The sequence below is a fragment of the Leucoraja erinacea genome, chromosome 5 (genome assembly GCF_028641065.1).
Source record: "Leucoraja erinacea ecotype New England chromosome 5, Leri_hhj_1, whole genome shotgun sequence".
Classification (NCBI taxonomy): Eukaryota; Metazoa; Chordata; class Chondrichthyes; order Rajiformes; family Rajidae; genus Leucoraja; species Leucoraja erinaceus.
This window is the reverse complement of record NC_073381.1, coordinates 28,492,300-28,553,247: the sequence shown is the minus strand read 5'-3', so window position 1 is coordinate 28,553,247 and position 60,948 is coordinate 28,492,300. Positions and strand designations below refer to the sequence as shown.

Here is a 60,948-nt window from a genome sequence, read left to right as displayed (position 1 = left end):
GTCCACCTTCAACAGCTTCAGCTTTTCCACCAGCTGCTGTGGAATGATTGTATTAAAAGCTGAGCTGAAATCTATGAAGAGGATCCTGGCATAGGTGTTCTTGTGGTCGAGATGGGACAGCGCGATGAGGAGTGTAGTGGAGACTGCGCCTTCTGTTGGTTCTGTAAGCGAACTGTAGTGGGTCCAGGTTGGCAGGGAGAGTTTTTTATGTGCTGCATGGCAAGCCGCTCAAATCACTTAATTAATATGGGTGTGAAGTGGTGAATGGGAAGGAGAGAGTGCAGGGTTCATTCTTTGTAGACTGGGATGTGGCTGTGTTGGTTGGGGGGGGAGGGGGGGCTACCAGGGTTATGTTTCTGATTTTCAAACCTGCAGTAAAACTCATTCAGGTCGTTGGTCAGCATACGATTGTCCAAAGAGCAGGGGGTTTCTCCGTGTAGCTGGTAATTTCATGCAAGCCCTTCCAAATTGAAGAAGAGTCACTAGCTGAGAACTTGCTCCCCAACTTCTCAGAGTACCTTTCCTTGGCAACTCTGATTCCTCTTCTCAGCTTGTACTTGGCCTGCCTGTAGAGGTTTGCATCCCCGCTCCTGTAGGCCTCCTCTTTAGACCGTCGGAGCTGTCTGAGTTCTGCAGTGAACCAGGGCTTGTTGTTGTTGATGTCGGAGGAACTGAAGGAAATTCACATTAGTCAGGAATTGGTGTTGGGTAGACTGATGGGACTGAAGGCTGATAAATCCCCAGGGCCTGATGGTCTGCATCCCAGGGTACTCAAGGTGACTAGAAATTGTGGATGCATTGGTGATCATTTTCCAATGTTCTAAAGATTCTGGATCAGTTCCTGTGGATTGGAGGGTAGCTAATGTTATCCCACTTTTTAAGAAAGGAGGGAGAGAGGAATTATAGACCAGTTAGCCTGACATTGGTGGTGGGGAAGATGCTTGAGTCAATTATTAAAGATGTAATAGTGGCGCATTTGGATAGCAGTAACAGGCCTCCACCATATCAACAAGATTAAGCACAGACTGGATGACCAGTTTGCAGAATACCTGCTCACCTCATTCAAGTCAGCATGGAATTATGAAGGGGAAATCATGTTTGACCAATCTCCTGGAATTTTTTGAGGATGTAACAAGTAAAATGGACAAGGGAGAGTCAGTGGATGTAGTGTACCTGAACTTTCAGAAAGCCTTTGAAAAGGTCCCACACAGATTAGTGGGAAAAATTAGAGCACATGTTATTGGGGGTAGGGTTTGACATGGCTAGAAAATTGGTTGGCAGACAGGAAATGAAGAGTAGGGATTAACAGGTCCCTTTCAGAATGGCAGGCAGTGACTAGTGGGGTACCGCAAGGCTCGGTGCTGGGACCACAGCTATTTACAATATACATTAATAATTTAGATGAAGGAATTAAAAGTAACATTAGCAAATTTGCAGATGACACAAAGCTGGGTGGCAGTGTGAACTGTGAAGAGGATGCTATGAGGATGCAGGGTGACTTGGACAGGTTGGGAGAGTGTGCAGATGCTTGGCAGATGCAGTGTAATGTGGATAAATGTTCTATCCACTGGTGGCAAGAACAGGAAGGTAGATTATTATCTGAATGGTGTCAGGTTAGGAAACGAGAAGTACAACAAGATCTGGGTGTCCTTGTATGTCAGTCACTGAAAGTAAGCATGCAGGTATAGCAGGCAGTGAAGAAAACTAATGGCATTTTGGCCATTATAATGAGAGGAGATGAGTATAGGGACAAAAAGGTCCTTCTGCAGTTGTACAGGGCCCTGGTGAGACCACAACTGGAGTATTGTGTGCAATTTTGGTCTCCTAATTTGAGGGAAGGACATTTTTGCTATTGAGGGAGTGCAGCATAGGTTCACGAGGTTAATTCCCAGGATGGCGGGACTGTCATTTGATGAAAGAATGGAACGACTGGGCTTATATTCACTGGAATTTAGAAGGATGAGAGGAGATCTTATTGAAACATGGGATTGGACATGCTAGATGCAGGAAACATGTTCCCGATGTTGGGTGTCCAGAACCTGGGGCCACAGTTTAAGAATAAGCGGTAAGCCATTTAGAAATGAGATGAGGAACAACTTTTTCACCCGGTTGTAAATTTGTGGAATTCGCTTTCCTCAATTCACTGGATGCATTAAAAATAGTTAGACAGAGCTCTTAGGGCTTGCGGAATCAGGGGATATGGGGAGAAAGCAGTAACGTGGTACTGATTGTTGATCAGCCATGATCACATTGAATGGTGGTGCGGGCTCAAAGGGCCGAATGGTCTCCTGCACCTATTGTCTATGTATCTATGATTGCAATAGCCTCCCTGAGCTCGAGTTGCAGGCCATTTCAACCACTCTTTCAACCACTCCCGTACTGACCTGCCTGTCCTTGGCCTCTCCAATGCCAGTGAAGCCCAGTGCACATGGAAGAACATCATTTCACATTCCACCTGGGTAGCTGGCAACCCAATGGTATGACATTGCATTTTCCAAGTCCAGATACACCTGGATTTACTGGCATTTCCCTCTCTCCTTCTATTCTCTCATATTTATTTATACCCCTTCTCATAACCACCCCCATTTTTGATCCCTTCACCCTAGTTCCACCCACACATTTCACCCATTGGGTCAACTCCCATCTGCCCTCCATCTCTCCCTTGAATGGTTCATATAATCACCTTCCTTGCCTCTCAAATTCCAGTACATGTAGCCTGTCACCAAGGTTGACCTTTCAGCAGCTGTGTCCACCTTTATCTCCCCCCACCCCCTCCAACCTGGCTCTGTCTTCCATTTTTCCCGTGTTTTACACATGAGCCTCCATCTCTAACTCCACACTCTCCTCGTCGTACCTGGCTACATTTGCTCATCTCTCTTCACCTTTCTTGGGTCCATCTTTTACCCACTTGCCACTGCTTCACCACTCCCCTCTCTCCATTGAAAATATTTGTAGTTTAGGATACATTTTTATATTTAAGCAAATTATTATTTAGGTTTGCTTACATTCTTACTTTATGATACTCTGCTCAGCCACAATTGTTCATTTTCTTTATTTGTAACAGGTGTACTGGTAAGCATCCTTTATTGGTCCTTAGATTATGGCTCATTGCAAATCCACAAAATGTTTGAATCCAGCATTAGGCTCCATTAATGGCTACTTAATAATTCCTTGAGATATAATCTACATCGAGAGATGAAAGCAATTCAAAACCTCTTTAATACAAAATCCAAAGAGAGATGTTAAAAACAGGAAACCAAAAATATATTGAGTTTATCTCATTTATTATTAATTTAGAAAAAACCTATTTGCATGATCATATTACCAAGTATATATTTCCAGAAAAAACACAATTTTGTCGTGTCAGAGGGGATAACAATTTAAGTACTTTGGGGGAAACCGCTCTTGAAAAAGCTTGTCATCAGCTTTATCAAGGCTTTATGTCTAACGATGTCCCCACCTTAAATAATAGGCATTAAGGTGCTTCATTTTTTTCTCTAATCTTTATACATGGTGTAGGTTATTTCACAATGCAAATATTCTTATGTATCAGTCTGTGGTGGTTGCCATTCTCACATATATCAGTTATTTTCTCTTAAATCCCATGTGAAGTCACTCTACACAAAAATTCCAGATATCAAATTCATGATTTTATTACAGTGGAGAAATAAAAAAAACCCACTAATTATATTAACATGAATGCACAAAAGTAGACTTCAAAAGGAATTAAATTACAACTACTTCAGCAAACAGTAGATAGACAAGTTCAAATCTAAATGTGAGTCAACGTAGGTAAATTAACCTAACAAAGTACAATTTAAGAAATAAGGTGTAAAACATTAGACAAAAATTGAGGCTTTATATGGATTATTGTAACTTCACCTTTTGTAATCTGAGCAATTCTGTCATTTATGAATACAACACGATTTAGTATCTGCAAAAGGCAACACAATTTAAATAACAGGCAAGTGTTTCAATGTAAAGACTGCTGAGATCGAACCATAATATTCATCCTTTTACAATTTATCCTATCAGGAAGTCAACCACAGTTCTCAATTATCAACTAAGCAACACTATACCTTCACCAACAAAAGTGAAAGTATTAATAAATTAAATGCATGGAAAATATTAAAATTATTTCTTGTGTAATATGAAATTCTATTTCTCTCTGGATAAAAATCAAAGGGTGGGGATTCCCCCATTCTCATGTTAAATGAGGTAGAAAGCACAAACACTAAAGATAATCTGATCTGACCCCTCATGTTACTAATGACAGTTTAAACCTACAAAGCTACAGATATTAGAAAACTATATACAGATATGTGACATAATCTAATACAATTACATAGATGCTGGTTGTGGTAAATGAATGTCTCACCTTCAAAATAATTACTACACTTTAGACTTCAACCAGAAATGGCTGGTGTAAGGAAAAGGAAACATTTTCCTATTCAAATGTAAAACTACACCATTATCTCAAAATGCAGTCTGCAAATGATCGTAGCTGATGAATGAAATGTAATGCTTGAATGTTTGTCCCTAGTGTTTAAACAAAATGTATTTGGAAACATAATGGTTTAATGTAAGCACCCATTAACCTTCCATCAGGACAATGTATTTAGTAACAATACTTTAAGATTATGTTTGGCAGTGTTGGACAAATGCAGGATAAATACTTTATAGAAAAAAAGCATCTCAACAGAACTTATTGTCAGACAGGATATAAACATGAAGCCATTCAATAACTTTAAGGCTGTCACCTACTATGAAAATCTTACGGTATTTACTCTTAAAACTGTGATAGTGGTTGAAATACACATTTGCTGAAGAGTTGTCGCTGCTAGTCTGTCAGTATGGGGGAGGGGTGAAAACATATGGTTCTATCTTCAGTCTAGTAGGTGTGATATACCATTTACTTAAATATTGGTTGAAGACAAACTAATCATGGGAGTGAGACAAAAGTGACTGCCGATGCTGGAATCAGGAACTAAATGACAAGAACATCTGATGACCTCAACAGGTCAAGCAGCATTTGTGGAGACAAAAGGTGTAAGTCTATATTTTGGGTTGAGATGCTGCATCAGGGCTAATAGAGAGTTGGCCCATCCCGAAATATCAACTTACACCATCCGTCTGCATAGGTGTTGCATGATCTGCTGAGTTCTTCTAGCGTACTGCTTTTGATTCTGGAATGAATGAGACACAAATTTTACCCTGTGTAACAAACTCTCTGCAGTTAATAGATTATACTGGATACCATTTTCTGTACACAATGGTGGAGAAAGAATAATATTTTTGGGCATCAACTGTTCAATCAAATGTTTACCCTGAAGATATTACAGCAAATAAAAAGTTTAACTATATACATTCACAGGTAATACTCTAAATTTATCAATATTTTCCATGATGCATTTTTAACCATTAAAATATTTATAAAAGCTAATTTTAGCAAGTTGGCAATTCACGCTTTTCCAAAACTGCACATCAACTCGTCTACCAAGTCACTGCCAAATGACACTCTTGATGATATTTTCCTTTGTGCAAAGCCATTTGATATTTCTTGGTAGCATACAAAAAAGTGGATTGCAACAGTTTGAACATAATTTGTGAAGACATGCCGGCTGCATGGCCTCTCAGGACACCATTCCTTTTCTTTAGGCTCTTCTGCAGGATGTTGGATCAATGATCAGCAATGGAAAATCCATTGATGCATTATAACATCAAAGGATTCTGATCTTTAGTAAGTTACTTGATAGTCCCAGATATATTATATACATCATTCTGTAAGTCTTTGCTCTGGAACAAAATGTAAAAAAAAGCATGAAGATTCAAAGTAGAGACCTCTAATATATTCAATATAATTTAATAATTTACCTTTTATTTCCAATCAGCCTTCAGTACCTCAAAGGCAATGTTTGTTCATTTGCAACACTGAGCAAGACAACTGCCTTCAAGCCCCACAGCAGGAACTACTACGGTTTCTAAGTCACGTACAATTATATTGCCACCCTCTTACTGCCAAAATGTATCTCTTTATACCTCTGCATTACATTTTATCTGCGTGGCTACCCATTCTACCCCACGTGAGAGGAATGAATAAAACATGATAGCTAAAATGTAATACAAAAGTACAAGATATACATTTTGGCACATAGACCAGAGGGGAGCCTTTAACCACATGCCTTAATATTTAGTTTTATGTTTTGGGGCAGCAGCATAATTTTGAAATGATGTCTCATAAATCAATTGTAAGAAGAAACACTGTGGACTTTGGGAAGTGTTGCTGTGGACCTTATTCCAGCATGAAAACAGCATTCACCACCAGACTCTGTTCCAGTCCTTCAGTTAATTTCATCTCATATTGCCACAGAACCTTTTTATTTCATGGACATTAATTTTGCTGACCAGTACACTGCATTACTCTTTACCTAATCTGTCCACATATGGAGATATATGTGTGGTCTTAGTGCTTTACTCCCAAAAAAATCAAATCAAGTTATTGCAGCATCGACCCATTCTGAGAGTCAGTCATACAGCATGGAATCAGGCTTCTCAGCCCAAATTGTCCATGCTGACCCGTCTAAGTTAGTCCCATTTGCTAGTGTTTGGCCCACTTTTCCTATCTATTTACATGTCCAAGTGTCTTTTAAATGCTGTTATAATACTTGCCAGGTCCTATCCAGGTTTAGACTTGCCAAAATGCAACACCTCACACTTGACTGCATTAAACTCCATTAGTCATCTCAGCCCAATTAGAAATAGAAAATAGGTGCAGGAGAAGGTAATTCGGCCTGTTGAGCCAGCACCATCATTCAATATGATCATGGCTGATCATCCAAAATCAGTACCCTGTTCCTGCTTTCTCCCCATAATCCCTTAATTCTGTTAGCCCTAAGAGCTATATCTAACTCTCTCTTGAACATCCAGTGAATTGCCTTCCACAGCCTTCTATGGCACAGGGTCACAAATCTAAGGGTGGAAAAGAAAAATCCCCATCTCAGTCCTACATGGCCTACTTAAACTGTGAACCCTGGTTCTGGACTCCCCCAACATGGGGAACCTTTAATTTTTAATACCCACCTTCATATCTATGATACCTTCCACCACAGTGAGGAGGTGTTTGGTGAACTCACTGTGGTGGATGTTAAATTTGTGTTGATTGTGTGTTTTTGTCATTTTTTTAATTATATGTATGACTGCAGGGAAACAGAATTTCGTTCAGACCGAAAGGTCTGAATGACAATAAACGAATCTAATCTAATCTAATACCACTGACATTAGTGCCATCTGTAAACGTATTAGTCATGACGTATATTTTCAACCAAATCGTTGATATGAACAAAAAAATAGCAAGGGGCCCAGCATCGATCCCCAAGTCACACCACTAGTCACAGGCTTCCAGTTCGAAAGAAAAATCTTCCACAACCACCCTCTGCTTCCTTCAATGAAGCCAATTCTGTACCCAATCCCTGGATACTATGTGATCTAACCTTCCAGAGCATCCTACCATGCAGAACCGTATCAAAGGCCTTACTGAAGTCTATATAAACAACATCTATGGGCTTGCCCTCATCAATCTTCTTTATTACATCTTCAAAAAATGTCAAATTCGTGTGACCCGATTGCCTACGTACAAAACCATGATGAATATCCCAAATCAGCCTGTCTATCCAAATGCAGATACCTTATCCCTCAGAATCCTCTCCATTATCTTATCTTCCACAGATAGACACTGGACTATAGTTCTAAGGCTTTTCCTTGCAGCCCTTCTTAAATAGAGATACATTATTAGCCACCCTGCACTCATCTGCAACCTCATCAGATTATGTCTTAATTCACACAAATTGCAATATTGACTTTCTACCTGTCAATGGCGTTTTTAATTTGTTAGAGATGGAGATGTCTGATAGATAGTTCAAAAGATTACAGAATAATAAAAAAAACTAAAAAATATAAAAATGCAAATGACTAAAATATTTTCAAAAACTTAAAATTCTTCCCTCACGAGGATTTGTGCGAATTAGGCTAGTGTTCCGAGGTTAAAAATCTCCAACATAAAGCGCTGACCCTATAAAATGTTCATCTTCACCAGTCATTGCTGGGCTCAATGGCGATTCTAGCGACAGAGCACATGCATATACACATCTGACCTTCAGCGTGCCTCAGATTTCTGCACCTGGCTGTGCACATGTAGTAGTCCAGGACATGCCTGGCACCCAATTGCTGGCTATCAGTCAGAATGATTTATCGTTTATTCAAGTTTTGATTTAACCTTTAAAACATTTTTCATCAAGACCACTAAGAAAAAGCAATTGTTTATTCAATCATCACAAATAAGCAGCTTCACCTTTATCAGGTGGTAATGTCACGGCCTCATCTGTTGCTGAAGAGATCTTTTTGTTCTCGCTGGATGTGTCATCTGTGCACTTTTTCGGACAGTTTTCTTCCTGCATCTCACATACAAAGACATCAATTGGCCCTTCAGTGCTCCTTATGTAAACTTGGATTGTTTCCTATTCAAGAAAAAAAGTTTTTTTTTGAATTCTGAAAGGAAATAAAATGCAAATATTGTAATGAAATACAAAGCTCAAGTCTGCTTGGCAATTTAGAAGTAAAATGCAATGGCGTTTAAAAATGAAACCACGGTTCAAGTTTCAGCTAAGTATTTGAATGATCACAAATGCTAAATCTTTCATCATTCAGCATATCGGACGGAATACTATTACTTTCCTCCTTTAAATTAATTACTAACTTATTTAAGGGCAACGATGCATATTTATTAATAAATAATTGAACAATTTTAACGAATGTCTAGCCCACCAACATCAGTAACCAGATTTTAAAGTTATTTGAAATGACAATTAAGGACGAGTCGCACCCTGCCCACTCCCTCTTCTCCTCTCTGCCATCAGGCAAAAGGTGTAGAAGTGTGAAAATACACACTTCCAGATTCAGCAACAGTTTCTTTCCAGCTGTTATTAATATAACTGAACCATCCTACCACAATTAGAGGGCAGTCCTGAACTATTATCCACATCATTTGGAAACTCTCAGACAATCTTTGATCGAACTCTACTGGCTTTATCTTGCACTAAATGTTGTTCATGTTATTCCCTTTATCATGTATATGTACACTATGAATGGCTTGATTGTAACCCTATATTGCCTTTCCACTGACTGGTTAGAACTGACTGGTTGACTGTGCCTTGGTACACATGACAATCAACTCCATGAATTCACAATTTAGTATCATTGATGTTTACTGGCTGATTTCCAAGTTGATGAAGCAGTTTTCAAGTACTTAAAAACTTAAAAGTGAGCCTTCTCGTCGTTATTTTGAATTAGTTGTATGAGGAGGTGGTTGCTATTTTACATAATGTTACTGGAGTCCTAAAATACCATTAAGAATAGCTAAAGATCTATTAAGATATTCAAATTCCAAATTCAGACGAGCATCTTGTATTACTCTTAAGACCCTTTAATTTTGTTCAGACCGAAAGGTCTGAATGACAATAAAGGAATCTAATTCTAATTCTAAGCAAAACGCCATGTTTGTGAGAGTCCAGAGGACAAACCTATCCATGGAAAATGAAACATACTGATTAGCCATTAAACATAACATTGCATTTGTATGCGAGAGTTAGCAATCAATTTCTATAGTCAGTTAAACAGTATTTTTATTTAAATTCACTTGGCTGCTCTCGGGGCCACACATGTCCATGCTTTTTAAAAAATAGGCTAGTAGTTTAATTATTTTTTAAAGTTCTCCTGAATTACTTCCCATCTCACTAATTTCTTTAAGCTTATAGTCATCCAAAACTACTACCTGTGCATTAACTTCGATGGCTTGTTGACCGATTCTGTGCTTGCTCATCGTCCCTGACACTGCCTCAGTTTTAAAATCTTACGCTGTTTTCAAATCTCCCACCACGCCCTCACTCCTCCCCACTGAGCAACTCCATCAGGAGTACGTCTTTAAGATCTCTGTACTCTTCTAATCCAAGTTTCTTGAGTTTAATCTCATCTCCAAGTCTGGAATTCCTTGGAAAAACAAAGGTACTTCCAACATTTCTTGGGGAGTTTTGATTGCGATCTTTTTGATGACTTGAAGGTGATGTATGTCCTTGTAAGTCCCATACATTTGTTTACTGTTAAACCAAACGCAATTCATGAAAAAAACCTTTAATAATGCTCTAATGCGCTTTTTCTTCCGCAATGATCTCTCTTCCTATTCCCCTCCTCTTCCAAGATGCTCTTTAAAACCTAATACCTTGACTCAGCTTTTGGTAGTCTGATCAGAAGCCAAATATACAAAATAATTGTGTTAATATTGTTTCTGTTAAGCAGAGTGTTTCATTTAGTTATCTTTAACTATCTGGTAATTGCAAGTCAATCAACAGTATGCTGAAAGGCTCCATTTCAAAAATGTTAAATCAACATAGAAACAGGAGTAGGCCATTCGCCCCTTTGAGCCAGCACCATCATTCAATAAGATCATGGTTGATCATCTAAAAGATTAATTACAACGGTATGCAGATAACTGCTAAACTGACAAAAGTAATGGAAATGTCAACATCACCATACCTCTTTTGGAATAGGTACTTCCAGCGTGGTTTCTTGGGGAGCTTTGATTGCAATTACAATCTGTTCTTTGAAGGCTTGTAGGCTGTGTATGTCCTTGTAAGTTACATACGCTAGTGTATTTGTTTGTTAAGATTAAAGCCAATTACAATTTGTGGAAAAAAGAAATCCTCAATGATACTGCAATGCATTTTTTTCTTCTACAATTACCTCATGAATGTACAGAAGTAAATTAATCAGACTACATTTACACTGAACATCTGCCGAGTGACCTTTCAGAAATCCCAATGGTTCCACAACAGGCTCACTGGGTGTAGGTTCATGCACACTGTTAAAAGAACTGGGGGCACAGGTTCGGTGGAATATTTACAACACTACTGAGTGACATTAAAATAATTAAAAGTGTTTTACAGCATTAATTGGAATAACATGTAAAAAGTTTGGAAAATGTGTCAGTCAGGCACCAAAGTCCAGAGTATGCTGGAATAAAAGGGATTCATTATAATTTGAAATTGGTTTATCTCAAACTAGTGAAATAAAGTAATTTCAGCTTTTTTAAATATTATATCACCAGCGTTAGAGCATAGGGTAGCTATTCAGAGTACAAAGTCATGGGTAAAGTCAAGTGTTCATCTGCAAGTTTAACATAGGACTCTAGAACAATTTTAAAATCTGTGGTTAATACTAAATATGAAAGGGCGATAGTTCATACTAAATATGCATGGGAGATAGTTAATACTAAAGAGGCTCACAACACATTACAGACCATTAATAATCTTGCAGAAGAGACAAATGATTGGAAATTTGTCATCACAAATAATTGCAAGGTGGGTGTTTTAGTAGAGAAAATGAGAGGTTCTCTCAGGAGCAAACGGAGATTGATATGAAATTTAAATGCTCTGATCTATAAAAGGTGTGCAACAGGTTAGTATAAGAATAAAAAGCAAACCAATCTCTATGGTATTTCTAGAATGGAGACAATTAAAAGAAAAGGCAAGTTATCCTACAATTTAAAAAAAAAAAGAAAATGCTGAGAATACTACTCCCCTTCTCACAGAACTTTCCATGCAACACCAATCCTTCCACATGAAGCACTAATTTCCTTGTACTTATCGCAATTCAGCATTCGAGGCTTATTGTGAGGTCTCTACCACATTGTGGGACATCAGATGCAGATTGGATGATCGCTCTGCACAACGGCATGGTTCCCGGTTGCTTATTACTATAATTCTCATGTCATTCTCCTTCTGATCTATTTCGTCAGCCAGCTATGTTATTTAAATGAAGCTCAAAGTAAGTTTGAGGAACGTGTACCTCACCTCTGCGCATGACACAATAGTGTTCAGGATCTAGTATTCTAGTCTTGTGCCTCACGTTTCCAGCACTAATTTTCGCTATTCCCTTTCAGTATTTCAGTTTTTAATTATCTGAGCCTTGTTACATCTCTTCCAGATATATATTTATTTTAGGTGGCATCAAAATTGATTTATTTCAAACTCATAGTCTCCATCCCTTCTCAGACTTTCACTTTTTATCCCTCTGTCCCTCACTCTTTTCTCTGCAACTTAAATCTTATTTCTAATGTTTTTTTCCCGATTCCTGTAAAAGGTTATCAACTTGAATTGTTAAATCTGTATTTCTCTCCACAGATAAGCCTTGACCAGTCTGGCATGTTCAATAGTGCTTTGCTTTAAAGTTTCATATTCTCAGCACCTGCAGTCTACTGCATTTGAAAGTTATGCTAAACCTGTATTGAACCTTGTTAGACCACACAATCATGCATTCAATTACAGTTGCCACATTATCAAAAGGATTTAACAGCACGTGAGAGTTTGGAGAGAAGATTTGCAAGACTGATGCTAGAAAATGCAATGGTATACATATCAAGAGAAGATGAACGGATTTGTTTCTTTATTATCATGAGAAAAGGCAGCTAGAGATCTAGCATGAGAATGTGAAACTTGCGACAGGGAATGGTTGAGGTGAATAGTATAGATGCATTTGAAAGGAATTCGGGCAAGCAATATAGTGGAGGATTATACTGATAGATTTACATACGAGAACCGGGCGGAGCCTTGAGTGGAGATAAACGCTAGCATGGACTGTTTGGGACATGCTGGTCTTCAAACTGTATGTCCAAATTATTAATCACAGTGACCAGGGCAAAACAAGAATTACCAACTGTCAATTTAGGGATAATACAATGATGCAATTCTGATTCACCCCACCCACCTGCACCTCCCACAAGTCACAATACGGGTTCCACTCACAAAAGCCACAGAAGTAGCTGTACCAGCCATTTCTGCTGGTGGGATTAGTCGCAGATATTGGCTCCCCGAAACTACCTCTTGCATTCCAAAGACCAATAGCAAACACAACTATTGCCAATCTAAACAGAATTGTTAACAAAATCACAAAGAAAAAAGTGTAATTTACCCATTTTCACCAACATTTTGTTTTCCTCATCCAAGTCTTTCAACAGTTCCAACGACTTACATCAGGGATAAATCAGACACTAGTCACATTACTATTCTAACATTTCCTTTTGAACATAGTGATGATGGACATCATGTCCTCAGAAATCTAGGATGTCTCTGGAATCTTCGGCCCAGTTATCACAGCAACTACTGCGATGGACTAGATGCTTCCACACAATTTTCCTCTGCACAAATTGACGAGGACCATAAGCAATAGTAAAACAGAATCTATTTAAACAGTCAGTCATAACTTTTGCTAACATGTTTAGTAAACAAAATAATGAAGATGCCATTCAACTCTGCTTATTCCCAGGATTTAAAGCAGAGGCTCACATCTTACATTACGGTACAGGCCCACATTCTTTAAACCAGAAAAAGTATGTTGCTGGTTGGCTCCTGTTGGGCTGGAAAGCTCTTGAAACCATGATGCCCCACATATTTTATTCATGACATACTCATGGCTATCATAAGGCAACCAATGATATTGTTCCCTTTTCAAAAAGTGTTGGACTATCTATCAACCAACAATCCAGACTAGACCAGATTCTAAAGTAACTTGAGAGTATTTCCAGAGATCTCCCAACCAGAGAAAATGATTCTATGGACAACTCATGACTGGATGACCAATCTTGATAACGCCAAGAGATCTGTGATTGAAAGCAATGGCTCGGACCATTTAGTAAATTAAGAGATTAAGCCATTCATTATTTTGAAGTACATTCTGTTTACTCTCTCATTTTATGGCTTTCACTTTCAGAAATACTCATGTTTCTATGTAATCTATGAGCAAAGCTTGTAAAAATTAAAAGCAGGCATGTAACAGTAACTTCCTTAACAGCAAAAAGATATCTTGCATTTTCTTTGTCGTCTGTTAAATTGTATAACTGATGAGCACAGTCTTTGATTAATTCATCCAATGAATCCTCTACTGTTGTGAGGTCTACCAGTTCTTTATTCAATTTTCGATACTGAGCTTCATATCCTAGCTTTTCTTGTGGATTTTTACCTCTAGAAAGAAAAACAGAAACAGGATCATTGTAGCCAATGTAGTGTGCAATTAGTTCAAAATGTTGCATATAAAAATTATGCCACTCCAAATAAAAAGAGTAATTTGGGTTTTGAATCTATCCAACTGTAAAACTAGTCAAAGGCCAAGAAGTTATGTACCTTCCAAAGTCATGAAAAGCAGTTTACAGATTATTTGTCCGAACAAGGGCAACCTGTGACAACCAATAAAATAAAGAGCGTGAAAAGCATGTCAGGTGTTATGGGAAGAAGGCAGGAGAATGGGGTTGAGAGGGAAAGACAGATCAGCCATGATCGAATGGCGGAGTAGATTTGATGGGCCAAATGGCCTAATTCTGCTGCTATAATTTACGAACTTATGAAACAGTGTTATTTATTTCTTATATGTTAAACACTTCACTGATAAACACAAAAGAACGAATATTGCAGAATATACACAAAGAAACCACCATAATAATTCAAACTGTTGAAGAAAAATGTTTACTTAATTAGGTGAATCAATAATCTTTTCCCATCGGTTACCACTGAAGGTAAATGATTATGGACCAGTAACACACAAGTCACTAAGAGCAAGATGATGCCTTTGCTGGAAATAAACAAAATGCTAACATTTCATTAAATAACCATTAGCTAATAATATAATTCTCGCAACCCTACGAAACCCTAGAACTAAATTTGCAGCCTCTTTTTTTATTTAAAGCATCTCTGACATGTTAGTAACTTAACTAAATGAATTTGGAATTAAAACTAAGTTTGTCATTTTTTTTTTGTACAGGAAGTCAACCCTATTGGTTCTCAAAATGATACAATGCAATTTTGTGTTCAGTTACCAAAAACCATGAATCCATTTTGATGATGTTTGCATTTGTTACAAGGATATCAGAAGAATTAAACTGACAATCGTTACTATGAAATAAATTACAATCAATCAATCAGCTGAGGTGGGTGGACCAAAACCAAAAGCTGGGCAAATTTTGTTCTCACTTGTCTAAGAAAACAAATAATGAATGCATTCTTTGGATTAGATTAAATTTCCAGTTATATCCAGAGACAAACAGTGGATCAAACAAGTAAACTCTCTAACATGTCCATTTTTAATTACGGAATGTAGCATCTGAGTGCAAAATGCAAAGCCGAACTGGATTAAGCATAGCACCAGGAAGCCTTAGTAATATTGTGGTAAATAATGGGAGGGTGGAGGAAAATCAGATATTCATTGAAATTGTTGCTCACTCAATTGTTGTTTATAGTTGAACAAGATCTTACACCCACCCAGGACATCCTTGCAGCCGCTCCTCTGGAAAACGATCCGAGCTACTCTGTTAACAACCTTTCACCGTGATAAGAAATGGGAATGCTGTTGATGGCAACACAATGTTTGTTTCTACTTGCAACAAGAGATAATGTTGTTCTCTTGCGTCTATCTTGCAGCACCATCGAGGCAACATTGAAACCTTGGTAGGCAAGTAGCAATTAATATACATCTCTTGCAATAAGCAGTCCCAATAAGTGAGTGTCCAACTACCTAAATTTTATATTATACTAGACCAAGTGCAGACCCGTTGGGTCTGTTCCTCCAACGCCCGGTTGCGGTGGGGGGGGTGGCATGCGGCGTCACACGCACTAACCACCCCCACACACAAGCTAACTACCCCCCCTTGATATTATATTAATATTATTAAGAGAGGGAAGGGGGGGGGGTAGAGAGTGAGGGCAGAGAGAGAATGGGGAGAGACAGAGAGAGAGGGACAGAGACAGAAGGGCAAGAGACAGAGGGAGGGGGGGGGGGGGGAGGGGAGGGGGGGGTGGAGGGGAGGAGGGAGAGGAGAGAGGAGGAGGGGAGAGAGAGATGGGGGGAGAGAGGGGAGGAGAAAGGGGGGCTGAGGGGGGGGGAAGGGAAGGGGGAGAGATGGGGTGAGAAGGGAGGGGGAGAGGTGGGGGGGAAGGGAGGGGGAGAGGTGGGTGGTAGGGAGGGGGACAGGTGGGGGGAAGGGAGGGGGAGAGGTGGGTGGAAGGGAGGGGGGAGGTGGGGGGGGGGAAGGGGAGGAGGAGGAGAGAGGAGAGAGGGGGAGAGAGAAAGGGGGGGGGCGAGAGAGAGGGGGAGGGGGAGAGAAGGGGGGGGGGGGGGGGAGAAAGAGAGAATGATTTCTCCCCTGAGAGAAAGATTTCTCCCCTGAAGCAGGTCGGACGGGCATAGTTGACAAACGCTGAAAAACTGTGGCTGCGGTTAGGCAACAACCGGCGTTCTGCTCTGTCTGGGGGGAGTGGGCGAGTAGGGGTGAAGGGAAGAGGAAGGAGAGGATGGGGGAGAGAGGTGAAGTGGGGGGAGGGGGGGGGTTGGAGCGGGGCGGGAATCGAGCAGCGGGAGGCGTGGCACGAGGGGGGGGGGGGGGGATGGTATCATGGAATGTCAACCTCATGGAATCTGACATACACCCAAAAACACACACACACACACACACACACACACACACAGTTTTAATATATAGATAGATATCAAGATATCATCATTATCTTTACCAACATCATTTGAAATCTACACTGACCAGAATTGCCTAGCCACATTAATATGGTGGCTACAAACGCAGACGAGTAGTGCCATCTTTGTGGCCATCTTTGTTAGAATCTGCCAGAACACTCTTAATTTGCCTGAATGGTACAGCTCCAGTGATCCAAAAGCCACCCTGTTTCAAAACCTTCAATATTCATTACCTTCGGCACATTCTCATTGTGGTTGCAACATATATAGAAATTGCTTTCAATTTGGGGGTGTACATGTTATAATTGCCATAGTTTGGCACAATCAAGAATTTTCAGTTATTAAATTAAAGGCATCACACAGAACAGTACAGCACAAGAACAGGCCCATTGGTCCACAATGTCTGTGCAGAACATGATGCAAAGACTAACTCTTATTTGCCTGCACATAATCCATATCACCACGATTCCCTGCACATCCATGTGCGTATCCAAAAGTCTCTTAAATGCCGCTATAGTATCGGGCTCAAATCACTACTGCTAGCAGCACTTTCCAGGCACTCACCACCCTGTGTAAAGAAAATTGTCCTGCATCTCGTTTAAACTTTGCCCGTCTCACCTTAAAGCTATTCCCTCTAGTTTTTGATATTTCCATCCTGGGTGAGTGGTTCTGATTGTCTACCCTATCTATGCCTCTCATAATTGTATATACTTCTATCAGGTCTCCTCTCAACCTCTGGCACTCACCAGAGAAAACGATACAAGTCTGTCCAACCTATCCCTGTAGCTGAAACCCTCTAATTCAAGCGTCATTCTGGTAAACCTCCTCTGCACCCTTTCCAAAGCCTCTAAATCCTTCCTGAAATGGGCGACCGGAACTAAACACAACACTTCAAATGGGACCTAACCAGTCCAATGAAGCTGCATCACGACTCAACCAACCAAGTGGAGCTCTGCTGTTAACATACTAAATTAAGATGTTATTATTCCAGTTTAGTTTAGGTTATTGTCACGTATACAGAGGTACAGTGAGGGTCTCCAATGCGGTAGATGGTAGCTCAGGACCACGCTCTAGTTCTGATAGGATGGTTCAGTTGCCTGATAATAGCTGGAAAGAAACTGTCCCTTTGGTGTAGTGTGTAATAGTAGGTAAAGAAAACCAACTTCAGCTGATGTCAACATTTTGAGAATAACTGTGAATAAAAGATTTCTAATCATTCATTTTGTAGCTAGTGATGAAGCATTGACATTCGTAATTGTGCTGAAAGAAAGGCGTCCAAAGATCCAGTAATTATTGGGACGTGGAATTCCCTTTCACTCGCCTCAGATGTAAGAAAACATGGTTTTATTATTTCACAGGAGTGGAGATTAAGATAGAAATTGATGCCATAATTTTAGACACATGGAATTCTAAAATATTTGAGAACAACTGCATATTAGTTGCTTTTGAAGCAAGAGAAATTGTTGAGGCTTCGAACCCCAATTAAAAATTCAGTTAAATGCATAGTTTGTTAGATACATTTGGTCCTGATTAAAGCTCTCTTCAGATCATTAATTATATCAGTAAAGATTGCAATCATGCTCTGATTTACATAATTAATCACTGACAGCAAGTTCTGAGCTTCTGCTTGTAACTTCACAAATGTGCACTCAAAAAGATGTTGTCAGTTTCATGTTCTCATGATACCAACTGCAAACTTTTGTTTTCATTATAAATAAAGAATCTGAGCCAATGTATTCAGTTTTAAGTAAAGCAAACATCATTTTCCAATCAGGTCTAGTTGCAGAAAACAAAATCAGGGAATGTTGCCATACATCTTCTCAGTGGAGAAGAAGTGCAAAAAAGGCAGATCTAACTATTAGTTAACATTATATTAAAAAGTAATCTATGATTAAAAAAATAACTTACATCCATTCAATTAGGTTTTTGGATTTTTTTCTCACAAGGCGAATCCCATCTAGTACATTGGTGATATCATAAACCCTTCTTTTTCGTACTCCAAGCATTCTGGCCACATCATTAATGTCAAGAACTCCATCAGGCGCCTTTCTTACAAGTTCCATAAATTGCTGAGTTAAACGTACTAATGACACATCAAACCGTGGCCTTCTTGCTGTCACCAAAAGAAGAAACTAAGATTAACATTCAGATTAATGTACTTGAAATAATATTCAATCAACAGTAAAATAGGAATTGACTATTATTAAATAGTCAAAAAGTAACATTGGATGGGCAGACATTTCATTAAACTGCATATTGGGAAACATAGAAACATTAGGTGCAGGAGTAGGCCATTCGGCCCTTCGAGCCTGCACTGCCATTCAATATGATCATGGCTGATCAAAGACAGAAGTCATCATCCATGATGCCTGCCATAATCTGTCCCTTGTCACCAACTCCATCAAGCAATTGTTTGAATCTTTGAGCCAAATATCCATGTATCATTGTCTATTTCTGTATCTACACTATCATTGAACATCTCATGCTGAATATCCCCTTCTATTTTTGTGTTAATTCTAATCTTGGCTGTTCCAATGATTTTGTGGCTCCCTCATTCTTCGCTCCAAAAATGTGAACAAAGCCAAAACACTGCTGTCCATATCGCAACGCGGATTAAGTCTTGTTTCTCCAAGAACGCTGTGAATGTGAAGGTCTTGTTGGGCAATGTGAAGGTTTTTCAATTATTCAGGAGAAGCACTAATCCATGACCCAGGGCCTGTTGGGAACTCTCCCAGGTATTGAGGCAAAAGCAGGGTTTGTAGGGGCCTTAATTCTGTGCTGGGACCCCTACTGTTTGTGATATATAAATGACTTAGGCGTAAATGGGGTTGGTTAGTAAATTTACAGACTACATAACATTAGTGGAATTGTGAACAGTGAGAAACGCAGTCTGAGGATACAGCAGGATATAGATTAGTGACAGAAATGGATGGAGAAACAGCAGATGGTGTTTAACAGAGCTCACACTTAACTTTTTTTCGCTGTTGCCAGCCGGGCAACCTAGGACGAAGTGCGTAGTTACCAGTCGGAATTATGCTCAAAGGAGCATTCACATATTATTTCTGCTTCAAATAAAGTCACAGACTAAATATATTCACCAATCAAGACATGCTATATACCACAATGACATGCAGCAAAATTATAATACAGTATCTCAACTCTTTTTACACGTTGCAATGAATGCAATTTATATTATTTCTTTCCGCTTCCAAACAAAAATGTGGTTGGATTATTCAGCCAATAAATCCTGGACCATGGTAACATATATGCTTAATCATGCACACTACAAATTAATGCAAGCATGTTTTCTGTGAAGGACCGAAAATGATCATGACATGGCCATAGCATTGTCTTTTCCTCTTGAATCTTCAATCATCAATCTCTGTTGTGTCTAGTCACGGCAAGGTAAGTTGATAAAGAATTGAATCAATCTGTTTGACACCTTTGAAGGTAGACACAGTAACTACATCAAGAGGGGGGAAAATAGATACATAATATATCCATTCTGCTCTAGGATTTTGTAATTTAAAAGAAATAAAGAGAATGGAAGTGTACTTTGATTTTCTTTTTCTTGTAACATACTTGTTACTGTATTATTATTATTACCTGACCAGCCTATACCATACTTTTGAATGTACATAGTACCTCTTTTACTCTTGTGCCCACAGATCTGTTCAAATACATCTAATAGTCACTTTAATTGTCATCCGAGTCACTCGCGAGCAGAGCATCCTCCTCATCAGACTGGTCACTGTCAGGCAGATGCTGCAGCTGGGTCTTCTCCTGTGTCAAACCTCCATGCCCTCATCCCTCCTGCATGCCACAAGCTGATGGCTGGCCGGGATCAAAGTCCTTGATGTTACAGGCATGCGGCATGATGAGGAGCTGGTCCGTCACCTGGTCATCCTGGAGGAAACTTCTGATGGTGGTCTTCAGCTGCTGAAGCCTTGCTCAGCCTCAACTGAACTTGCCGGCATGGTAAGGACAAGGTCAAGGAGAGTGCATATGTTGAGTAGCTCTTCTGGTGTGGGACTTCAGGAACACCATGCTCTATCACATCAGCCCTTTCAGCAACATGGCTGTTTCTTGGCACTACACTGGAGCATTAGGGGGAGCTTGAATGCCCAAATTTGATGAAAAAGTGGGGGAGGACTGGTAAGCGAGAGACAGAGACAGAGAGAAACAGAAAGAGCAGAGGCAGAAACAGCGATAGACAGAGATGACACCCCTCCCATGAGGTGAGAGATTTAACGACCTGTCCCACTTGGGTGACAGCCTGAAAAGAAGTTGTCGCATCATGGTCAGGTCGTGACGCGTGTAGTCTGCGTGTCGCCCCAGGATTTTGGAATGTTCAAAATCCAGGGGTGACATTTGTGTGTCTCATCATGTCGTGCGCCCTTTCACACGCTGACGTATGCTGTCCTGTGAGTGACGCCCGATTAGGGTTAGGGTTGGGGTTAGAGACCACAGATGTGCTGTAAAATAGTCTTCCTTCAATGCATGGATTTTAAACATTAATATATTAAAATTAATACAATAAAATCATTGCGCAAATGAAAAGGTCTGAATTGTTCAGTTTTATTTTGTATTGGTCCGCTTCCAGATCCAAATCACCGTCTCTAACTTTTCACAGGGATGGATTCAGTGAGTGTAGACTGAACTCCCCTCTCCCCCCCTCTCTTCTGCCCCCATCCCTCCTACTCCACTCCCCCCTACCCTTCTCTCTTCCCCTCTTCTTCCCTTCCCCCCTCTTCTCCACTCCCCCCCCTCCCCTCACATCCCCTTCTCCCCCTCTCCCTCCCTTCTCCAACCCCCCTCCCACTTTCCTCAACGCCCCCCGAGTCTACACTCACTGAATCCATCCCTGTGAAAAGTTAGAGACTGTAATTTGGATCTGGAAGCGAACCAATACAAAATAAAAGTGTGGCGGGGTTTGGAGAGGGGGGGAGAAGGGGATGTGAGGGGTGGAGTGGAGAAGGGGAAGAAGAGTGGAGCAGGGAGAAGGGAGGATGAGGGGGGAAAGGAAGAAGGGAGGAAGCGGCTCAGGCACTTGACACCGCTGCAAATCGTTCTGTTGCTGTTGTTCCCTTAAAGGGCCTGTCCCACTTTGCGATTTTTCGGCGATATTCTCCAGATATGCTGCCTGACCCGCTGCGATACGTAAGCACTGTATGCCGTTTTTTGTTCACCTGCAGGGAGGGAGCAGTTCCTTGTATAGATTGGAAATATCCCAACACTTCAGTTCTCTTCCGAAAATGCAAACTTTATATTTAATTTCCTTTATTATTCATACCATTGACATTTGGCAGAATGTCACTAACATTTTCCAGTTCTCACAAAAGAACACATACGTGAAATGCTAAATAAAAACACAAAATGCTGGATATAACGTTCCAATTAATGTTTAACTCTCCTATGTTCCTCTCCAGAGATGCTGCATGACCTGCAGAGTTCCTCCAAAATTCCCCACACACCGACCGGAAACGTTAACTTTGCCTTATTTTTCTCTGCCCACAGATGTACACTGATTTTTTTTTTCCATTTCCGCGTTCAAGCATTTGAACTTGTAGCATTGAAAGCATTAGTCTGGTTGATTTCACGGTGGAGTAAACAAAGAGCAGTGAACGTAAACTTTCCAGGTGCGTTGCAGACAAATCCAGACGAGAAAAACAAGCGAGATCATGCGAGTTTACAACACCCCGACAACCGCAGGCAAATTGTACCGCCCGAGCCTAAGCTTGGGCCAGCAGACACACTCTCCATGTACAGACACCACACACGCAAATGCTTCAAACCAAAAGGAGAACAGGGAGGGATGGGGGGGGGGGGGGGAAGGAAGGAGAGGAGGGGGGTGATGAAGGAGGAAGGAGGGAGGAGGGGGGGTGAAAGGGGGGTGAGAGAGAGAGGAAGGCGGGAGTGAAAGGAAGGTGGGGAGAAGAGAGGGGGGGGGAGAAGAGGGAAGGAGGGGAGAAGAGAAAGGAGGGGGGGGGAGAGGGAGGGGGGGGGGGAGAAGAGAGGGGGGGGGGAGAAGAGAGAGAGGGGGGGGGGAGAAGAGAGGAAGGGGGGGGAGAGAAGGAGGAGGGGGGGGGAAGAGAGGAGAGAGGAAGAGGGGGGGGGAGAAGAGAGGAGGAGGGGAAGGAGGAGGGGGGGGAGAAGAGAGAGAGGGGGGGGGAGAGAGAAGAGAGAGAGAGGAAGGAGGGGAGAAGAGAGGAAGGAGGGGGGGAGAAGAGAGGGAGGGGAGAGAGGGAGGAGGGGAGAAGAGAGGGGAGAGGAGAAGAGAGGGGGGGAGAGAAGAGAGGAAGGAGGGGAGGAGAGAGGAGGGGGGGGGAAGAGAGAAGAGAGGAAGGGGGGAGAAGAGAGGGGGGGGGAGAGAAGAGAGAGGAGGGGGGGGGAGAAGAGAGGAGGGGGGGGGAGAGAGAGAGGAGGGGGGGGAGAAGAGAGGAGGGAGGGGGAGAAGAGAGGAAGGAGGGGGAGAAGAGAGGAAGGGGGGGGAGAGAGAGAGGGAGGAGGGGAGAAGAGAGGAGGGGGGGGAGAAGAGAGGAAGGGGGGGAGAAGAGAGGAGGGGGGGGGAGAAGAGAGGGGGGGGGAGAAGAGAGGAGGGGAGGGGGAGAGGGGGGGGGAGAGGGAGAGGGAGGAGAGAGGGGGGGGGGGAGAGAGAGGGAGGAGGGGGAAGAGAGGGAGGAAGAAGAGAGGGAGGAGGGGGAGAAGAGGGAAAGAGGGGGAGAAGAGAGGAGAAGGGGAGAAGAGAGGAAGGGGGGAGAGGAAGGGGGGAGAAGAGAGGAAGAGGGAGAGAAGAGAGGGAGGGGTAAAGAGAGGACGGAGAGGGAAGGAGAGGGGGGAGAGAGGAGGTGTTTGGCGCTCAGCTGCGACACTTACTGTGGCTGGGCGCCGCCATCATTCGCCCCAAACCTCCTTCCCCGGGGACCTTGCTCCCGTCTCTCGTGTCGTGACAACTCCCTGGACGAGGCGAGGGCACCGAATCAGCGTGGGCTGGGGTCGCCGATCGCCCAGGCTCCACCGCCGGTCGCAGCAGGGGCTCCACCGCCGCCCTCTCCCGGTCACCGCCTCCACCTGCCCCGGTCACGGCCTCCATCTCCCCCGGTCACCGCCTTCGGTCACCGCCGTCGCCCCCGGTCCGGTCCGGTCCCCGCCTCCACTAGCCGCCGTCGCCGTCGCCCCCGGTCACCGCCTCCTCCTCCTGCGCCGCCTGCGACGAAATGGTGGCGCGCATGCCCAGACCGCGGTCGGCTGAGCGGCGGGCGGCGCATGCGCTCTACGCCTAGCCGAGGACTAGCGGGCTGAAGGGTCCCGGGGATTAGACACTAGATGCTGGAGTAACTCAGCGGGACAGGCAGCATGTCTGGAGAGAAGGGATGGGTGGCGTTTAGGGTCGAGACCCTTTCTTCAGACTGTCAGTCAGTGTTGCCGCAATACACTCAATTCAGTGAAAGATGCTCTTTGGTCTTACTGAAACTTGCTGGTCTTCCAGCAAAAGATGTCTGTAAGGGAATGTTACTGTTTAAGAGGGAACTGCAGATGCTGGAGAATCGAAGGTTACACAAAAAAGCTGGAGAAACTCAGCGGGTGCAGCAGCATCTATGGAGCGAAGGAAAATGGCCCGTGTGAAGAAGGGTTTCAGCCCGAAACGTTGCCTATTTCCTTCGCTCCATAGATGCTGCTGCACCCGCTGAGTTTCTCCAGCTTTTTTGTGTAACCAGGGAATGTTACCGACTGGCCTGTTCCATACTCCAGGAGCACGTGCTGAGGGACACACCAATTCTCAGTGCAGCCAACGTGAAGGCTCTTTGGTGGGTGAGGGGAGAGAGATCTTATGATCCTTATCCTGCTGAAGACTGACGGTCTGGGTCAAAGATTATAGATCTTTGGTCTGGGTCCGGTGGGGACTTCCCTCAGACAAGGGATGGGATATCATCCCAGAGGGACACATAAGTGCAATGGAGATATGTGTAAGGAAAAAAGGGACTGCTAACACTACTGAGTATAACACTAGCAATATTGAATATATAGACACTAAGAATTATTAAGAGCTTTGCACAGTTATTTTGTATATATTTTTATTTTGAATAAAGTTTATTTTTGAAATGGAAAAAAATCAATTTTTCCAATGGGCTCTGCTTTTGACCAGTTTAACAAACCTGTGTAGATATACAATTTCAATGATTCTTACTTAAACTAATCCCTCTGCCTGCATGTGTTCCATACAGTGCCCTCCATAATGTTTGGGACAAAGATCCATCATTTATTTATTTGCCTCTGTACTCCACAATTTGAGAATTGTAATAGAAAAAAAAAATCACATGTGGTTAAAGTGCACATTGTCAGATTTAAAAAAAAAGGCAATTTTAAACCATTTTGGTTTCATCATGTAGAAATTACAGCAGTGTTTATACACCTTTTGAGCTCAGTTCTTTGGTTCATGTTTGAGAGGGGCTGTCCAAGGTCAGATCCTTCCTGTGCCATTCTGTGTCTTATTGTCAATGCAGAAGAGGTCTAGAAGCAGGTGGTACTGACAAAAGCTCCTCAAACTAAATAACATATAAGATAAATATAAGATATAAGGTAAACATATAAGATTATTAAGGGCTTGGACACGCTAGAGGCAGGAAACATGTTCCCAATGTTGGGGGAGTCCAGAACCAAGGGCTGCAGTTTAAGAATAAGGGGTATGCCATTTAAAACAGAGATTAGATAAAACGTTTTCACCCAGAGAGTTGTGAATCTGTGGAATTCTCTGCCTCGGAAGGCAGTGGAGGCTAATTCTCTCAAGATGCTCTCAAGAGATAGTTAGATAGAACTCTTAAAGATAGTGGAGTCTAGGGATATGGGGAGAAGGTGGGAACGAGGTACTGATGATCAGCCATAATCACAGTGAATGGCGTTGCTGGCTCGAAGGGCTGGAATGGCCTATTCCTGCACCTATTGTCTATTGGCTATTAATACAGCACCTTTCATCACTTCACCGATGACCAAGAGTAAACTGGTTGGACAAGAAAGAGCCAGAGTGAATGTTGTTCTGTGTTTTGGGAAGAGGACATACTTGGACAGTTTTCCCGTGGCTGGGTAGATTTTAATGTGAATACTTGGCCAATAAACCTACTTACTTACTTACTTATATATGCACACACATATAAAAACAAACAATAATAGTGCAAAAAGCCAAATTCAAAAAAGTCATCTACACATGCACACACATAAAAATCAAACAACCAATAACAGTGCAAAAAGCCAAATGCATGGGGTGTTGAGTACTTTAGCAGGGTTACTATGTGCTCCCTGCCCGTGGTCTATCCATGCTGTATTTCTTTATTCAGTGCTCGCATGTATATGTGACAGCAGGCGGCGTGAATGTGCATCTTGCTACATATACTGTGATGCAGGCGGTGACGCGGTGCAGCGGACGGGTGAAGTAGGCTGGTGGCGGCGCTGCTACTGCCGGGCGCGGTGGCGCGCGCCTGTAATCCGGCTGCTCGGAGGCGGAGGCTCGAGGATTGCTTGAGGCCAGGAGTTCTGGGCTGCTGCGGGCTGTGCCGATCGGGTGTCCTCGCTAAGCTGGGCATCGATATGGTGTCTCCGGAGGAATCTGGAATCACCAGGTTGTGTAAAGAGGGGTGAATCGGCCCAGGTCGGAAACGGAGCAGGTCAAAGCCCCCGTGCCTATCAGTAGTCGGATCGCGCCTGTGAATAGACGTTGCAGCGCAGCCTGGTCAACACAGTGAAACACAGTCTCTCTTTTTCCACAAATTTGAACAAATTGCATCTTTTCCTCTATTTTCATTATAACTACATACATTTTCACAATTTACACCACAACATCAATTAGAAGGACTGTAGGAAAGTGCTGAGAGTTAAGAGAGAGCCCTAAAAAGCAATGTACTTAATAAACTCCTCTTGTAATGTTTAAACAGCTAGCTATCTGGATCTGTCAACATAGTTTGACAAGTATAATTAACATTTGTTTATAATTTGTCATTTTCTCATGCTAGGAATGCAATTTTCGCGATCATACTGTGCGATTGATAAAATTCATTAAGAAATTCCATATTATAGTTTGCAATCATTAAGAAATTCCGTCTTATACTTTGCAATCAACTGTTAAAAATTGTCAGCGTTACTGCTCTCTGCTGTTCAAAAGTTTTATTGCACTGGAAAATATAGATAAAACAGCTGTTATGCAACTTCTGAACCGAGGGAGCGCTAACTACATAGGTAGACAGATTTGGTTGCTCAGTAATTTAAACCCAGGGATAACTATAAATTGGTAGATAAATTAACAATCTATTATTTTCAGGTTAATATTTTGTGGGTAATATTTTTAAAACATACATATTTAATTATTGAGCGATTTGGAAATATAAAATAAAAATCTTAATTAACATTAACAAAACACTTAATTAGTTACAAGCTAATGTGAAATCATGCAAAATGCACAGGCTGGATATAATCATGAGCTCTAATTTCTTTCAAAAACAAATTGCTAGCAATAGGAAAATAACCAAGGATAATAATCAAGAAAGTTTTGTGAATTAGTTTGTGAATTTCAGAATGGAGCTACTATTCTGGATTGTTGTCTCTGCAGGACATGTTGCTATCTTGAGATAGTCCACCTCAGAGAGCAGCTAAATTATAATTAAAGAAATTGCAGCACAAGCAAGATGGAGGAATTTCTGGATTCATGGCAGGAAAGGGAGAGAGCGTGATTGTCAGTTGTTTAGGAAGGGCAATATTATTAAGATGATGGGAGAATCGCGAGGTTGAGGATTGTTGAATGGGAAGCTAATGATTAGCACTTGGAGATTATTTGTTTGATGGACAACAGCACTGGGGGTAATGATATTGATCAGTAGAACAGGAGGAAATTGGTCAGGGAGTAGAGTATGGTGCATGACTAGTGAGAATGATGCTCGTTAGGAAGGATGTTGATCACAAAGATTTGGGTGATCTGAGGCGGGGTGGGATGGGGGTCAGTGAGGTGAAGGATTGTGTTGAGGGTGGATGGATGGTCGTCAGGTGGATAATGCAATGGTGGCAGATGTAGCAGGAGATCATCAAATGAATATGGTAATCATGAAGGGGGGCTAGAGTTGGGGACAACAGATTATAGGGTTTGGGATAATGCATGAGTGGGAAGGTGGCCTGGAAAAGCATAGTTTTAAGGTGGGAATATAATCATAGATTGAGCAGGGCAGGAGAGTGTACATGGGGGAAGATGAGATAATGGAGGGAATCTAGTGATGGTGATCGTGGGAGAAATTGGTAAATATCATGTGTAGGAAGGAACTGCAGATGTGGTTCACAAGGTAATCACAAAAAGCTGGAGTAACTCAGCGAGTCAGACAGCATCTCTGGAGAAAAGGAATAAGTGATGTTTCGAGTCAAGACCCAATCAGACAGAGAGTCCGGGGAAGACTCTCAATCTGAAGAAGGGTCTTGACCTGAAATGTCACCTATACCTTTTCTCCAGAGATGCTGCCTGGCCTGCTGAACTACTCCAGCTTTTTGTGTCTATCTTTACTCAATGTCATGATGATTGAGGTGAATGTTAAACAAAGAATGTAGAAGATCAGTGGTGGATGGTGATTGTGGGTGCTAATGGGTGGAAAAAAGGTGATCGTGAAGAGAATGGTGATTTGGGAAAAACACATTGTTAATGGGAAGGGCATTCTTCATTGAGAGATATGTCCTGCTGAATTAGTTTGAAAATATTTGTCAAATATGTTCAGGAAAGTTTCCTTAGCCAATGTATGGAAGGCAATACAAGGGAAATGGCAAAGCTTTGCCTACTCTTAGGAAATTAGGAGGAGCAAGGACAGTAATGGAGATGTCATGAGGATTTAAAACTGTCCAGGAGATGCTGGGTGTCATAACACATGTGAACGTAGATCCATCTGTGGACAGCTTGATTGTAATCATGTATAGTCTTTTCGTTGACCAGAGAGCATACAACAAAAAGCTTTGGTGCACATGACCATTATTCATGCTTCGGTAAGAATAATAATGAACTAAACTGACTCGCAAGCCTAATCAGATATATCCAAGGACACTGTGGGAAGGTAAGGAAGAAATTGCAGGAGCTCTGACTGAGCTACATGAATCATTGTTAGACCCAGCTGAGGTGCCGGGTGGTTGGAAGGTGGCTAATGATATTCCCTGACTCCGCTATCTTCAAGAGCCCTATCTAGCTCTCTCTTGAAAGTATCCAGAGAACTGGCCTCCACCGCCCTCTGAGGCAGAGAAATTCACACTCACAACTCTCTGTGAAAAAGTGTTTCCTCATCTCCATTCTAAATGGCTTACCCCTTATTCTTAAACTGTGGCCCCTGGTTCTGGACTCCCCAACATCGCAAACACGTTTCCTGCCTCTAGTGTGTCCAAACTCTTAATAATCTTATATGTTTCAATAAGAATCCCTCTCATCCTTCTAAATTCCAGAGTATATAAGCCCAACCGCTCCATTCTCTCAGCATACGACAGTCCCACCATCCTGGGAATTAACCTTGTGAACCTACGCTGCACTCCCTCACCTACCTTTAGGATGGATGTCATTAAACTGAAAAGGGTCAGATTTTGAGATTTACAAGAATTTTGCCAGGGCTTGCAGCCCTGAGCTATAGAGAGAGATTGGACAAGGTAGGACTTGATTCCTTAGAGTGCAAGAGGCTATGGGATGATCTTATATAGAGGTATATAAAACTATGAGGAGAACAGATATGGTGAATGCACAGTGTTAAGCGGGGAGAAGAAAGTCGGAGTTACCGTAGCGGCGAGGCTGGTGGGGAGAAGAAAGTCGGAGAGGGATGCTCCATAGATGCTGCTGCACCCGCTGAGTTTCTCCAGCTTTTCTGTGTAACCTGGTGAATGCACAGAGTCTTTTGTCCTGAGTAGCGGAATCAAGAAGCAGAGCTCATAGGCTTAAAGTGAAAGAGGTTAGATTTAATAGGAATTAGAGTGGCAAGGGATCCTTCTTCAGACTGATAGGAGGAAGCTAAAAGAAAGGTGGAGGCGGGACAAAATATCACCTTTACTACCAATTTCTACACTGCCGCTAAATGCACCTGGACTATCTTTGATACTTCTCATCTGTTTAGAGATTTCTCTTTCTCTATCTCAAGAGACAGATTTGCCATTGGCATCTTCAATAAATCAACTAACACCCCCAACTACCTCAACTATACCACCAACCACCCTGGCATCCTTTTTTTTCCCTGGATTTCGTCATCTCCTCTGCATCTGTTCCCAACTTGAAGCTTTCTGCCCTTGGGCTTGTGAAAAGTACTACTTCTTCTGGAAACATGGCTTCCCCTTTACCATTGTTGATCAGCCCTCACCTAAATTTCATCCATATCCCTTACATCCGCCCTCTCCCAGGCAGAACATCATAGAGTTTGCTTGGTCCTTACCTTTCACCCCACCAGATTCTGTATCCAGCACATCAATCCTCAATGTTTCCTCCATCTTCAATCAATGTGATCAATCACCATTCATTTTTTCCCCTCTAACCATGCCCTCCTCCTTGTACTTTCCACAGGGACTACTCCCTTTGCAACTCCCAGGCCCATTTATCCCTCACTATCCACTCCTCCCCGTCTACTAGTACTTTCCCCTGCAACCATAGGAAGTGTGACACCTATTCTTTCATCTCTTTCCTTACCACTATCCAGGGACCTAAACAGCCCTTCCAGGTGAGGCAAATGTACAGCTGTACATTGTCCAACCTGGTCGATTCGGTACTCATAATGTGACCCTCTACATCAGCAAAACCAAGTGTACACTAGTGCCGTGTTGCAGTGCACCAGATCTCTGTTCACAAAGGCTATTTTGAGCTTTGGTTTGCATGTCGTTTCCCATTCTCCCTTCCCCACTGCCACAAGGAAGGCCAAATGCAAACCAGAAGAACAACATCTCATTCTGCTTAGATAGCCTGCAATCCAAAGCTAATAACATTAATGTTTACGATTTAAAGTAACCCAAACCCCTTGTGTTCTTCTCCCACACAGTCACCTGTCCACCTAGGTTTCTTCTTCCTTTCCTCACTTTTCCTATCACTTTCACAGCAAATTCAATCTATGTACATTTTCCTTCCCTCTGCTGCTTGCCAACTTTCAGATTTTAGTTCCAGGTTCCAGCATCTGCAGTCTCTTTTGGCTTAATACATCAGAGCTATGTTATCAAGCCAAGCAGCTTCAGCTATATTGCACCATAATGACAGATCAAGCAAGGTTTCATCCTGGCTATTTTATCACTGAGTATATCAAACATGGTCACAGGTATATTTATTCTGAAACTCAACAAATGGGGCATTTGTGTACTCAGAGATTCAGCCTTCATAATATTAACTTTAAGTATCGGTGGGTGTTTTTCAGTTTTCGCAACAGTTTAAAAAATATGAATTTGAACTACTTTGTATCAGCAAAGGTGTTTGATGGTTTTGTCAGTTATGTTGTCAGTTATATTGTAAACTAGATGTTGGGACCCATTCCCCAACACAATATTCCTCCACTCACCCGTTCCTTCAATGCAACCCGTTCCCCCAACACAATATTCCCCCTCCACGGGGGGGGGGGGGGGGGGGGGTTGGGGGGGGGGGGAGTGGGGGGGGTGTGTGGGACGTGTGGGAGGGGGGGTTGTGGGGGGGGGGGGGTGTGGGCAGGGGGGTTTGTGGGGGCAGGGGTTGTGGGGGGGGAGGGGGTGGGGGGGTGGTGTGGGGGACGGTTGTGAAGGTTGTGGGGGTGTGGGCAGGGATGTGTGTGGGCGGGGGTTGAGGGGAGGGGGGTGTGTGGGCGTGGGGGTTGTGGGGAATGGGTGTGGGGCAGGTTGTGGAGGAGGGAGTGTTGTGGGGGCGGTGGGGGGGGGGGGGTTGGGGGAGGGGGTGTGTGTGGGCAGGGGGTATGTGAGGGGGGGAGGGGTGTGTGTGAGGGGGGGGGGGGTGCGGTTGTGGGGGAGAGGGGTGTGTGTGGTGGGAGGGGGAAGGGGGGATAGAGCTCGGAGAAAGACGGGGAAGAGCCATGAGGGAGAAGTGGGTATCATGGGGGAAGGGGGGCAGGAGCCAGTGATGGGGACCAGAGGGGAAAGGGCTGGAGCTGGTGGTGCGATGGGGACTCACTGCGGATGCTGGTCATTGGTTGTTCTCCTCCGCCGGGATCAGAGTCTCCACTTTCCGTTTGGCGACATCGGCGACATTTCCGACTCCATGCTGGGCTTATCCGGGCCCGGCCGGGCTGGACCAGGCCGCTTCCGATTCCTCCAAAAATTGTGTCTGGTTCGAGACCTCCACTGGCCATCCTCAGCTCCAATAAAGACACATGACAGGTGAAGAGACTAATCCGCCCAGCGCTGACTGGCAGGAGATGAGATTGAACTGCGCATACGTGGTTTTAAGATTTTTAAACCTTGCTAACGTTTACGTTATGCCACTGATCGGAACAAAACTTGGTGCACTCGCCGCACAGGAGAACAGTGAGTGAGCTGGCGAAAAAACGTAGTGCTATCGCGTACCGTTTTTGCGCAAATAGACAAACCAGGCAAACCGGAAGATAACAAGATCAGAGTTTTAGTTATGTATAGATAGATAGAAGATAAGCAATTCTCTTCAACCATTAGTTCACACACAAAATATTGAACTAAACTGCAATTGTAGTTAGAGTCATAGAATCACAGAGTAATACAGTGTGGAGTTGTGTACAGGTCACCTAACAGTAGTAATGGAGTTGGGGATGGCATCAAACAGGAAATTAGAAATGCGTGCAACAAAGGTAAAACAGTTATAATGGGTGACTTCAATCTACATATAGATTGGGTGAATCAAATTGGCAGGGGTGCTGAGGAAGAGGATTTCTTGGAATGTATGCGGGATAGTTTTCTAAACCAACATGTAGAGGAACCAACGAGAGAGCAGGCTATTCTAGACTGGGTATTGAGTAATGAGGAAGGGTTAGTTAGCAGTCTTGTTGTGCGAGGCCCCTTGGGCAAGAGTGACCATAATATGGTTGAGTTCTTCATTAGGATGGAGAGTGACATTGTTAATTCAGAAACAAGGGTCCTGAACTTAAAGAAAGGTAACTTTGAGGGTATGAGACGTGAATTGGCCAAGATAGACTGGCGATTGATTCTTAATGGGTTGACGGTGGATATGCAATGGAAGGCATTTAAAGACTGCATGGATGAACTACAACAATTGTTCATCCCAGTTTGGCAAAAAAATAAAATCAGGGAAGGTAGTGTATCCGTGGATAACAAGGGAAATCAGGGATAGTATCAAAACAAAAGATGAAGCGTACAAATTAGCCAGAAAAAGCAGCCTACCAGAGGACTGGGAGAAATTCAGAGACCAGCAGAGGAGGACAAAGGGCTTAATTAGGAAAGGGAAAATAGATTATGAAAGAAAACTGGCAGGGAACATAAAAACTGACTGCAAAAGCTTTTATAGATATGTGAAGAGAAAAAGATTAGTTAAAACAAATGTAGGTCCCTTGCAGTCAGAAACGGGTGAATTGATCATGGGGAACAAGGATATGGCAGACCAATTGAATAACTACTTTGGTTCTGTCTTCACTAAGGAAGACATAAATAATCTGCCGGAAATAGCAGGGGACCGGGGGGGTCAAATGAGATGGGGGAACTGAGTGAAATCCAGGTTAGCCGGGAAGTGGTGTTAGGTAAATTGAATGGATTAAAGGCCGATAAATCCCCAGGGCCAGATAGGCTGCATCCCAGAGTACGTAAGGAAGTAGCCCCAGAAATAGTGGATGCATTAATGATAATTTTTCAAAACTCTTTAGATTCTGGAGTAGTTCCTGAGGATTGGAGGGTAGCTAATGTAACCCCACTTTTTAAAAAGGGAGGGAGAGAGAAAACAGGAATTACAGACCAGTTAGTCTAACGTCGGTAGTGGGAAACTGCTAGAATCAGTTGTAAAAGATGGGATAGCAGCACATTTGGAAAGTGGTGAAATCATTGGACAAAGTCAGCATGGATTTATGAAAGGTAAATCATGTCTGACGAATCTTATAGAATTTTTCGAGGATGTAACTAGTAGAGTGGATAAGGGAGAACCAGTGGATGTGTTGTATCTGGACTTTCAGAAGGCATTTGACAAGGTCCCACATAAGAGATTAGTATACAAACTTAAAGCACACGGCATTGGGGGTTCAGTATTGATGTGGATAGAGAACTGGTTGGCAGACAGGAAGCAAAGAGTAGGAGTGAACGGGTCCTTTTCACAATGGCAGGCAGTGACTAGTGGGGTACCGCAAGGCTCAGTTCTGGGACCCCAGCTATTTACGATATATATTAATGATTTGGACGAGGGAATTGAATGCAACATCTCCAAGTTTGCGGATGACACGAAGCTGGGGGGCAGTGTTAGCTGTGAGGAGGATGCTAGGAGGCTGCAAGGTGACTTGGATAGGCTGGGTGAGTGGGCAAATGCATGGCAGATGCAGTACAATGTGGATAAATGTGAGGTTATCCACTTTGGTGGCAAAAACAGGAAAGTAGACTATTATCTGAATGGTGGCCGATTAGGAAAGGGGGAGATGCAACGAGACCTGGGTGTCATGGTACACCAGTCATTAAAAGTAGGCATGCAGGTGCAGCAGGCAGTGAAGAAGGCGAATGGTATGTTAGCATTAATAGCAAAAGGATTTGAGTATAGGAGCAGGGAGGTTTCTACTGCAGTTGTACAGGGTCTTGGTGAGACCACACCTGGAGTATTGCGTACAGTTTTGGTCTCCTAATCTGAGGAAAGACATTCTTGCCATAGAGGGAGTACAGAGAAGGTTCACCAGACTGATTCCTGGGGTGTCAGGACTTTGATATGAAGAAAGACTGGATAGACTCGGTTTGTACTCGCTAGAATTTAGAAGATTGAGGGGGGATCTTATAGAAACTTACAAAATTCTTAAGGGGTTGGACAGGCTAGATGCAGGAAGATTGTTCCCGATGTTGGGGAAGTCCAGAACAAGGGGTCATAGTTTAAGGATAAGGGGGAAATCTTTTAGGACCGAGATGAGGAAAACTTCTCGGGTGGTGAATCTCTGGAATTCTCTGCCGCAGAAGGTAGTTGAGGCCAGTTCATAGGCTATATTTAAGAGGGAGTTAGATGTGGCCCTTGTGGCTAAAGTGATCAGGGGGTATGGAGAGAAGGCAGGAACAGGATACTGAGTTGGATGATCAGCCATGATCATATTGAATGGCGGTGCAGGCTCGAAGGGCCGAATGGCCTACTCCTGCACCTATTTTCTATGTTTCTATGTTTCTATGAAACAGGCCCTTCGGTCCAACTTGCCCACATCAGCCAACATGTCCCAGCTACACTAGTCTCAACTGCCTGTGCTTGGCCCATATCCCTCCAAACCTGTCCCTATCCATGCACCTGTCTAATTGTTTCTTAAATGTTGGGATAGTCCCAACCTCAACTACTTCATCTGGCAACTTGTTCCTTACACCCTTTGTGTGAAAAAGTTACCCCTCAGATTCCTATTCAATCTTTTCCCCTTCACCTTGAACCTATGTCCTCTGGTCCCCAATTCCTCTACTCTGGGCAAGAGTGTGCATCTACCTGATCTATTCCTCTCATTATTTTGTACACCTCTGTAAGATCACCCCTCATCCTCCTGCGCTCCAAGGAATAGAGACACAGCCTACTCAATCTCTCCCAAAAGCTCACACCCTCTAGTCCTGGCAACATCTTCGTAACTTTTCTCTGAACCCTTTCAAGCTTGACAATGTCTTTCTGATAACATGGTGCCCAGAACGGAACACAATATTCTAAATGCGGTCTCACCAACATCATATACAACTGCAACGTGACCTCCCAACTTCTATACTCAATAAGGATAGACACAAAAAGCTTGAGTAACTCAGCGGGACAGGCAGCATATCTGGAGAGAAGGAATGGGTGACATTTCTGTTCAAGACCCTTCTTCAGACTACTCCGAAGGCCAATGTGCCAAAAGCTTTTTGAACACTTTATCTACCTGTGACTCGACCTTCAAGGAACCATGCACCTGCACTCCTAGATCCCTCTGCTCTACAACACTACCCAGAAGCCTACCATTCACGGTGTAGGTCCTGCCCTTGTTAGACATCCCAAAATGCAACACCTCACACTTCACTGTATTAAATTCCATCGACCATTCCTCAGCAATCGATCTAGATCCTGCTGCAATCTTTCACAACCATCTTCAAGTCAAGTCAAGTCAAGTCAAGTCAAGTCAAGTTTATTTGTCACATACACATACGAGATGTGCAGTGAAATGAAAGTGGCAATGCTCGCGGACATTTGTGCAAAAGACAAACAACAAAACAACCAAAACAAATTATAAACACAATCATAACACACATATTCTTTTACATAATAAATAATGGAAGGAAAAACGTTCTGTAGAGTTAGTCCCTGGTGAGATAGGCGTTTACAGTCCGAATTGCCTCTGGGAAGAAACTACTCCTCAACCTCTCCGTTCTCACCGCATGGCAACGGAGGCGTTTGCATTCACTATCTGACCACCATCTTCACTATCTGAAATTGTATTCAAGTTATAGATATTGTGTTCAATTATCTGTCATTGCGGAGCGAGTTCCTCTGGAGTTAGAGTGGGGTTGGGCTGGAGTTGAAACTTCTTCTACACGCTGGCTGTGGGCTGTCGCTGCCCCGAGCCGCTGTCACTTCGGTCTGGGGTCGCCCCGGCCGACTCCGGTCGCCCTCGGGCGGGGATGGGGACAAGGGGGAGGGACGTGGGGAGATGGGGGGGGGGGGGGGTCTAGTGGCGGTTCGGCAGCGCTTGTGGCACCGGAGACCCGGGTTCGATCCTGGCCGCGGGTCTGTGTGCGCGGAGCAGCCAACAATGTCTTTCTGCTGGTCTAGTCTCCCCTCCCCATCTCCCATTAACATCTGCCTGCTGTCTCTCGCTGTTACACCCCACTCTTTACACATAAATCATGAATAAAAAGTAGAATTTATACACAATTTCTCCAGCCAGCGCTTCGTACATTTTTTCTTTATAGCAAATCACCTTTAACAAATCCCATGATTCCTTGCGTTTTTCAGAATACCGAACTCACTTATTCCCCTGCCTTTTTTTTGGTAAAATCTCTCCTTCCTTTGTCACCTAGTGAAGTTGCATTTGCCATCCTGCGTCAGGTTTGGATTGGAGATGTTTGGGGAATGAAAGGCCGGCGATGTATCCATCCTTTCCTTCGCCGGGGAGGGGGGCAGGTGACGCAGGGTGCGGGGGTGTGTATGACGGTGGGAAAAGCTTGGCTGTAGACACAACTAATTCTGGAAGAGTCAAGAATATTTTATTGTCATATGTGCCAGATAGAACACTGCAATTCTTACTTGCAGCAGCACAACAGAATATGTAAACATAGTGCATAAAAAACAAATGCAAAAACCATATACTGTAGCGGCATCTGCTGGTGCGCGTGGTAGTCGAACTCTGCGGTCAGGTGCTTTGGTCGTGTGACTGTGGAGAGGGGTTTGTGTTGTGTTGTGTTGTGTTTGCGCGCCTTCAGTCGTTCTCGACCACCGTTGTGGTTTAGCTTTTGTATTGGCTGTGTTGTGTTATACCGTTGATTTTGTCATTTCGATAATAAAACTTATTTTGAAAATCGACTCTCGTCTCAACACGCCAAATTGGTGACCCCGATGCGCCCAATCGAAAATTGGATGCCAGCATGCAAGATAATTATGCTACCGCTGCCTCTTCCGACGCCCATCAGGGCACCGTCAGCTTCAAACTGCCTGTTTTGGTTTGATCAAGTGTGGTTCGCACACGTTGAGTCGCAGTTCCATCTGCGCCGCATCGTCAGGGACGAGACAAAGTACTTCCATGTGGTGGGAGCCCTGCTGCAAGAGTCCACCTCCCATTTGCTGCCTTATCTGAGGGACCCTCCCGTGATCGTCAAATACGACGGCCTTAAGGCCCTCCTGCGACACACCTTCGGGCTCAGCCGCCGGGACTGTGCCGCCCGCGTCCGACACATGGACGGTTTGGGGGATCGCAGGCCGTCCATCCTCATAGCCGAGATGCTCGCGCTCATAGACGGTCATAGCCCGTGCCTGTTGTTCAAACAGGCTTTTCTTGAGCAGATGTCGACGATGTCCGCCTCATGCTCGCCGGCGCAGACTACTCCGATCCTCAGCAGCTCGCGGAATGGGCCGATGAGCTCTGAATGACCAAGCACCAAGATATCTGCGCCATTAACCGTATGCTCACACCAGCTCGTCTTTTGCCTCGGTGAGTCTGCAAGGTGGTCCTGCCCACGTCTTCCAGCGAACTTTTGGTTGGCACCGTTGGTGTTACTATCATCTTCGGAGGCTTGACGCTGCCGTCCATCCTGTACGTTTCAGGGAAATGCCTTGGCCGATCATCTGTAGAGGCGATTGCGATCGGCCCAAACAACCGCCTCTACGTCCGCGACTGCCATTCCGGCTGCCGTTTCATGGTGGACTCCGTTGCGATCATCAGCATCCTTCCCCCGCCCGGTCGTGATATTCGTGCTGATAAGCGGACCCTTACATTCACTTTTGACTCCCGCCTGTACAAGTGGACGTTTATCATGGCGGACGTTGCCCGGCCACTCTTGGGGGCCGATTTCCTCCGCGCATTTTCCCTCGTCGTCAATTTACGGGGCAGTTGCAAGACTCTACGGTCAGCCGTTGGCTCCACTGTGCCGCAGTCCAACGCCGTCGCCAAGGTCGGGGGCCCGTATGCTACCCTACTCTCCGATTCTCCCAAGCTCCTTACGCGTCATTTCAGCGGGCCGGCACCCGAACACGTGGTCGTGCATCACATCCCTACCGAGGGCCCTCCAGTGCATGCCCAAGCGTGCCGCCTCCCACCGGACCAACTGCACATCGCCCGGGATGAATTCCAGCTCATGGAGGACATGGGCATTGTCCGGCGGTCTGACAGCCCGTGGACCTCCCCGCTGCATATGATCCCTAAAGCATCTGGGGGGTGGAGACTGTGCGGTGATTACCAGCGCCTGAACGCGGTAACCACGGCAGACCGTTACCTGGTGCCTCACATCCAGGATTTCTCCGCACACCTTGAAGGAGCAGCCTTTTTCTATAAGGCGGACCTCGTGCGGGGTTACACCAATCGGGGTTTCACCCAGATGACGTTCCGAAAACCACCACGATCACCCCGAAGGTGCTTCGGTCGTGAGATTGTAGGGAGGGGTTTGTGATCGCGCGCCTTCTGGGCGATGCTCCTTCAGTCGTTCTCGACCACCGTTGTGTGTTTGACCTTTGTATTGGCTGTATTGTGTTATACCGTTGATTTTGTCATTTCGATGATAAAACTTATTTTGGAAATCGTCTCTTGTCTCAACTCGCCAAAATACAGTAATTAACATAAAAATCAAACAAACAATGATAGTGGAAAATGCCACATTCACACACACAGACATACACATGAAATCAAACAATATAAGCCAAATGCAAAAAACCATAGACACACCCACCCACACACATGAAAATCAAACAACCAATAACAGTGCAAAAAGCCAAATGCATGGGGTGTTGAGTACTTTAGCAGGGTTACTATGTGCTCCCTGCCCGTGGTCTATCCATGCTGTATTTCTTTATTCAGTGCTCTCATGTATATGTGACAGCAGGCGGCGTGAATGTGCATCTTGCTACATATACTGTGATGCAGGCGGTGACGCGGTGCAGCGGACGGGTGAAGTAGGCTGGTGGCGGCGCTGCTACTGCCGGGCGCGGTGGCGCGCGCCTGTAATCCGGCTGCTCGGAGGCGGAGGCTCGAGGATTGCTTGAGGCCAGGAGTTCTGGGCTGCTGCGGGCTGTGCCGATCGGGTGTCCTCGCTAAGCTGGGCATCGATATGGTGTCTCCGGAGGAATCTGGAATCACCAGGTTGTGTAAAGAGGGGTGAATCGGCCCAGGTCGGAAACGGAGCAGGTCAAAGCCCCCGTGCCTATCAGTAGTCGGATCGCGCCTGTGAATAGACGTTGCAGCGCAGCCTGGTCAACACAGTGAAACACAGTCTCTCTTTTTCCACAAATTTGCACAAATTGCATCTTTTCCTCTATTTTCATCATAACTACACACATTTTCCCGATTTACACCACAACATCAATTAGAAGGACTGTAGGAAATTGCTGAGAGTTAAGAGAGAGCCCTAAAAAGCAATGTACTTATTAAACTCCTCTTGTAACTGTTTAAACTGCTAGCTATCTGGATCTGTCAACATAGTTTGACAGGTATAATTAACATTTTGTTTATAATTTGTCATTTTCTCATGCTAGGAATGCAATTTTCGCGATCATACTGTGCGATTGATATTATTAATTAAGAAATTCCATGTTATAGTTTGCAATCATTAAGAAATTCCGTCTTATACTTTGCAATCAACTGTTAAAAATTGTCAGCGTTACTGCTCTCTGCTGCTCAAATGTTTTATTGCACTGGAAAATATAGATAAAACAGCTGTTATGCGCAGCCTGGTCAACGCGATGAAACAAAGACCCTTTTTCTACAAATTTGCACAAATCGTATATTTTCCACAATTTTCCACAATTTTCATTTCACAACTACATATTTTTCCCAATACAGCATACATTACAACTACAATCAAAAAGGGCTGCTAAGATCCGTTACGGATATGTCCTTAAAAGCCAATCTATAATAAACTCCTCTTGTAACTATAAGCAGCCAGTTATCTGGATCTGTCAATTTATAGTTTGTCAGGTCTAATTACAATTTTGACGTTTATAATGTTTTCATACTAGGAATATTTTTTCTTGCGATCACGCTGCGATCGATAACATTCATTAAGATATTATTTTGCACCCAACGCTGGAAAGTCGTTTTTTTTCCACCAAAACACCATGAAAAGAAAAAAGAAAAAAATACCACTGTATATATACCGGGAATATTTTTGGTATTTTAATTTCAATTTTAACTTAATGCATTGCTATTTTTGTGCAGTCGCCACCACTTGTTTGGTAGTTAATGCATCCCTATAGAAAGATAAATGGCAAGGACTAACCCTGGGAATATTATACTTGGTTCCTTCACTCCTACTCCAGCAGAGTTCTAGATTCAATATATGACGAATCCAAACAAAATGATGGATTTCAAATTGCAGACATATGAATGACACTATTTTGAAATTATGTGAGCCATTTATAAAATGTATTTATTTATTGTCATTTTTTCAACTGAAGTAATTGTTCTGTTTGCAAATGACACATTCTCTCATTGTCTCTAATTAGACATTCTAAACATAGGAAATCATAATATGCTACAGTAAAGACTGGCCCAAATATTTTTGAGAAGGGCTGATACTTTTGCTTGGAACTTTAGGCATTTATTTCTGTAAATGTCAACAAGCCTAGGACTCTTGTGCAAGAATATGTGAATGGTGAAGTTCATTGCAGTTGATCACTGTGCTTTGACCTTGGAAACTTAATCAAATATTCAAGTTGTTTGACAGCCTTGACATTTGGTTGAGGCTTAGGTGTTTAGCTTAATTAGCTGTCAATTTTTTTCTATGGGATTTTGGCTGTTGGTTAGATTGGTGCAGGTTTCTATCAAGCCTGTTCAATGTAAAAGAGGGTTAAGTGTGTGGGCAATTGACCAATAGGGATAGGAATAGGAATATGTTATTGTCATATTTGACTAGGCACAGTGCGATTCTTTGCTTGCATACACAATGTATACAAATAGCAGCCACCTAAGACGCTGAATAGACTGTCTCTGCCCGTAGCAAATTCTAGGCCAACATATCTTTTATATTGAAATGGCACTGAATCAATTTTTTGCCGTGATGTGGAAAAACAGATTTTTTTATTGTGTGTGATTTGCAAAGAAGGCCAACACATCATTGTGACTTTCCCATGTTTTGTATTTTGTTACAGGGTCTTTAACTTTAGTGAAAACCTGGTCCACAGTACTATATAAAAACAGTTTTTATTCACGAGTAGTTGCTCTACTCAACAGCCAAAAATCTGTAGCCTCCCGTTGATCTGGTATTTTGTTGGTTCACATACTTGATCAATGGTGTTTTATCATTAATGTTTTATTATTATTAATGTTTAGTGTTTTCTGAGTCATTCGTAACGGTCACTGTATGTCATGTTGTTACTTGTGGGTAGAGCACCAAGGCAAATTCCTTGTATGTGAATACTTGGCCAATAAACTTACTTACTTATACAAGACTTTATTAAAATGATCATTTCAACCCTAAAGTATGCGAGGGCACCTTCCTTATACTGAAGATTAATGGCTATTCAGATTTGACCGGTTGTTGGACTCTTGCCTCTAAATATGAAGGCTTTGGGTTTGTCCCTTTCTGTAAGGGTACTATCCTCTTTAGAGAGGCTGGGTTGGTTTTGCCAGCCCAGAACCATCATCAAACAAACCCATTGACTTCTGTATTGAGCCTTAATCTGAGACTATAATTAGAAACCCCTGAAAGGGAGAATTACTCAATTAATTGTTCATTCAAATGGGTTTTTACTATGGTGTGGTAATTTAACCTAAGAACCATGAGTTTTCCAAAGTCATTAAAATTAGCCTGTAAAATGTATGGTAACAGAGTGGCAGTGGGCAAGGGCTATTTGTGTGTGGCTCAGTGAAAAGTTTTATTAACCATAGTTAGGTTTGCTCTGAAAAGTTGTAGAAAGTTTTGAGGAGATAAGTGCAAACTCTTTGTTTCAGAATCAATATTGCTTACCATTGGAACTTTAATGCATGTTGTGCTTTGCTGCAACATTCTAGGATCCAAAGTACAGAGTTGTGTAACCATAGTTGCCTCAAGAAGCAGCCAGTCTGACCTGGGTGTGGTTGTATGCAAGCACCTGAATCATTACAGAAACAACTTTCAGGAGGGAGTTTCCAGAAAACAGGTGTACTCAATTTCCATGTTTGAAGCAGCAATATATCAGGTAGCTTCATCACACTATTTGCCAGCATATGTTTTTATATCATTAAATCAATGCATTAATAGTTTCATTAAACCACCAGATTTTATCTACAATGCGTCAATGCCCCTTACGTCTCCTCTTTGAAATGTACAATCATGACATGTTCTACACGATGAATAAAAATATAAATGTGTACTGATTGTACAGCATTGTGATATCTCTATATATCATAATGAGTTATGTTTATCTTTGATTAAAAAAAAGCCACAATTTTACATTTAAAATTGGGATATGAAATGCTCTTAATGTTCTAAATAGTATACGTGGTTGTTATAACTGTTTAATTGTATAAACATAGAAAATAGGTGCAGGAGTAGGCCATTCGGCCCTTCGAGCCAGCACCGTCATTCATTACCCAGGTCTCGCTGCATTCCCCCTTACCTAACCTAACCCCATTGTGATAATAATCTGCCCCCTTGTTTTTGCCGCCAAAGTGGATAACCTCACATTTATCTATATTATACTGCATCTGCCACGCATCTGCCCACTCACTCACTCACTCACTCACTCACTCACTCACTCAACCTGTCCAGGTCACACTGCAACCTCCTAACATCCTCTTCACAGTTCACACTGCCACCCAGCTACGTGTCATCCGCAAACTTGCTAGTGTTGCTCCTAATTCCCTCTTCCAAATCATTAATATATATGGTAAACAGTTGCGGCCCCAACACCGAGCCTTGAAGTAAAGTGTAGTGAAATTTCTTAGTTTATTTTGGGGTTGGAACTGTATCCTGTCCCATTACTATATATATGTGACCAAACACTTCACAGGTGTAATGTTTAAAGAGGAAACACGAATGGCATTGAGTAAACAGAAAATATTCATTTGATGGCACAATGAAAGTGAAGAGAGACAAGTACGTTTGCTATATTGAATTGAATTGAAAGTTACAGCATAGAAATCGACCCCTCGGCCCACTGAGTCTACGCTGCCCATCGATTACCCTCCTATTTTCCCACTTTCTCATCTACTCCCTGTACACTCGAGGCAATGTTACACAGGCCAATTAACCGACAACCCACACGCATATGAGATGTTCGAAGAAACTGGAGCATCCGGAAGAAACCCATGTGTCACATGTGGAAGCTCCACGTAGACAGCACCCAAGTCAAGATCAAACCCGGGTCTCTGGCATTGTCAGGCAGCAGCTCGCAAGCTGTGCCACTGATTGTATTGTATTTTCTATATGAATATTTTTATGAATAAGATATACATTTTGAAATAAACTTATTCTCCAATCATTTCAAATTTGCTCTGCGATGAGAGATCCACCCAAACCAAACCTGTGCTGTGTTTGGCAGTAAAATCTCTGATATTGTTGCACTGTTCGGGGATACCATTGCCTATGTGCAGGACAGGGGAGTGGATACTTGCCTGCCAAGCTTGGTCCAGGAGAAGGCCTTTGACAGGATATTATACATGCACATGATGGACGTTCTCCAAAATGGGCTTTTGGGACGGAATCAGGAATTGGATCCAATGTGTCCATATAGGCATCAATAGAACCGTGCAAATTAATGAGCAGTAAACAGAAAACTTCCGAATCAATCCTGGAGCCTGACAAGGCTTCTCACTCTCCTCATCTCAGATACAACTGAAATGTATAGCAGTAGTACATTAATGCAGTATTCAGCATTGTCAGTTAGGCGCCATTTTCAAGTCCAGTTGTTGTCCTGACCATGAAGGTCTGTTGTCCTGGCGGCCTGGCCATGCGTGGCCATGGTGTCCTCTGGCGCTACTCCACTGCTGGAAGCCGTGTGTGGGTCTACTTGGAGTGGCGCCCGGATCAGCCGAGCCCCAGGTAGCTGCACTGAGTGAGGTGGTGAAGGCTTGACAATAGGATGAAATGCATGAAGACAGAGGAAAAAGTAAAGCTATGCTGCAATGGTGAGATAGAAAACACTGTGGATGATGGCAATCTGAAATAAAACAAAACAACGTTGGAAATAGTCAGCAAATTAGGCAGTATTTGTGAGAGGGAGAAAAAGAGAGTTAATATTATAGCTTGATGACCCTTCACAAGAATTGTTCAGTAAGGCTGGTTAACTGAAATTGTTCAATTTAGTGTTGCGTCTGGAAGGTTGTGGTATATTTCTTCAGAAGATGGGATGTCATAAAGGTAAAGAGTAGTACGACACGCAAACAAGCTCTTTATTCCAACTCAGCCATGCTGATCATCTAAGCTAGTCCCATCTGTCTGTGTTTAACCCATATCCCGCTAAACCTTTCTTTTCCATGTATGTGTCCAATGTCTTTTTTTAAATGTTGCTTTTGTATGTCTTAACCACTTCCCCTCATTCCATGTATGTACCACCCGCTATGTGAAGTAGTTGCCTCTCACATCCTTTTAAATATTTTCCCTTTCACGTGAAACCTATGCTCTCTAGTGTTTGATTTCCCTTCCCTCAGAAAAAGATCACCAGTTGTCTAAAATATGAGATCATTACCTTATCTACGCCCGTTCAGGGAATAACATTTAGTGCAAGAGGAAGTCCAGTAAAGATCGATAAAAGATAGTCCAAGGGTCTCCATTGGCTAGATTCTGGATCAGGACTGCTCTCCAGTTGATGATAGGATGGTTCAGTTGCCTGATTACAACTGGGAAGAAACTGTTCCAGAATCTGGAGGTGTTCACACTACTGGACACAGCTCAGTTCATCAGGCAAACCAACCACCCTTCAATTGACTCTATCTACACTTCACACAACCTCGGCAAGGCCACCAGCATAATTAAGGACCAGTCTCACCCCGGTCGCTCCCTCTTCTCCCCTCTGTCAACAGGCAAGAAGTACAGGAGTTTGAAAACACATACCTCCAGATTCAGGGACAGTCTCTTCCCAGCTGTATCAGGCAACCAAACCGTCCTCTCATCAACTGGACAGCCGTCCTGATCACCCATCTCCCCGATTGGAGATCTTCAAACTATCTTTAATCAGACTTTACTGGACTTTAACTTGCATTGTCATTATACCCTTTATTCTGTATCTGTACACTGTGAACGGTTTGATTGTAATCATGTATAATCTTTTTGCTGACGGGATAGCATGCAACAAAAAAGCTTTTCACTGTACCTCAGTACAGGTGACAATATTAACCTAAACTAAACTAAAATATGAGAGGCGTAGATCAGGTAGAAAGTTAGAAGGTTTCCCCAGGGTGGGAATATCCAACACTAGAGGGCATAGCAAAAAGGTGAGAGGGGGAAAGTTCAGTGGAGATATGCAGGACAGGTTTTTTACACAGAGGGTAAGGGGGCCTGGAACACATTGCCAGGAGTGGTGGGGTAGACAGATTCAATAGTGGTGTTTAATGCAGGGAATAAAGGGATGTGGATCATGTGCAGGCAGATGAGATCAGTTCCATTAGGCATCATGTTCGGCATCATGTGAGCTGAAGGGCCCGCTCCTGTGCTGTACTGTTTTATGTTCTATATACAGGTATCTCAAAGTGCTGGACGAATTCAATATGTCAAGCAGCATCTGTGGAGGGAAATGGATAGATGACATTTATTTTATTTTATTATTGTCACGTGTACTGAGGTACAGTGAAAAACTGTTGTTTGCATGCTATCCAGTCATAAAGACTATACTTGAATCCAATCAAGTTATCTACAGTGCACAGATAAAGGATAAAGGGTACCGAATTCAGTGCAAGATATAACATTGAATATATAACAGGTATATTGGAAGATTAGGAATACATCTCTTAGAATAAAAGGAAGGGGTGTGAAACAGGTTCAGGAGTCAGATAGCAGCAGGGAAGAAGCTGCCCCTGAAACTGGTGATACGTGCCTTCAAGCCCCTGCATCCTCTGCTCCAAGAAAGAGCAGTGAAGGGAGAATTACTGAGCTGTGAACAGCCTTTGATAATGTTCGCTGCATTCCATCAAGGTGCCAAATTTGCTGCCCAGCAGGTCGGGTGGCACAGTGGTAAAGCAGTAGAATAAACTTTCAGGTCAGACCGTTCTACAGACTGTTCCAAGATTCCAGTATCTGTTATTTCTTAAGTCTACTTTCCTGACGAATAAAGACCTTCACATCTACAACTTTGGTGCCTCTGAGTGACTCAGTTCACAAGTCACACTAGGCACTGCTGTGGATTTGTTTGTATCAGAGATGCTTTTGGTCCATCTGAGTGATCTGGTGTAAGATATCCTGACGTGAGAATAGACACGACCAGGAGGGCACGTGCGTCCGTAATGTCATCCTTTGAATTGTTTAATTAAATTGAATAAACTGGATGCTTGTGCCATATCAGAAATGATTTGAAATTCTAATGGGATAATGGTTTTAATCATCACAAGTCCATTAGAAATCGTATGAAACAATTAAGAAACACAGTTCCTAGTGCAAAGTAATGACTTCTTGACATTAATACAAACAATACCGATACGTTTATTTGAAGAGTAAACATACAAATGGATAGATTTGCACCATGTGTGTAGGTAGGAACTGCAGATGCTGGTTACACCGAAGATAGACACAAAATGCTGGAATAACTCAGCGGGACAGGCAGCATCTCTGGATAGAAGGAATGGATAATGTTTCAGGTCGAAGAAGCGTCTCGACCCGAAATGTCACCCATTCCTTCTATCCAGAGATGCTGCCTGTCCCGCTGAGTTATTCTAGCATTTGTGTCTATCTTAGATTTTCACCCTTTTAGCTTCACAGTTTCAGTTTGGTGAAGATTAAAGTATCACAAGACTCCACATATCCTGCAAACAGCCAGCATTTCCTTTAGTTACCAATTAATTCATCTGCTATTGAGTGAACCCTTCTGCCAGCACACATATAGGAAATGTCGTAAAGTGGGTCCTACATACTTTGGAGATCACTGGGCTGCATGTGTAGACATCTACAAAGTCTATATTTATTGGGAGAAGAGTCATTTTAAAAATCCACACTGCCAGCAGCAAGCAGCGCTTTGGTTCGGATTGAAAAGTCATGGCATGAAATGCCTGAATCATGGAAGTGTGCAGCCTTGGAGATGAGATTTTCTGTAATTAATAGGAACTGCAGATGCTGATTTATACCAAAGCTAGACACAAAATGCTGGAGTAACTCAGCAGGTCAGGCAGCATCTCTGGAGAACATGGATAGGTAATGTGTGTAAGAAAGGAACTGCAGATGCTGGCTGAAGAAGGGTCTCGACACGAAACATCACCAATTCCTTCTCTCCAGAGATGCTGCCTGTCTCACTCTCACTCAGTTACTCCAGCTTTCTATGTCTATCTTCTGGTTTATACCGAGGATGGACACACTAATTCTGGAGTAACTCAACAGGTCAGGCAGCATCTCTGGAGAACATGGCTAGGTGGTGTTTTCGGTCAGGACTCTTCTTTAAATAAGATTTAGATAAGATTTGGAAATGAAATAATGGCCCCACAGTGTTAACAGGAGAGAGTATTATACTTGGGGAATTCATACTTCCAATTCTTAATAGTTCAAAATGTAGGATGTGACAAATTTACTGTTAACTGGATAGAAGTGATCAGTTACACCATATGCAGCTGCAGCACAGATGTTGTTCTGTTTTAAGTGTAGTCAGGGTTAACTCTTGTAGCTACTGAACAACAAATTAGCTGAAAATCACTGAATCTCTATTGATATTTTCAGTGATTAGTTTTTTACGATGGCGATTTCCTTTTCTTAAAAACCTGATATGTGGTTGGCTAAAAACTGAAGTTAGTATTGGGTGGCGCAGTGGTAGAGTTGCTGACTTACGGAGCCTGAGACTCAGGTTTGATCGCGTCTACGGGTGCTGTCTGTACAGAGTTTGTATGTTCTCCCCGTGACCTGCGTAGGTTTTCTCTGGGAGCTCCGGTTTCCTTCAACACGCCAAAGACGCACAGGTTTGTATGTTAAATGGCTTGGTATAACTCTAAATTGTCTCTAGTGTGTGTAGGATGCTGTTAATGTATGTGGATTCAGCATGGACTCGGTGGGCTGAAGGGCCTGTTTCCACGCTGCATCTCTAAACTAAACTAAACTAAACTAAGAATCAACACTCATTTGTCATTGGAAAACAATATATTTCTTCAGCCCTACAGCTTATTTTTCTGATCAATAGCAAATAATAGTCATTAACATCAACAAAAATGTTCTCATCTATTCATTTCATAAAGAAAAATAATTGTTGCTACTATTTTTTCTGACTTAAGGATGTCCGAAATGCTTTATGGCTGGTGAAGTCATTTTGAATTGAACACTAGTGAAGTTCATTTGAAATTATTGTCATATACACAAGTATGGTGAGGTACAGATACAATGAAAATTTCGCTTGTAGCAGAATCACAGGTATGGAGTCTCAGAAAACACCCAAAAACATAAATTATCCATGAATTACGTGAAATTCTGCAAGATGGGAGATCCACAAAAAATACAAGGAAAATGAAGGCATTTTATAACATGAAAAAGTGGTAGGCAAACCTCTACAAACAGCTGCATGATAATAATTAGACACTCTGCTGTGGTGATGGTGGTCTTTAGACTTTAGACTTTAGAGATATAGCGCGGAAACAGGTCCTTCAGCCCACTGAGAACATGCCGACCAGTCATCACTCCATAGACTAGCACTATCCTGTGAATTAGGGACAATCTACAATGTACAGAAGCCAATTAACTTACAAACTTTTACGCCTTTGGAGTGTGGGAGGGTTCCCCCCTCCCATCATAGATGAGGCCTTCAGATTCAGATTCAACTTTAATTTAATTGTCATTGTCAGTGTACAGTACAGAGACAACGAAATGCAGTTAGCATCTCCCTGGAAGAGCGACATAGAATATGATTTCAATAAATAAATCTATTTACATGCATACAGTCATAGTGTTTTTCCTGTGGGAGGAGTGTCCGGGGGGGGGGGGGTGATTGGCAGTCACCGAGGTACATTGTTCACACGTGTCTCCTCGGTATCCCGCAGCTCCGCCTTCGCTCCCCCTCCCACTAGTCACAACAGGGACAGAGTGCCCCTAGTCCTTCCCTTTCACCCCACCAGCTGTCTCATACAAAGCACAATCCTCCACCATTTTTGCCACCTCCAATGGAATCCCACCACTAATCACATCTTCTTATCTCCCGGTCTTCCGCAGAGACCGTTCCCTCGGCAACTCTCTGGTTAACTCATACCTTCCCACCCAAACTACACCCCCTCCCCAGGTACCTTCCCCTGCAGGAGATGCAACATTTGTCCTTATACCTCCTCCCTCGACTCTGTCCAGGGACTCCGACAGTCCTTTCAGGTTAGGCAGAGGTTCACTTGCACCACCACCAACCTCATCTACTGTCTCCGTTGTTCAAGATGTGGACTTTTATACATCGGCGAGACCAAACATACACGGGGCGATCGTTTAGCTGAACACCTTCACTTAGTCTGCCTGGACCTACCTGACCTCCTGGTTGCTAAACACTTTAACTCCCATTCCTACACTTACCTTTCTGTCCTAGGCCTCCTCCATTGTCAGAGTGAAGCTAAATGCAAATTGGAGGAACAGCATCTCATATTTCGCTTGGGCAGCTGACAACCCATGGGTATGAATATTAATTTCTCTAACTTCAACTAACCCCTAGATTCTCTCTCTCTCCATTGCTCCCCCACCCGTCACACCAGCTTTTTGTTATCCTCTAGCTACAACTAACAATGGCCTGTTTCTTTTATCATTGTTGCTTTTTTGCATATCTTTCATTCATTTGGTCTACATCTCTCTACATCATTGTCTATATGTCTCGTTTCCCTTTCCCGTGACTTTCAGTCTGAAGAAGGATCTCGACCCAAAACATCACCCATTCCTTCTCTCCAGAGATGCTGCCTGTCCTGCTGAGTTACTCCAGCATTTTGTATCTATCTTCGGTTTAAACCAGCATCTGCAGTTCCTTCCTGCACATAATTTAGAAATTGTCTTGGTTTCTCTCTGCACCAGTGAGGGATTTGCAGATACCAGTAACAATATCAAGAGATGAGCAGAATCCAAGCACAGAGAAGACACTGGAAACAGCAGTAAGTTAAACATAAAAGCTTTTACAAGAATTTTGAACAAGGGTCTTTATGCTGTCAAGCTGAAAAAGGTACAGAGAAGATTTCCGAGGATGTTGCCAGGACTCGAGCGCCTGAACTGTAGGGAGTGGTTGAGCAGGCTAGGACTCTATCCTTTGGATCTTTTAGAGGTATACAAAATCATAAGAAGAATGGATCAGGTAGATGCACAGAGTCTTGCCCAGAGTAGGGAAATTGTGAACCAAAGGACATAGGTTTAAGTTGAGGGAGGAAAGATTTAATAGGAACCCAAGGGGTCACTTTTTCACACAAAGGGTGGTGGGTGTATGGAACAAGCTGCCAGAGGAGGTAGTTGGGGGAGGAACTATCGCAACATTTAAGAAAGATTTAAGCAGGTACATGGATAGGACAGGCTCAGAGGGATATGAGCCAAACACAGGCAGGTGGAACTAGTGTAGATGCAACATGTTGATTGGTGTCAGCAAGTTGGGCTGACTGTTTACGCAGACATCGTGGAATCACAAGCCTTAAGCAAGACGAGGTGAGTTTTTTTTCTCCTTATTTGACGAGACTTGCTTTCTCACAAGTAACAAACAGCATTAGAGTTCTCATGATGGATTTGAGACATTGCCAGAGATGACACAAGTAAAATAAATATGAGCTTGAGCTGATCAAAACAAAAACTTTTCACCGTACCTCGATAAACTAAACATCTACTCAACTTAACTCGAAGGGCCAAAGCCCCATTTTCCCCCCCATATTCCCATCAACTTAGTTTAGTTTACGGATACAACATGGAAATAGGCCCTTCCAGGATCACATGCATTTAGCTGACCCTATGACCTTTTCACCACCCTATGAACGGGTGGTGAAAAGCGCCCATCACATCATCGGTGCCCCGCTCCCTGCCATGGCTGCCCTTCACCGCACACGGTGTCTGAGACGGGCTGGCAAAATCATTAAGGACCCCTCACACCCCAACCATGGACTGTTTGCCCTCCTCCCATCAGGGAGACGGTACAGGAGCCTCAGGTCTCGCATCAGCAGGCTAAGGAACAGCTTCTTCCAAAACACCATTACCCTGCTGAACTCACAGGCCTCACGCTAGCCCCCCCCCCCCCCCTGCTCATCAGTATTATTTATAGTTTATATAATTTACAGTTAAGCTCTATTCACCAGAATATAGCACATGTCAATCTTTTATCTAGCCTATGTACATAGATCAATATATATCCTCATTTGTATATATTGTTTTAATCAGCATTTTACTACTTTGCACTCTGGTTAGATGCTAAACTGCATTTTGTTGTACCTGTACTTGCATTTGTGCAATAACAATAAAGTTGAATCTAATCTAATCTATTCTTTGGGGATATTGGCTACCATTGGGTATCTCCACAGCTGTAGCTTTGGCTGCATGGGTGTGGATCTGTAGTTGGATTAGCATTTGCAGGACAGCATTTGGCTCCAGTGATAGGTGCTCGTGCAAATACATTACATGTTTATTGTTAAACCACACCAGTGTGGACCACAGATGAAAACACTGTAAGCACTAAATGTGCCCAAGGAAAGCTGAGGGGCCTGTTTCCATGGTGTATGACTATAACTAAAGCTCAGCATGAAAAAATCCTGAGCAAGAAAACCAGGCTTTGCGTGAGAAAATCCAAGACTGATCAAAAACAGTTGAACATCAGCACTTAAATAGGGAATGTAATAGATGATACAAATGATAATGACTCACAGGTGAAAATACTTAAACATGATTGAACAAAAGACAACGCAGTCTATGCCACCCTCAGTGGTCAGCAGCGGGATGTGCAGGGGCCATGACAGATGCCCAACTTGACTCCCTATTCTTCCACCGTAAATCTGACCCCCCCCCCCCTTACATTGTCTTATTGCCACATGCTCTATACCCTGAACACATTTCCAAATTATCATTATGTTTTTCATTTTCTTGATTTATTTTTGGAGCTCCGATTTCAAAAGTACATTGATGCTCCAGAGACAAAGAAAGGATTTATCAAAGAAAAACACTTTGGGGCCACAAGTCCCACATAAAGGCCCATAGAATCGTAGTTAGCTAAAGGAAAATTGAGAAAGGATCTTATTAATCCGCAAAACAATATGACGGAGGCAGTATAATCATCAATTGATCGTATGACACAGACATCACGGAATCACAAGCCTCAAGCGAGACTGGAGAGTGATTTTTATTTTCCTATTATGACAACTTGCTTCCTCACATGTAACAAACAACATTTAGAGTTCTTATGATGGATTTGAGACATTGCCAGAGATGACACACGTAAACTAAATATGAGCTTGAGCTGACCAAAACAAAAACTTTTCACCGTACCTTGGTAAACTAAACATCTACTCAACTTAACTCAAGCCCCATTTTCCCCAAATTCCCATTAACTTAGTTTAGTTTACAGATACAACATGGAAATAGGCCCTTCCAGGATCATAGAAACATAGAAAATAGGTGCAGGAGTAGGCCAATCGGCACTTCAAGCCTGCACCGCCATTCAATATGATCATGGCTGATCATCCAACTCAGTATCCCGTACCTGCCTTCTCTCCATACCCCCTGATCCCTTTCGCCACAAGGGCCACATCTAACTCCATCTTAAATATAGCCAATTAACTGGCCTCAACTACAATCACGTGCATTTAGCTGACCCTATGACCCTTGGGGATATTGGCTACCTTGGGGATATTGGCTACCCCATTGGGTATCTCCACAGCTGTAGCTTTGGCTGCATGAGTGTGGATCTGTAGTTGGATTAGCATTTGCAGGACAGCATTTGCATCCAGTGATAGGTGCTTGTTCAAATACATTACATATTTATTGTTAAACCACACCAGTGTGGATCACGGCTGAAAACAATTTAAGCAATAAATGTGTCCAAGGAAAGCTGAGGGGCCTGTTTCCATGGTGTATGACTCTAATACTAAAGCTCAGCATGAAAAAATCCTGAGCAACAACACCAGGCTTTGCGTGAGAAAATCCAAGACTGAGCAAAAACAGTTGAACATCAGCACTTAAATATGGAATGTAATAGATGAAACAAATGATAATGACTCACAGGTGAAAATACATAAACATGATTGAACAAAAGACAACGCAGTCTATGTCACCCTCAGTGGTCAGCAGCGGGATGTGCAGGGACCATGACAGATGCCCTGTGGGGGATGACCCATGGGGATATTGGCTACCATTGTAAATGTCCACAGCTGTAGCTTTGGCTGCATGGGTGTGGATCTGCAGTTGTTCAGCACTTACAGGACAGCATTTTGACTCCAGTAATAGGTGCTCATGCAAATAGATGTCTTCATGTAAAATAACAAAGCAGGAACTTGGTAAGAACATGTTAAACCACTTATTGTTAAAACCAGGCCAGTGTGGACCACTGATGTAAACAATGCAAGCAATAAATGTGCCCAAGGAAAACAAATCAAGGCAAAGATGTCTTCCTAATCACCACTGTTAGTTTTGATACCAGATATTAAAATCTTTTTTTTTAACATTAGTAATTTTCTGGAGGAAAGGGTTTTTCCTGCGTAGAGATCGCCCAATCCCCAGTTACCACTGATCCAGAGGATGTTGAAACTGAAAGGATGTCACATTGAAGAAAGATAGATACAAAATGCTGAATTAACTCAGCCTGACAGGCAGCATTTCTGGAGATAAGGTATGGGTGATGTTTTGGGTCGAGACTCTTCTTCAGACAGCTACAAAGGCCCTGTGTTTCTCATTGAAAAAAACACCAAAAGTTGTTTTTGAGGTCCCCAGTGATCCATCATTTAGGATAGATCGCCATTTTATTATTCACTCCCACCTCCAGCCATTTTGCTGCCATTGTTGTCATCAGCGCCCTTCTTCTTCTTCTTTCCGTGTCCTTGTGCTATATGTTTAAGAAGGGAGTGCAGATGCTGGAAAATCAAAGGTACACAAAAGTGTTGGAGAAACTCAGCATCAAAACTCAACGAAGGAAATAGGCAACATTTATTTCTTCATAGCACGGCTAACAAAATTGGGAGAATTCAATGTTCATGCCCCCAGGACGCAGACTCCCCAAGTGAGCTTGGTCCACATTAACCAACCTGACCTCCCGGTGGCTCAGCACTTCAACTCCCCCTCCCATTCCGTACCCCACCTCTCTGTCCTGGGTCTCCTCCATGGCCAGAGCGAGCACCACTGGAAATTGGAGGAACAGCACCTCATATTCCCCTTGGGGAGTCTGCATCCTGGGGGCATGAACATTGAATTCACACAATTTTGTTCGCCCTTGCTGTCTCCTCCCCTTCCTATCTCTCCCTCAGCCCTCGGGCTCCTCCGCCTCCTTTTTCCTTTCTTCTCCCTGCCCCCTCCCCCACCCCCCATCAGTCTGAAGAAGGGTTTCGGCCCAAATTATTTCCTTCGCTCCATAGATGCTGCTGCACCCGCTGAGTTTCTCCAGCATTTTTGTGTACTTTCCTTATGCTATATAGTGGCTCGCCACTGCTGCACACATTGTTGACTAGTGGAGTGTTAAGAGCAAGTTCTGCAGTAGTACATGGATTATCCAGCAATGGGCATTGCAGTAGGTGTTGCATTGTCTGGGTCTGTGTGTCACAGCGCCCTTGATCGCCTCTTTAACCAGCATTAACCCACAATCCCCACCTCTCTCCAAAACCATGATCAATCTCTCTGACTGGTCCCGACACTCTATCCCAATCCTTTCGGACCCACCCCCCACCGCAACACTCCCTGTGGACCCTAAATCATTCTCATTCCCATGATCTGGGGCCCTATTGACCTCCACCACCCACTCTGCATTAGCTGGAGGTTGAAAGGTCTGTGTGGACTCAAAATGTGTTCTGTTGTGCATATCTCTTTTGGATTAGAATCAGGGGGTTTCCACAAATCTGTTGCCTATTCCCACTCACACTCACAGCCACTAGAATGTAGCCTGGTGCAACCTCGAGCCCAGATGGTCTTCCCCATCAGTGGGCAACTACCTCACAGTCAATTCACAGCCCAATGTCCATTGAAAAGAAGGCCTGGAACCTTGTAGTCTGGGCAGGAATCCTCTTCTTTGTCCTGTCCACCCAAATGGTGTAACACCCTTTAGTCGAGGAATTGTATACTTTTCCTTTGCTTTTAAACTAAAGATGAACAGGGCGGCACAGTGGCGCAGCGGTAGAGTTGCTGTCTCGCAGCGCCAGAGACCTTGGTTTGATCCTGACTATGGGTGCTGTCTGTACAGAGTTTGTACGTTCTCCCTGTGACAGCGTGGGCTTCCTCCGGGAGCTCCAGTTTCCTTCCACACTCCGAAGACGTGCATGTTTGTAGGTTAATTGGCTTTGGTAAAAATTGTAAATGTCCCTCCTGTGTAGGATAATGTTAGTGTATGGGATGATCGCAGACTTGGTGGGCTGAAGGACCTGTTTCCACGCAGTATCTCTAGTGTCTGGAGAACAAAAAATATTGACGGAGTGAATTATCCTGACTGTGGCAGAAAGCTCAGAAGGGAACTGCAGGCATTCTGCTGTATCTGTAGAAGTAATCCTGGATTTAGGCAAATGTGTTGTAAATCTGTGAGTTGCCGAGTGACAGATGGCCTTGCATCTGTCACTGTGTTCTGTCGCTGAAGTCCACAGAGTCTGACAGCAGAGCCCAGTCTTGCTGGGATACCTTAGTGTCATGTCTGGAGGTAACATCTCTGGTCATATGCCAGATTAGACCCACTCATTTTTGGCGTGACTCCGACCCGCCCATTCAGAAACAGTCATTTTAAACTTCATTTATACTTTGGTTCAACTTCACCTCTTTGGAAATACTTATTTGCTTTTACTTTACTTTTTTTGTATTTAATAATTTACATTTTAATTTCAAATGTTAAAATTGTTTACCTTCTTAATTCGTTGCATGTAGGGGATATTTAGAAATTCTTCCATTGCAGGTTTTGACAGAACCCAAAGCACCTCCCTGCCATTTACCTTAAGGAAGGCTATTTCAAAGTTTGGTCCCAGCATTACACCATTTGAGGGCTAATCAACACAAAGACATAGAAAAGTACACACCCATTTAGCCCACCTCATTCAGGCCGATCATGCCATACATAATTGTGTATTTCCTATATTCTATTAAGAGACATCCATGTTCTATCAAGAGACTTTTAAAGGGCTGGCCACAGTAGTGCAGTGGAAGAGTTGCTGCCTTACACACCAGAGACCCAGGCTAAATCCTGACCATGGGTAAATAGGACTGGCACTCTATCTATGGTCAAGGTGAATGTGGCTGGCTGGATCACATGCGGCAATTCCCAGAGCTAGATCTGGCCCAGGACTATTAGGCCCATGATTCGCGCTCTTTAGAAACATAGAAATATAGAAAATAGGTGCAGCAGTAGGCCATTCGGCCCTTCGAGCCTGCACCGCCATTCGATATGATCATGGCTGATCATCCAACTCGGTATCCCATCCCTGCCTTCTTTCCATACCCCCTGATCCCTTTAGCCACAAGGGCCACATCTAACTCCCTCTTAAATATAGCCAATGAACTGGCCTCAAACTACCTTCTGTGGCAGAGAATTCCACAGATTACCACTCTCTGTGTAAAAAATGATTTTCTCATCTCGGTCCTAAAAGACCCCTAGTTCTGGACTTCCCCAACATCGGGAATAATCTTCCTGCATCTAGCCTGTCCAACCCCTTAAGAATTTTGTAAGTTTCTATAAGATCCCTCCCTCAATCTTCTAAATTCTAGCGAGTACAAGCCGAGTCTATCCAGTCTTTCTTCATATGAAAGTCCTGCCATCCCAGAAATCAGTCTGGTGAACTCTGTACTCCCTCTATAGCAAGAATGTCTTTCCTCAGATTAGGAGACCAAAACTGTATGCAATACTCTAGGTGTGGTCTCACCAAGACCCTGTACAACTGCAGTAGAACCTCCGTGCTCTTATACTCAAATCCTTTTGCTATGAAAGCTAACATACCATTTGCTTTCTTCACTGCTTGCTGCACCTGCATGCCTACTTTCAATGACTGGTGTACCATGACACCCAGGTCTCGTTGCATCTCCCCTTTTCCTAATCGGCCACCATTCAGATAATAGTCTACTTTCCTGTTTTTGCCACCAAAGTGGATAAACTCACATTTATCCACATTATACTGCATCTGCCATGCATTTGCCCACTCACCCAACCTATCCAAGTCACCTTGCAGCCTCCTAGCATCCTCCTCAAAGCTAACAATGCCCCCCAGCTTCATGTCGTCCACAAACTTGGAGATGTTGCATTCAATTCCCTCATCCAGATCATTAATATATATTGTAAATAGCTGGGGTCCCAGCACTGAGCCTTGCGGTACCCCACTAGTCACTGCCTGCCATTCTGAAAAGGACCCGTTTACTCCTACTCTTTGCTTCCTGTCTGCCAGTCAGTTCTCTATCCACATCAATACTGAACCCCCAACATTTTCCCTGTTTGGTAATACGATTGTTGTTGCACCTTGGCTACTTATAAGATGCCTGATGGAACAACTCAGTCACTGGCAAAATATAGACACAAAATGCTGGAGTAACTCAGCGGGACAAGCAGCATCTCTGGAGAGAAGGAATGGGTAACGTTTCGGGTCGAGACCCTTTCTTCAGATCAGAAAGGTCTCGACTCGAAACGTCACCAACTCCTTCTCTCCAGAGATGCTGCCTGCCCCGCTGAGTTACTCCAGCATTTTGTGTCTATATTTTGTCAGTGACTGAGTTGTTCCATCAGGCATCTTTCAAATAACATCTGCAGTTCCTTCCTACACATTGGTCTACGATATGCCGCATAGCCAGCAGATGGTGGTGTTACAACACAGAACTTAAAAAGGCAAATTAAAAAGGTTTTGAGACAAAAGATGGCTGTGAAGCAGAATACATCGTTGAATATTTTACAATCTGGCCTATAGATGGAGTAGAGAATAGAAAATATGACTTTACAAAGCAGGAGCCTGTATGTTATAGAACTTAGGAAACGCTGGAAATACACAGCAGTCAGGTTGTAATTGTGGAAAGAGAAACTTTATTGACATTGACTGCTCCACTACATTCTGACATTGTTTTTGTTACACTTTCCACAGGCGTGCCCATTTTTCCTGTGTGTTTTCTCTCTTAATTTCAGACTTCTACCTTGATCATATTGAATTGCGGTGCAGGCTCGAAGGGCCGAATGGCCTACTCCTGCACCTATTTTCTATGTTTCTATGTTTCTAGCCTTTGCAGCTTTTTGATTTTCAGCAGCATAGGTGATCCAGGAATATCAAAATCCACAGATTATATCCCAGAAACAAGCCCTTCAACCAAACTAGTCCATGTGTGTTTGTACAAGAGCCTCTTTCACCTGAATATAATTGCTTTTCTCAGACAGGCACCACTTCTTGCCCCCTTTTACATCATAGCAAATTAACAAAACATGAGAGATATTCAGCAGATCAGTTATCACGTATGCAGAGAGAAACATGGTTAACGTTTCTTGTCAATGGACCTTTAGATTTCAGATCGTAGAGGCTAATGGTACATTGATGGACCCAGCAATGTAAGTTGGGCATGTTTCGCATAGTAGCATGACTTACATTTTAATGTTGTCAAGGGTTGTCAGACCTATTTTCGGAATGTCCCCCTTCTAGCTTGTAAGGGAATGGGAGATTTATTCCATCTCTGTATTTCTTAATCCATTGGAGAAATTCATCAGTAGAAAAATGTCATCTGTGTAACATGAAATCAGAAAAAAAAAGGCAAATTGACTGGGTCAGGAAGCTTCTGTGCAGAGAGAAACAGTTTCAGGTCAATTACCATTTCAGGTCAATGTTCTTTCGGTAAAGACTGATTTCCTAAATGCTTTAATTCCAATGCAGTGTTGATGAAGGTATGAGGATCTGATTGGATTTGCAGTACTGAACATGGTAGTATTGGCTAATGACACAAATTATTCCGAAGTCAAGAGAATCGAGACTGAAAATAAGAGATGGATTGTATTTTTTATTTCCTGTCCAAGAATTTAAGACAATGATTAAGATCTGAGGATCCCATAATATAAATTAAGTCGAAGTGAGGAATAGTATTCTGTAAAAGAATTACAGTTGCATTAAATATTTACTCAGTCACAGCTTCCAGCAGCCCATTGCAGACAGAATGAAACAATTAATGGTGCTAAAATCATCTGTTATTCAAATGCGATCATCCATAGTTTGTGTTGGGGCAGGGGCTGGAGATGCCTTTGTATTTGTATTTATTATATTTTCCATCTCATTCCCATTTCTGGAGAGGCACTTCTTCAGCAAATGTCAAGCAGAGGAGGCTTCGAATCACAGCTCTGTTCTCAGCACAGACACACGGCTATACTCCCAGGAAACAGCTGGCAGCACACCTTCAATCCTTCTGAAGAAGGGTCTCGACCCGAAACGTAACCTATTCCTGTTCTCCAGAGATGCTGCCTGACCCGCTGAGTTACTCCAGCTTTTTGTGTCTGTCTTCGTCACTAATAGATTTTCGTTCGATGTCGGACAAGTTGACACCTGCAACTTCAGTGCAATGCAGGGAGCTGGTACATATTTGCAGTCACTCTCATCTGAATTGTCACCTTTCATGGATTTAATGCTTAAATTGAATCCCTCTGATGATCAGTGGTCAGTCATCTGTAATGTATAATCATGCAAATATCTTAGTGGGTTAGCATCCCATCCAAGAGCTGGACTTGGTTCAGTTTAAGTGCACTGCCCTTTAAGAACAATTCCCATTAGATAGTTCAATGACACAAACACAATGTTTTGGAGCAAAAGAGACAGAGGGGAAGAGAGGGAGAACATTTCATGTGTACAGGTAGACTTTGATTTGGAATTTGCTGCTGGTTTTGGTGGTGGAAACAGAATTAATCAATATCTTTGACAGGGAAATATTCAGATATTTGAGAGAAGATATTTTGTCATTGGGGAATGGGACTCATGACATTGCTTTATGAGGAGGAATGGGCTCCTGCTGCACCGTAGCAGTTCAGTGCTTCCATTTCATCGATCAGTGTAGTAAAGTCAAATGCACCAGTTCATTCCTTTTATTAGTGAGAAAAATAAAATGTTTCATTTGTGCTGTTAGCTTGTGAATAGAGTATTGGAAAGACACAGCCTTTGTTTTACTCTAAGCACTGGTGAGACAGCAGAGAGGAGACACAAGAGACGGCAGATGCTGGAATCTTGAGCAAAAATAAACAAACTGCTGAAGGAACTCAGCGTGTCAAACAGCATCTGTGGAGAGAATGGACAGGCATTGCTTCAGGTCGGAACCCTTCTTTAGAGTGATCACGGAGAGGGTTTGCAAAACTTGAGCTACGGAAGAGCAGTCTCGTTTCATTGTTCAAGTGGGGGCCACCAGGCGATTCTTTTGACTTTTCCATCT

At 43.1% G+C, this 60,948-nt stretch overlaps 1 protein-coding gene across 2 annotated transcripts; it reads right to left on the bottom strand.

Annotated features, from left to right (window-relative positions):
* Positions 1-3,267: 3,267 nt before the first annotated feature.
* On the bottom strand, positions 3,268-23,694 carry e2f6 (E2F transcription factor 6). 2 transcript variants are annotated; one of them, XM_055635284.1, is made up of 6 exons: positions 23,440-23,694; positions 18,472-18,676; positions 13,908-14,066; positions 10,585-10,699; positions 8,348-8,513; positions 3,268-5,796 (listed from the first exon to the last, which is right to left on the bottom strand). In XM_055635284.1, exons 1-6 carry the CDS (start codon positions 23,654-23,656, stop codon positions 5,777-5,779), a joined length of 882 nt encoding a protein of 293 aa, XP_055491259.1. In that variant the 5' UTR covers positions 23,657-23,694; the 3' UTR covers positions 3,268-5,776. The 2 variants fall into 2 exon arrangements, with proteins under 2 accessions (XP_055491259.1, XP_055491260.1); XM_055635285.1 differs by lacking the exon at positions 3,268-5,796 and having other exon boundaries at positions 8,439-8,544; positions 23,440-23,685.
* Between the last annotated feature and the right edge of the window lie 37,254 nt (positions 23,695-60,948).

Coding starts and splice junctions, on each gene's coding strand:
- e2f6 (XM_055635284.1), bottom strand. CDS start 23,656: ATGGAGGCCGTGACCGGGGCAGGTGGAGGCGGTGACCGGGAGAGGGCG. Junction 10,700..13,907: donor GACGACAAAGAAAATGCAAG/ATATCTTTTTGC, acceptor ACAAACAAATAC/ACTAGCGTATGTAACTTACA. Junction 8,514..10,584: donor AAGTACCTATTCCAAAAGAG/GTATGGTGATGT, acceptor TTTCTTGAATAG/GAAACAATCCAAGTTTACAT.